Below are 68,048 nucleotides of genomic sequence, written 5' to 3'. Positions count from 1 at the left end.
CAAATTAGTGTTCAGTGGAAATTCAATCCATAAGTAAAATATATAAAAAATTAAATTGAACTTAGAAATAAAAATCATTTGCGCAATTATTCGTCGCTACTTGAAACAAGTCTTCATGCATGTGTTTATTAACAACATATGGCCATCAACTTTTCAAACCTTATTGAAATTGCTTATTGCATCTTATGCACTGAACTCTCTAATAAAAAATAAATACTGAATAGCAAAATGTTGTATTCAAATTGAAGTGCAACGAAGGGGGTATCGCCCCCAGCCCAAACAGCTAACAAAGTCAAAATTAGATTCGCGCTAGAACAAAAAACATGTACTTGTGCTATTGGTGGAGCGTGTTATTTCGAAATCCGGTAAGAATCGAGCCATATAGAGGATGTGTATGCACCTACATACACATTATTTTCTATAATGCTTTTCATTTAATATTTTTCAGATATGATCTGCATCCTGCGTCGAAGTCATTTTAATCAAATGTAAAAATTTGCAAACATTTTGTTCTACACTGTGCATTCACATGTAGATGCATTATGTATCATTAGAGGTTATGCTGTTGCACTGTAATGATCTTTGTTACTTTATAGTTTCAACTATGGCAGATCTTGTCTTTTTTATTTGGCAATATATTTTTCTCGATCATATCCTTCTTTAATTGTTGGCTTAGTACGCTGACATGATTCCTGTTGTCATAAGTTGAGGGTGGTCTTACCTACGTTTACACATATATCTTATTCACGTGGTGATATATATATATATACATATAGGTATACATATATGCGTATACATGCAGGAATATATATATATATGTATGTACAATATGAATGTATATATGCATATATGTATATGTATCGAGATATATCTTAAATTTTGAAAAATTAAATATTTAAGAAATGTGTAAAAAGATTCTAATAACAATTTACCGTTTTTTTGCCTTTTATCTCATCAAACATGACCTGTTCTCTGTTATCTCACAAACATTTATGAGAGGACCACCTTCACTCTAAAATTTATGTATTTATTTATTTATTTATTTTTTTTTTTTTTTTTTGATTAACAAAGCCGCTTAACTTAGACTATATATTATTTAGCGAGGGTTAAACAAAAAAAAAAAAGAAAAAAAAAAGAGAAAAATTCATATTGCATTGTCTAAACATTTGCTATTATTATATCCATTACATCATTAGCATCGTACGTGAAACGTTTATACATATACATATATAAATTGATGCTTTTATTTACATTGTATAGGGAATTGATTTTTTGTTTTCAAACTTTTTACCTAATGTTTTTTTCCATAATCGACCCTACGTTTGAATGATTAGCAATAATGTTTTGCAATAAAAAACAAAAATCGCTTTTTTCCTAATTAAAACAGATGCTTACACATTAATACATCTAACGTAACAAACAAACAAAAAACATGTATGCTTAGTTCATTACATTGTATGTGCAAAAAATTTTGTATATCAAAATCCGTATAGGATTTGACTTGCAATTGAGTTAAGCGTGTGTCATGCATTTTCGAGGCTGCATTCTCTACCAGTAAGTAAATGATACTGGCATGGCTGTGATTGAACTAAAACAACAACAACAACAACAATAATAAGAATATGAATTGTGGAAATGAATTTTGAATTATACACAATCAGTATACCATAGAATGTCAAGTATACCAGAACACAGCACGTTCGGATCGTATGACCAGAAGAAGCAGAGATAAGATTAAAGCAAATTATGTCAATTCATTTCAACGTTCTATTCCTGACGTCAGCATCGTTTGCCAACACGATTATATTTACATCAGCAAATTTATTTTCCATCTCTCCCCCTATCATGTACATTTTCTATCTTTGAGCTGAAAATTTAAGCAATAAAAATGTAGAACGATCCGCGGCTTATCCGATCGATCCATTACGAAATATGCTTTCATTTAAGTCTTTACCCTTTTGAGTCTCCAAATATTATAAAATTATGATCTCAAATGAGGCACTTTTGACTGCAATAGAAGTACGAATGCTGCTGGGTATCTAAAATTCATCCTTACTTTTGTTATTGGTTTTCCTTTTCTTGTTTAATTTATGTATATTTTGTGCATTACACTCATCTCAATGCCATGAAAATCCATTAGTATTCTTTATCGTCAGTGTCAGATTTCCATGTTTTTCATACTTTTTTTTATATGCGAGCAACTAAAGGCGTTTTTTCTTTTTTTTTTTCTGTTTTTCATAAATATTCAGATATGCTTTGTTCTCATTATTATTATTATTATTATTATTTCCTCTATTAATTATTGATTGATTCATTAGCAGCGGGGCACATGTCTCACACAATTATGCAACACATACGATGTATACATTTTTCTCATTATTCATTTTATTGCCCTTGAAATTCCATAGATTACTATTCAATTCCGTGAACGTGGACATCAGTTGTATTTAATTTTATAATTATTCATAAGACTCGAGGTAGTTTTGTGTGCACTCATTCGAACTTTATTTGCGAAATAGTGACAAAGATGCCTATTAGCTGGAAAATCCTATTTCGTATTCATTTAAACCACAAATCACAATGATCGTAAAGATGGGGGTGTGACATGCTTCAAACTGTCAAACTCCTTCTTGCACCCACCTTTGTTATGTCTCTAATACATTGCACAAGAGATCAAGAGATCAAAACGTTTTCTTGCAAATGTAGTTTTCCCTATTTTTTTTCCGAAAGCTTTATGGCGCGCTATTGCATAAGCAATGAAAGCAAACGATCAACTTGTTACTTTGCCACGACACAATTGAGCCTCAAGGCCAAACTGGTGAAGCATATTAAAGTGGGGTGTAATGATATTGCGACAACTAAAGAATCGATGCTTGCTTGTGCATGCAACGACTTCTTCCTTATTAATTCTAACATCAGTCATCAAGACTGCGGATTGAGACTTGCTTTTCCGAGACATGTAATTGTTCACTTGTTGCAGTTATCACAACGAACAACGTAAATTAACGCTAGCATATATATATATATATATATAAGGTTGCGCTGATCAAACACGATTTTTGTAAACAAATTAATCCCAAGTGTGGCTGCAAGTATTTCCGTAGAACTTCATTATATGTCAAATTAGAAAATCATTTCTATCCAACATTCACAATTGGTTTCGATTTGTCAGAAGACGACTAAAATTTTTGAAATTTTTTTATTAAAAGCTTAATTACTCAGTGCTTGACTGATTTGTGGGAAAATCCGCGATCTAATATCACTTTATCACTCTCTTGCTAGATGACGTCACCTACGACGTATTCGTCCTAAGGGGACATCAGCAAGCAATTTGCAATTATTGTGCAGGCATCCATCACGTAGTTGAGATATAAGCTTTATAATAAAAGAAAATAAGCGAAAACGTTATAGTCGGGTAAGGTCGAACATTAAACACTACAGAACTTCGCCTGATCGAACTTGGACTGACGGGCTTTAAATTTAGGAAAAAGTATCATCTTCTCAGAGCCATTATTATTATTCATCTAATTTTTTCTAGAAAGTAATAAAAAGTAAAATCTTACTTATCATGAGCACTATTATGGGGGGATAAGGCCCGCAAATTGAAGAGCTCTTTGTCATATCAATACACTTGCGTGAATGTTCGATATTTTCATAATATAAAAAAACGATATTTTATTGAGAAAAGTTTTACTGAATATTTTGCAAAGACAGATATGTGACGAACATGCTTAAATTGGTTCAGGGTTTATATAGGTAGGATCTCGGAACCTTCCCTCTAAGTGTTGCAAACATTTTTACGAAATTAATGCACTCTCATGCTTAGGTCATGGATTTAAAAATGTTGCATTGCAGCGAAAGGAGATTGAAGAATTTTTGCACCCCTACCATCGGATCCTCTGCGATCGTTTATATGTGTATATAGGTTTATCTAAAAACAAACTTTCCAGCGTGGTTCGTAGAGAATATCAAAAAACTATAGCATTATGTCAGAAGAGGTCGTGACGAGGGGGTGATCCAATCAATTCCTAATAAGAATCGTCGCTGGGCCAGGGGATTATCTCGAAAATTCGTGAACCGTACATTGAACGCAAGCACACATCGGCAGCTATCAGACTGAGCATACATTTCATATTATATACCTACATATATATATTAAAGTTCCATTCATATGCATACATATCTATATGTCGCTCTACTTGTTGCACACATTTGCACAAAGTTATTATGCCCTTACAAACCACGAGGTGTGGTAGAGGATATAGTTATCGACTAAAGTAGAGTGATTTGATGATAGACAGATATTCTGATATGTTACGATAGCAGTTTGATAATTGTTGTTACCTTTTCTCGCCTGCCAGCTTTGACGATCTTGCAATTTCACGTCGCGTATAATTACTGTTGAGATTGAATTCGAATTATTAGTAAAAGCTTTTAAGGATTCATCTCGATGTGTTTCGACCTCAATCCATTAGCTTTTGCGAACACTGAAAATAAGTTCAATGGCTGGGAAGCTATTACGCGATTTGCTATTTCCTTCCTTTGCATTTAAGAAAAGATGGCAAAACGCAAATGGCCTATCACTTCATTCTGTGTTAGATGAACGGAACAAATATATCATGAGTCGCTTCTTTTTTTTTTATGTAATTACATGGAATGAAATCATAAGAAGAGAGAGAAGAAAAAAACAACCGGAAACAATTCTTTTTTTGTGTTAAATTTTCGCTTATTGTAGCCATATAAGCACATGCGTCGTTTAACAACTAACTCAACATTATCAATGCTGTAGAGGTTAACAAAGTGTTGCGCCTTTATGCGGATAAAACAACAACACTTAGAGCATTTCTTGCACATCTTGCAGACCGACCGCATTACAAAACCTCTAAATGTCTTTTCGACATTATTATAATCTTTAAATATATTTAAAGAGTATATGTTTTGCGTTCTTCTTTATTTGTATATACATATATATATATATATAATATAATATAAATATGCGTCCGTTAGTTGTATTGTGAAAAGTTCGCCTGGGTCTGTGTGAAAAGTATTCCAAGTGCACGTCTAGAAGAAGAACGCACACAATCAATCGATCTAATGACCACCCAGTTTACAAGCACCCCGCATAGTTACCAATGACTTTGATATTGCAGACGACAGCAGAATAAAACAATGTTATGGTGCTGGTGCTGGTGCTGTTGCTATTGCTGTGACTGTGGCTGTGGCTGCTGATGTTCAGTCTGCCGCTTTGTAATAAGTGTTGTCAATGTCTTTACAATCATCTTCATTATTCTTTGAGATACGAGTAGAAGAGGAACAAGAACTACATAAATACATATACATATATAAAAGAGCATGTGCATGTAAAGAATACCCTTTATCGGACTTTGTCTTTGTATGTGCGTGCACAAGTACTTGACCAAAAGTAATATCAATGAGATTCTCTCGTTGTTGTTTTTGTTACTGTTATTGCTGTTTGAACTGTCGTCGCTTTGGTTTTTCTGCAGCTTCTGTAAGCAAACGTTGCTGTTGCTGTCTGCCGTCTGCTGTTTTTTTCCTTATTATTTTTTTTTGTTGTTGTTGTTTTTTTATTTTTTATTCTTTTGGTGTCCATTTGCCAGGGCACTACTACTTATGTAATACAAATGTGAATTTATAAGCAAGAATTTTTCTTGCTAAGGCCACACGTTCATATGCGCATGTGTACGTTAATATGTTTCACTTTAAAGAAACGCAGTTGATATTTCCTCTTCGCTGAGTGTATCTTCATGTATGCGATTAGATAACCGTACAAGAATGTGTTTCAATTGCCGCAAATTATTCAAATATTTTCCTACAGTTTAATCAAAAATATTTTGTGTAGTAAGTAAGACAAAGAGAGGGGGAGACCGATTCCTGAATAGGTATAGAAAGCTTATATACAGCTGCTGTTTGTATAATGAATGAAATGCTTTTTCTTTTTTTTTTTTTTTTGTAATCTGTTAAATTGCCATTGGGACTTTTCTTTGCATAATACAATAAAAAAAAAAAAAATAAATAAAAATAATTTTTAACTTTGATTTGTTTTCTTTTACCTTGACAATAAATCTGAAATATTCCCATGAACATTAAAGATTATAAATTCAAGATAAAAGAAAAAACAATAACAACAATAATAGAACAAACTGTCGCGCCAAAAAAGCTACTAAGCGCCGTTTGGCCCTTTGTTGTCATCGTTATGACTGAGAACATAGCCTAAGAATTTATGTAATTTCTATTATTGTCCTTCATTTTTTGGAAGCTAATCTTTTTCTCGTTCTAAAGAACATAAAATATATATATATATATATATATATCCCATAAAATGATACATAGAAACATTGATTCATATTAACGGGAGCAAGTAAACGAGAACTCTAGCGGAGATTCTCACTTTAAGATAATAAGTATTTTGTCTATTGGTTGACAGCTTCAAAGGCCAAACGAAACCTAATGATGCCGTGATATACACAAAAATAAAAAAGTGGGGAAGAAAATTATAGCCATCTCAAATCGAACTTTAGATACCTATCAATCTTAAGTAAATATTACACAGTAAAGATGGCTTTGCTAATTATCTTTCAATGACGGCGAGGCTCTTAGATATCAGCGCTAATGCTATTATTACTCTCTCTCTGTTCAGGTTCTTGAGCTGCGTAAGATTTAAATCGACAGAGGCCCTATCCTCTAATTTTCAGCAAGTCTGATAGATACGTCGCGAAAAATTTCAAGACTTAATGTCGACAATACTCAGAAATAGGCTTTTTTCTTAAACTAGGCATTTTTCTGCTCACCTTTGATAATCCGTTTGTAATGTGTTTTATAGATGTGCGCCGAGACGAATCATATTCCAGAAATGTATATATATATTATTCTTGGTCTGTGGGACGAAGCGATATCTAATGATATACGGATAGACGGACGGATTGATATATTACATTAATTAGTTCCGTTGCGTTATAGTGCCTCTGGCAAACGGAATGAAAAATCTAGCATACTCTAATACCGTTTAATGACGCGTATAAAAAATGTTTATTTTTTTAAGCAGCATCATCAACATCAGCTTCCTCTTCATTACGTTTAAGTGAAACCTTAGAACAATCCTATTTATAAATGGGAATTAAGAAAAGGAAAAAAAAAAAAACAACAACAACTACAAAACACATTCAAGCAAATGTAAGAAGCAATCTTTGGCATCTTGAACAAAAGTTAATCATTGAGAAAATCACTTCCTTCGATACGAAAAAGAGAAATTGTGAAATAATCTATGTTACCTTTAGGTGGTGATGTGCAAAATTATGCGAACGACAAAACGTTATACAAATTGTTCTTTACAATCTCTGCTGAAGATCTTTTTCCTTTTCTTCTTTTTTGCCAGGTAGACGGGAACGATTTCAAATGTTTACTTATTTAAATATATTTTACAATCTATACAATAACAAACAACAACTATTTTAGCAATAGTTTTAAAAATTAATTTAATTTTTCTACATACTTACTATAAGCATAATAATAATAAGCATGTGAGGACGATATGAGTAAAGGTATTATCCCTGTAATCCCTATATCTAGTATTTTCTTCCTTGTTTTCTTTTTTTTTTTTTCCTTTTTTTGTTCTCTTCTTCTCCACTTTTTGTAATTGATCTATTTTTTCTTTTAGATTTCCATTTCTATTTGCTACGCACTCATATTATAAGAAAAACAAACAAGTCGAGTAACATACTTAAGTGTAGTACTTAACATCTTTAAGTCGAAATGTAAATCAATACGAAAGCAATTTTCATGTCACTCATTGTTCATAAGAGCAAGCATTCCAATATGTATTTTTTTTTTTTTTTTTCTTTCCATATATGAATATGTATACATAGATGTGTGCTCGTTTAATCTGTAACAATATGTCTTTTGAATGCATTCCACATAAGTATGAACATATTTTCAGTCGATTTTATCCTTACTTAGGTTTTATGCTTTAAGTAACATTGAAAATATCATTCTTAGTTTATAATTATTATAGTAAAGAGGAGGAGGATTATTATAGGAAGAGGTGATCGAAGAAGAAATATTTTAAAAAATATTTTGGATAAATTTTCGAAAAAAAAAAATTAATGAAAATTTATAGTATTTTTGTTAGGAACGATAAAAATAATTTATCAAATCCATACAGGAAACCCTACAAACTATAAATTTGTCCATCCGAAGAATTCTACAATATATATATATATATCATTCTATCCGATCTATTCCTGATTAGCATAAAAAATGAAATGGTTTTGACTATGCCTGGCTATAATCGCGAAACTTAAATTCGTGATTAGCATATGCTATGGTGCGGAAGAAGCTCTTGTGCGCTTTCAGACAAATTTCTCGTAAGCTTTAGTTCTACTACGCAATGTATGGAAGGATTTATTTTCATATTCAGTTATTTATCTATGTATTTACAAAGTATGGGTTTGAACGCTGCCGGATAACTTAGTCCATATACTCGCCTGATTTGAAAACGCTATCCTACTTGAAATTTGGACCCGCGACTATGATATTCAGTTATTTCTATTCAAAATGTTGATTTTAATATTACATCGAGTCATAAGTAACTTCCGATGCAGCTAAGTAGAATCTATTGCTCGTATTTACCCACTATAAGACAGCGAAACAAACGAGTTTGCATTTTCACTATATAGATAAAGATTCATTTAGATTCATTTCTATCAATCTTATGTGGTGGTCGTTACATTCAACTGCGTTTTTAACCTCTGAAATGGAGAGTAAATAAAGCGGAAGCAGGTAGGGAATCGTGCATTAAGAGCTGCTACCCGCTCGACAGCCGACTGGTTTGATTATTTATTTATGCTCAACAGCTAATGTGAGGACGTAGTCTGCATTCGCGACTTTCCCAAACCAGTTATATTTTAATTACTCGTCTTCTCGGCCGACTAGCCATTATTTTACTTTCTGCAGAAAGCTCGTAAAAAGCCCTTTGAAATCATGTATTTCATAAAGAAATTCCAGAGTTTCTACAGCCATTGCATAAGCGGGAAAATTGCAAAAGATTATCGATCAAAATGACAAATGTTTACCTAAGTAAAACAGAAAGATTAACAAAATGAATTTTGGTGAAAAGTGCTAAGTAAATTTTTTCCTTCATCTTTTAAGCGCAGTGGTAACCTTAGAGACGCCAAGTCCTTGATTTACTTCATGTATGCCTATGCGAAAGTAAGCTTAATGATTGTGTTAAGACAAAGTAAGCAGACCAGCAGCGATTGCCATCCATTGATAGAGTTGACTGAGCTGGAAGAGCACATTCTTCATTGACAGTTTTTCAAATTTGCGATGCAACCTGATATGTAGCGGACCAATTATTGCGTTGCAAGCGATAATATGTTTGTTACATACATACATATAGGTCAAAATTAATTTGTATTCAAAAATTACATTTTTTGCAAAAACGTTTGAATTAATGAAACAACGTTTCTAACAATGACTGCTCATATCCCATAAGCAAGTCCGAACGTCTTTTATTTGCAAATTTAAAAATGGTCTTGAAGGTTTGAATAATGCCGCGAATTTGCCAGAAAGACAAAGATTGATAGGAAAGGTTCCAAACATTTGCCAAAATCATTAATGGAACTCGGATTAAATATTTCTCTCAATTTCCCAAGTTTTTAATATCAGAAGCATGCGCTCAGTTCATCCTTATCGAGTGAAAAATAAAAGTAAGCAGGATTTTGTTTTCGCTCTAGTCTGATTTAAACACATATGGGTGTCATGTGATAACAAGGCCTGCACCGACATGGTTAGGAATACCTCTATAGGCATACTTCATGACACATCGCTGAATAGAGTCTCTAAAAAAGTTAATCTTTCTTTGCACATTGAGTGCACCTAGCACTAGAATCTAGAAGCATTCTAGCTAAGGTAGATTGTAAAAGGACTTTGAAAAGAAACCTACATTTCCTCTGTCTGTAGTTCATGTAAGACCTTTTCTCTCGTCTTTTTGTCTTAGCCTAACGAAACTTTATGGCTTTATATTTTAATCCTTATCCGCTTTGCATTAACATTTATAAAAAGTTTTTTTTTATTGAAAATATTGTTCATGTAAAATTTCACACGGTTACGATGAAGGCGAAAAAGCTTTCAATATCGCTTTGAAAACAAAAACTTGACACATCTAAAAAAATTCAATAGAGATTTTCTTCTTCTTTATAAAAGTCTTGCGTAAAACTTTATGGGAAGAAATAAATTATAAAAATATAATGAATGATAAAATTATTAAATAAAAAAAAAAAATAAAAAAACGACGAAGGAGAATAATGAACCAATAAAACATGACACGATGACAAGCCAAAAGAAGCGCCATCAGGATAAGACTAAAGTGAAACTGAACAAATGAACCAACAGCAATAAGGAGAGAAAATAAACAAACAGGCGATCTAAACAGAAATTTTTCAAAAGTTTTTTGCTCATATGCTCCTATATATATAAATGTGTGTGTGTGTGTGTGTGTGTGTGTGTGTTTTTTTCTTTTTTTTTCTCTTGACTCTCAGCACGATAAAGCGAGAATTAAAAAAAAGCAAAAAAAAAAAAAAAAAGAAGAAGAAGAAACTTTTAATTGTGTAAAGAAATGCCTGAGCATATTTTTAATGAATCAATGAAGCGCATAAACATCCCCAGGCAGCCAATGATGATGATCCCATTGTAGCACTTTAACAGTATGGCATGAACAGGCGAACACTGTTGAAATATAAGTTTTGGTTATCCCTAAAATAAACGTCATCGTCATTGAAACGTTGAAAACGATTGAATGCACACATAACCATCGAAGAAGATTGAAAGCACTGATTAGGCGCTGCTCACTGATCGATTTAAGCCATAATATTATCATGTGATCACAAGTTAAGTTTTTTTTTTTTAACTTAATCGATGCATCATCAAAAAGATCATCATCTGCATAGGGCGCAGGAAGCAAGGCGCAGGCGCAGGAATAGGGTCACTTTGGCACTGACGGCTTTCAAATCAACATGGCATAGGAATGTGGCCTGACTGACTGACTGACTGACTGACCGGGTGACTGACGGTTCATATAAGCAGGTGAGAATTATAAGTAACGATAAACAAAGAATGCAAAGAGAAAAAAGAAAGTGGAAATGAAAATGAAAAAAGAGTGAGAGGTTGTGGCATCAATTAGTGTTGATTGCTTTTGCGTGTGTGTGTGCGATGTGGAGAACAGACAAAAGGGATTACAACACAAAAATTTGTTGAAAAATTATTTTTAAATATTTTTTTTTTTTTTTTTTTTTTTTTTTGAGAAACATTTACAAAAAAAATATATTTAATATTAAAATTATGTATATTATTATGAAACGCCTTTCTTTAAACTTAAATTGCGTGTCTGTGTGTGTGATACACAACGTGACAGCAAAACGCCCTTTCAATATTATATTATTTCCCACATGCAAGACACAAATATTTTTATATTGTTTAAGTTGCTTTTTGTTTTTTATTTGTTTTCGTTTCCCTGAAAACCAAATACTATTTGTGTGCGTCGGGATAAGCGAGCGGCTTATCACCAAGTTTTTCTGAATAAAAATTAAATTAATTTAATTAAAAAAAAAGGAAAAGAAAAGTAACTAAAGAGCAGCAATAAAGTTGAAATAATCTTATCGGTAATGGACAAGAGTTGCCGCGATAAACTACAGCGTCGTTGACTATAATTCCTGCACCATAAAAAATTTAAAAAAAACAAAAAAAAAAAAAATAGTTCTAAAGGTATATATTTTGTAACCCGGTCAACTGGTTAGCAGCGTTTCATTATCTATAGCAGGAACGATAGTTCGGGTAAATAATTATGTGAAATTTTATGAATAAGTTTTAGTACGAATGTTACGCACTCATCGTCCGCTCTATTAGAGTTAGGTACATTTATTAGCCATGCGACAGTGGCGCGTAATACTTTTCCTTTGCATTGCGCAACAGAAATTCCCGAAAGTAAGGTGACCAGTGGTATGTCTTTATGCTTGTGTACTTCTTTTTTGGCGTTGCTTTTCGAAAAGTAACACGCACACATGCAAGCACATGCAAGACGGAGAATGAAGTGAGCAGCATAATTCAAAAAAAAGGGTAATCAGATTTGTGTGATTGTGCACACATATTCAGTATATTTTAACAGCCACCGTGAGATTTTAAAACACTTTAGCGAGTTCCTCTTCTTCTGCTTCTGCTTCGATAGTTTCCCCACCCGCTCGAGTTTCCGTTCGCTCTTTTATTCCTTCGCTCGTCTGTCCGTCCTCATCTAAAACGGGTTCAAGTGCCTGTGCATATCTCATTCAGTTCGCGCGCTTATCTATCATCTGTTGTCTGTCCAAGAGATGGTCTGAGAGGTCAGCCACGCAAAGTATACCAAAGGCTTTGTAGCATAAACTGGGAGACACGGGGGCCAGGAGTCCGCTCTTTCAGCCATGTATGCCCACGGGTAAATGATGGGATTAAAATTGAAAGTTGTAAAAAAAATTTAAAATTATCTCATATATACATGTAAGACATCTTATAAAATATAAGATGCATTGAAGGATTTACTCGATAAAGGGCCGATCTATTTATAATATATAACATAATATTAAGGTATTTTGGTTCTTTTGCCTTGAATATGCACCTCTAAGGGGTGCATATTAGAGTGTTACATCCTTAAAATTATATGAGTTAGTTAGATGTATACATGAAAGAAAAGGGACTTGACGGCAAGCTTTTTTACCCTTTTTGCCTATTTTTTACATTTTAAATTATATTCACGGATGCCTAGCGGCAATGGTGTTTAATTGATTAACGGCGCTTGTGGAAACCTTACGGTGGAAGCAAGCGCATTTTTCGCCTATTTGCCCGCATATAGTTGATCAATCTGTGAGCCCTGACTGCTTGGGTGCGGCCCTTCGGGGAATACTCGTGGTGGTTGTGGTTGGCAGTTCCAAGCCAAAGTGGAACAATCGAGTGCAGCTAGGCCTCACCACTGACCAGAGTGGGGTTTATTGATCCATGCGCATTAAACCGTTCTGGACTCTGGTGCTGTTTAGGCCCCTACTCTGTGGGGATTGTATTACGCTTAAAGTGGCTTGGGCCACCGTGGGATTAAGCCTTTCAGGCAGGAACCCGCGTTAAACCCTTGCCACAATCAATCTTCACTTGCTTGTATGTTCTTCTATCAACTCATATCTTTCTAGGATCACCCCTTTAGCTAAAACTCCGTTCATTCACAGTCTTTCCTTGAAACCGGGTGGCATCCAGCCCATTCCAGCCCCTTGAATTTCTTTACTCCTTAATCCGTTTGTTCTTCACCCCGTTCGTTCGCCAATCCGTTGACTTTTCGATCTGTTCACTTATCAGGCATATTTGGACGTTTACTACATTATTCTAGCGACCTTTAGCTTTGACTTAATTATTACTATTTCTCTCTTATGAATTTTGTTACCTACTCAGTTTTTCTTTCTGTCTTTTCTCGCGCCCTTCAGGAGTGCAAATATTTCACATTTGCTTTTTCGTTGACACTGATACACCAAGTGCTGTCTCCGTTCTCAGATTTCAATAAAAGGTATAAAAAGGGCAAATATACGAACGATTTACTAAATCATGTTTAAAGTGAGGAAAAATTGAACAAAATTCGCTTAGAGCTGGAAGAAGTAAAGATAAACGGATTATTGTAATTTTGTAGCCTAAGGCTTCTATTGAGCAAAAGTTTAGTTTAGTTTAGTTGGTGAAGGCCGACTATTAAATATTCTATGCTATTTCGCTTAATATACCCAAAATTAAATATTGCCACCAAGTGTAAGCTTATGTTTTAGAGGAACCCTCTCTAAAAGGCGGAAATCGTCCTTTTACTTGCTTACAAACTTATTATTCTTCACCAATTTTCGTTATAAAAAACATCAAAAGTTGGGCATTGTGTTTATAAAACGCTTGCCTTTTAAACGATGCTTGTACGGGGAAATGCCGTCCACATCCATCTTTGTAGCCCAAATATCAAATCGCTGCTCAGGATTAATTTCCATCGTAAAATTCTGCAAATTCGATATCTAAATGGGAGGTGGTCTAAGAAAAGCTCCCATTCGATTCAAAATTTCTGCATTCAATTTTACGTATAATACCAAACATTAAAAATCTGAATATTTTGCATATGAAGCTATTTCCAGATGAAACGTTGTATGGAGAATCCACTCGCAAACCATTCTTAACAGCATTCAAAGCCTGTTAGTGTCTCAAATTTCGTCAAACTTTCCCTGAAGAATTGGGTGCTTGAACATTATTATAAGCGAACAGAGACAGCTCACTCAGCCAAATCGACAAGCCTAGATCGATCCAGAAAATGTTTCTACGTAATAAGACGGGTCTGGCTTAAGTCCTTGTTGATGTCATAAACAATCACAAACAAATTTAATATATCCACTACAGTACCATCAGTAAAGCAGGATTTAACGATATTCGTCTTTTAATGTGATAAGCACCTACCTGTAGAGTGCTTCACACTCTTGTTTTACTCTTGCAAAGTATTTGGATCTGCTCTGATTTTTCTGCACTAGTACTAACACTTTATGGGTTTGCTACAATGTATATGGCATTGCATGTTTACTTAAATCTTAAATGGTCTCATAAATATATATATATATTAAAAATAACATGTACACCATAAAAAGAAGGCAAATATATTTGCTTTGTCCTCTCTTTTGTAACATTATATACGTACATATAGAGAGATGGTGATATATAATTATTCGAAGGTATCAGCAGGCCGTTGACCGTCATTCGTGCTTGCTACGAATATTCTAATAATCGAGAAAATTCGGATATTAATTGGTTAGGATCCGCATCAGACCGAGGCACCGAAATGCCTGTTCTGCTTCTACCTTTTTATTTAGGGAAAAAAACGATAAGGACATCTGGTCAATGCTCAGTTCTTTGGAAATGCTATCAAACAAATGCATAAGAGTTAGCTCAACCTAATAACGTCTAGGCTGATAGATCACAAAAATTGTCCAGGAATCTTTCGGCGACATATTCGTTATAGTCTCCGAGTTGATGATGCGAGTTTCATTATATTCAGGACCACAACAAACCACATGCACCCGTCGCTTTCGTCTAAGCTCTCTCACTCTGTTGCAAGGCAACCGCAACATATGCTCAAAATACATCAAGCTGATCTAGGTTCAGATTAAGAATAAATGTAAATTTAACTCACATATTTTTTATATCTGTTTCTATAAAGCATGTTTGAAGCGTTTGAGCGATCGTGGCCGTCACATACTTGCATATTGCAAAAACAATTTCATACCGATTGCAAAAAGTCGAAAATTAATTTTAAACAAATTGTTGTTGTATCGCGCCTTTTGGCGAAAAGTAATTCATTAAATGAAATTCGTTTTAATTATCTATCGAAATAATTGAATAAATTCCTTTTGAATAGGTTTACCATAAAAGCATCTTATTAGATAGAAATAGTTAAAAATGAAGGCAACATATACACAAACATTCCATTCTAATGGAATTGTGTGATAAATGCAAAAGGAAAAGGAGTTCACTTCTATTACTTCACATGCACATGCGATCACCTACACGTCTATGTATTGCATACAAACCAAGCCACCTGCTTTAGAAAGTTATCTATAAAGAGCAAACAATAAAAAAGGAAAAAGCAAAAAAAAGAAAAGAAAAGGAAAGGAAGTAAAATATTCAGGTGGATTTGAAATTAATGTTAAGCAAACAGTAAAAGAAGATATTCCACGAATGTTGAGCACCTTCAGTTCAGTTGAAATTATGCGCTTAATTCAATTTGACCCTCTTTTCTATTGTGGGGGGCAAATTGTCTTATATCGATGATATCTTATGAATGCTTTAATAATCCGACTATGAGCCGTTTTCAGCTAAGAACGCTATACGTTATGGGGATGCAGCCTAAATATTACAATGAAATGTCTTTCGTTCTCTATAGTAGACAAGCAAACCTAGTTCGTAATCATACGTACGTAACTGACTTTCAATCTTTACAATTTTTTTCTTTCTTATTTTATTTAAGTTCATTTTATTCTATTTCACGAAGCTATTTAACTTGTTGCGTAGCTCCTTAATTTTTCCTCCTTTGTGTTCATTCCTTTTCAAAATTCTTTTTCCACGATTACGTGAAATTCAGTTTGCTAATGCGCCCTAACAAAATTCTTCAGATCTAAATATAATCAAAACATTTGGGAGAGATCGCCTTGGCCATACTTTTGGGGAACACACCCCAACATCCTAAATAAGACTTCTTCTCCGATCTGCAATTATGGGCAAATTCTTGTAACAAAACTTACATCTTGTGTCTGTCAGAAATTTTCCTTTATTAGAAGAATCTCATTCGGAACAACTAATCCCATAGACATTCTGAAATCATCGACGGAATATCAATTCAATGCATTGCTTTATCGAAACTGCCTGGGTCAATTTTCTTTTTTAAAATAGAGCCAGCGCCCTACGGGTCTATGGCTTAATAGTTATTTCTTTTAGTCTTAAAATTTACTTCTTTAGTCGAGAGAGCTTTTTACATTGTATAGGAACCCTTCCATATTAATATCATGTATATCAACTTCTGTGACCTCTCTGGATCGCTCATTGTCTGCTTTGTTCGGTATTGGAATACGTTGCCGTAAACTTTGACGTCCTTTAAGGATTCTTTTAGAAAAAATTTTTATATATTTTTAGAAAAAATTTGACTTCTGGCAGTTGACGATTGTAATTAGCACTTCTACCGTAGGTCCAATTATAATGCCTATTACGTATGTAAGCTGGCCTAAGGCTTTACAGTTGCAAGTCAGCAAATAAATTATTTATGGTCATGTGTTAGTAGTACCCTAGGTTCTATTCACAAATGCATATGAAATATTTTATAATTTTAGAGTATAAATTGAACAGTGTAACCACCGCATAGATCAATTTTTACTGTCTCGTTCTTCAAGCTCGAAAAAGAGCATAAAAAATTGTCCTAAAGCATGTGTAGTTCGACACATTTTTTTTAATTATATCAGAAGAGCTCCAAGTACTTATTGTCCATATCAATATGTCTCCACGAACTTGTTCACAATTACCAAAAAAAATTTTAATTTTTATTTATTTAATCCATTTTTGTTGAAATAGGTGGTCTAGTGTTAAACAGTTTGCTGAACGATAACAGGAAAGGATAAAAGAAATTTAAATGAATAAATATGTTGTAGTAGTTGTTTTTTAAGATCTAATATAAATTTTTTTTTTAAAATATATATCGGCCTGAGTGGCCAAGTAAGCAAAGGATCTCCAATAATAAGCTAACGGTTGTGGTTTCAAATCTTAAATGCGGTCCAGTTTTCAATAAAACTGAGTGCCTTAGAGGCTAGTGCTTTAACCAAAAATGTACTTCTCTGTCTAAATTAATGATAATAATAATGTAAAATATATACATATAAATAAATTATAATAAGGATCACATACAGGATTCAAATTACATATTAAAAGAAGATGCAATTTATGGTAGATCGATCATCTAGCCAAAGTTCATACTGTGCGAATAGCCGAACAGAGTTGTGGATATCAAAAGATGCGTCTTAAGTCTTTCATGTTAAATTCTTTCGTGTTTTTTTTCGAATTTTTCGTATAGAACGCGTTTGAGTTCTTCTTCTCTTCTCTAACAAGATTTTGTGAATATTTAAAGATTTCTCTTTTGTTATATCTTAATTTTTATATCATATTTTTAATAAGCAATAACATTATAAAATTTCAAATGTTCGAATTAATTGGAACGATTTTTTTCTTTTCGTACCCATTTCCGCAGGATAAGGGGTACATTCACGTTACCAAAACGTTTGCAAGAAAGCTTAAGAGTTCTCCGCAAAGTATATATGTTTTTGATTAGTATCAAATTCTGGATTGTCTTAAGCATGTCCGTCTGTCCGTAAAAATGAAGCTATTGACCTTAAATTTGCCATAAACATTGGAAGTTATTACACGCAGGTTGATATTGAAAATAAGCTCAATGACTCGAAGGACATGCCTACAGTTTTATGCAAAGTGAGAACACCTCTGTTTCCAAAAGAAATCAAAAATTTATTTTTTGCTCGTAAATTGCAGCAATTAAGTCCAGAAAACTTTTAACATATATTCTATCAGCCATGCTGTAGTTACTCACCGTACCTTTATAACGCACAGACGCAAAAGTACATAATGTATAACACATACATCATATAAATTTCCAGTTTTATACTGAGAATAGAAAAAATTAACCGCGCCCACAAGATATCGTAGAGTATGACAATTTAGGTCTTTTCCCTTTTTTTGGGATCACGATGATGGGTGTAAAAGATTCGGTCACGACGAACATAATTTACATATATGATTGTTTTTTCATGACGCGGATTGGTGTGCTTGCATCATAGAGGGCTCACATGAAAAGTTAGAATGGGGTCCCGCAAAAAAAATTTTTTTTTTTTTCATATGCTGATCTGTAAAATTCAGCCGTTCGTTATTTGCTTTGTACATCAGTACGGACTAAATAATAATTATGTTTTAAACACTTCAAAAATATGTCTTGTGATATATATGTGTCACAAGAGTGACGATGAACATATTATACTCTTATCAGCAAGTAAGTAACGGAAAAGAAAGAGTATTAAATAATATTTAAATACCTACAGTGAGAGGGTATATCGTATACGAATACATACAGTGTTGTGTCTAACAATTGCAATCTTAACATAAACACATTTGTAACATGTAAGGCTAGTTCTAGCTCTTTAACCTTTTATATTAATATTTGTTGAGGATATCTTCTGTTGTTTCGTCGCAAACAAGTTGAATTCATGTCTTGATGTATGTGTTGAAGCTGAAAATTATAACCGTATGTTAATACGAAAAGCAAATATTGAAAAACCAAAACAAATTTACTTTAAGGCGAATGCAGAGAAAAAAACTTCATAAGCCAAACGCACAAACGCACTTATCCCGAAAACCAAACTAAATCAAACACAACACCTGATCCGTAGAATAATAGTCAGTGAAGAGAACGCTGTTTGTTGTGGGCTGTTGAGTCTCTTAACGAATCCGTACACCATTCGAAGAATCAAACAACGATCTTCAAAGGCAAGAAGCAGGAAACGCTATTGAATAGTCAGGTACTTGCAAACAGACCATAAATATTAGGTAACTGCTTTAGAAATAAATTAATTGATTAGATGCTCAAATTAAACGGGCCGTGTACAGACCTGAGTCTTTGGCATTTTTGCTAAACCGAATTCCATCGTGTATTATCTTCTCACAGTCCAGAGTAAATGAAGAAATTTTCAATTGTAGCTGAAAAGACAAAAACTAATTTTAGAAAGCGTACCCGTTGAGTGCATGTTTATCGATTTACCTTTTGTTACGTCATTGCCTGTTCGAGTCCTCTTGCGTTCGTATCCTTTCGTTGCATTATTGTAGTTAGAGTCCACTCAATTATATCGTCGATAGAAAGGCCTTTCCTCGTCAACCGCTTGGTGACGCTGATGACGCTGACGTTGGATGATGATGTTGGGTTGTTTTTTCGCCAACATTTGGTGTCATTGGCGATTGATCTGTGTCGAGTCCTCTTTTGCGGAGATGACCGTTTTGATGCAATAAAGAATCATGAAAACTAGAATATAGACAGCATCATGTTGCACATATGCGATTTCGATACGATATAACTTTTCCTTGTCTTTAGTTGATGACAAGAAGTTCCCCGCTTGGGGAATCATATCACATAATTTGCAAATGTAGCCATCTGGATACGACTTGAATATTTCCCTGCAAGAGTGCAATATTTTTAAATAAGAACATTACTGTAAATCAGTTCATCATGATTGATCGAGGATATGTTTGCTTAAATGGCACGTTAAGCACGTATCGACCATCCTTGTTGCCTTGTTGCGACTTTAGGTCGTTTGAAGACCTCTTAGAATATTTTGAATTGCCATTAGCGACAAGAAGAATCCCATCATCGATGGCTAGATGAAATTTAAAAAGTATACATATTCAATGCATTCATTTCACATCTTTCCTGTCCCTTTCCTCTATTCTATTCCTTTATTCAACTATATATGCACACATTGTGAGACATCGACTTTTACTTTGTAAAAAGCAAAATTTGATTTACCAAATAATAATCATAAAGATCATCATTTGCTTTACGGGACACGTTGAACAACTATATTATTTTTTAATATGCTTCTATCTCTCTGTTTAAGTCATCAAGCTACCGTTGAAGCAGCGTAAAATCGCCAGCAATGAAGAGCAACATAGTACCCAACGTGTAGCTGTTTTATTAATAAATGTTGATAACGTGAACTTTGTTGTTAAGATGGGGTAATAAAATTTGAATTTATGGCGAGATTCCATTAAAATTTTTTACTCCTTCTGTTTCAAACAACGGGTTTCATAATAAAAATAAAAAAGAAAAAAATATAATTAAATGAATGATAGCAAAAGAGATATAAAATGAAAGGAAAAATTGATTATTTTTTCTCTTTGTATGATATGACACCTTGATGTAATGTAACGAAAAGCCGAAAACTTGCACAGATTTAGTGGTAATAGTGTTGCTGTTTAGTTAGCTTGAAACCTATCGGTATTAGAATGTGAACTTAGAAGAGCCCAGGGAACCTCTTATGTTAGTTAGGGGCTTCAGTTTCTTTCACCTATACGAAGTTTGGGCCTATATGTATGGCAGATATCCTTAAACAACCTACTCTTCTATCAGGTAGGCAGCGGAGGTCGTTGTTTCAAAATTAGCTTAGCTTAGCTCTTAGATCAAGGGGTAGATATTTGCAAAACGGAAGTGATAAGTTTTTAAGCCCGTCTGAAGATTAGGCAAGAAAGAGACAAGCATATAACAAAGGCCAGTCTGAAGAGCTAAAAGACTAATCTCGACGCCTATCTAACCGCAAACGTCTAGGCCAATTTTGCCTATAAAATTATAAGATTTATAAAATAGCAAAACGGTCTTCCCAATGTCTGACCACCTTGTTCCTACGACCTTCTGTAAGAGTAAATTGAACTAAAATTACCACAACGGAAGACAAGTGTCTTAAATTTACTTGGCTATCCTTAATACAAGCTGCCACCCAATCTGCTACTTGACCTCTACACGATTTGATATGTGACATTTATAACCTATTTATAGGGAATGTACAGGTGTTCCGGCAGCAACACAAGTCCTCCTGCAGTAAAATTAGTTTAAACTTAATGTAAAGTATAAGAAAAGGAAATGTATGTCTTATCCTTTTTCTGATTGAAAAAAAAAAAAAAAACGTTCAGAGTTGCAGAAAGGACCGGAATTATAATAATAGAGGAAAATTTTAGTTTGCTTAGTGTACACTATGTTTTGTGTCTAAAGCATCAGAGAAAGCAGATAAGTAAGGAAAATGCTCCAAATATTCCGAAAAGTATTTGTCTCCTCAGAATTATCTTTGCATACATTCTTCGGTGTAAAGCTAATCTCCTTTCCCAGTCATTATTATATTATGCTTGCGCGGAGTTATCATCCGATAAACCCATCTTTCCACCTTTCCATTCGAAGCTTGTGCGTCATCTATAGAGCTTACAACATGAACAAAAAATATCCAACAGAACTTCTCGACGAATTCAGAATTATTTATTATCAACATTGACACTTGAATGTTTGAGGGAAAGCAACAATCAATAAAAGTTTTTCCTTTTTTGTTTTTTGCGCTTGTAATAAATGACATTTAAACACAATAACTAAATAAGTGAAGAAAACTTTTCAGCAATAGACGTTTCAAAATCTTACGGTCATTCATTCATTACACTCTTCCGTAGACAACGATTCGATAAATACAAGTGAAAGTTGAATGGCCGTGATTTGAATTGAAATGAAAGCGTAACAAATCGTATTTTTCTGACGGCTGAACAAAGAAAGTTTGCAACAACTTAGTTTGAATGCATTCGTAACGGAAATTACCCAACAATACATCCCGATTTTCCGTGACAGCGAAGACGGTAAAATCTTTGGGAGCACTCGATGCGTCTCCCGTTGGTGATTGTTTTCTCGATATATGGCTTAAACCGATTTGATCGATCATGACGGGTCGCGGCAATTTGATCATTACGACAGCTCGATCATCTTTAAATGCAAAACAATTACCAGGCGCCATATTCGATCGGAGCATCTTTACCGGAGGATTTGGCCAGTATTTGATTCCAAGTAATAATTCGAAAAAATTTGATGAGTAAAGTGGTTGTGCCATCACTGAAACGACTTTTGCGCCTAAGTCTTCCGATGCATAATTCACACGTTCGTGAATTTTGACACTCGTCTTGCCGGGAGCATTATTGGGACATTCCGCTCCTCTGATTGCCTTCTTCAGCGTATATAACTCGTCTCGAACGCTGCTGAAAACTTGCTTAATAATGCCATCGAGTGTATTCATCAACATATGTCTGTCATTTTGGACGTCAGCTTTAGACAGCATCGAATGGGCCATTTCTTCAAAATTTTCACGCAAATTGTCAATTTCTTTAGAAGTTCGTAGACTTCCAGCTATTAGCGTATATATAAAAAAGGCGATCATCAGGATGGATGCTGCATAAACATAGTAACGCCGGCATGATATCATGTTTTAAGCTACCGTCCTTCCAAGACTTTTGTCCACAATATATATATATATATATATATGTATATTTGTGTACTATTTCTAACGATAATTGAAATTTATCTTGAATGTAATTAGTGATTTTTTGAAAAACTTTGTCGATTGACCGATTATTGACAACTTTCCTCCTCATTACAAAAAATATAAATGAGTCAAATGTAAAAGAAGACTTGATTAGTTGAGAAATATATATAAATTCGTAAATCGTAAAATAAAAAAGATACAATGGTATGAAAATTTGGAAATTTTTAGGGGCATTATATAAACACATGGACATTAGGTATATAACGTGCGATACCTATTCAAACTTAACATGTTATAATTTAACATCATGCCGGCAACGATCAAATTATAATTCAAGTGTTTAAAGCATCGATGTAGAAAGATTCAGTTTTTCTTATTATGTGATTGTGGACCTAACAGACTTTAGGATAGATTCTGACAACGGTAATTAAAGAGAAAATAAATTCAATTTTTTCGCTTTAGTGGAAGTTTAAAACCTATGTATTTTTAATTTTAATAGGTGGATGGATGGACGGAATATGCTAACACTTATTGCGCTTTAATTATAGTTTAAAGATCACGTCATTTTGATAGGCGGATGGCCAGATGTTAACACTTGACCCGCCTTAGTTAAAGTTTAAGACTCACACGTTTTTTTAAAAGTTTGCTAGATAGATGGACGGACGGACAATGTCAGCACATTGCAGTATTAAGACATATCGGAGCACAGTGTTGTTTATGACAATATTAAAAAACCTATCGCTTTATTATCGGCTGCATTAGTTATGGGTGCAAACATATTTCAGGTTTAAGTGGATCTAGGGAACCATCCATAGCAATTCGAAAGAGTTCCATATTCTATTATGCCAATCGACTTTGAATCATTTTCTTCTGAATCAATTTAAGCTTGGCTGTCAATCCTTCGTCTCTCTGCTTATTTCAATGTCCATCCAAGGGCGATGTCTACATAAAGCATGTTGACTACGAGGCCATATTACGCAAAAGTCCTTTTATGAAAGTATTTGCAACTTTTACGATTTCCCGATTACCGAAATCGGATTATTTTTTGAACCACCTATCATGCAAGGATTCTTTTTATAAAACAATTATTGCTAACATTTAGAAATTATCAGTTTTACATTCTAGTGGAGTAAGGCCGACTATTCAATACCCGACAATATAGTGCTTCATTAAATTCTTCATTTATCTCTGTAACAAAATAGCAAACTATTAGTGGTTTTATATGAGAAGAGGTTCAAAACGTTAACTATTTAGGTCCAAATTTAGCAAAATTATTATTCTTAGATCTTATTATTCATCACTTTTTCTCATAAAATACTAAAAATGACATTTTATTACAAAATAACGCCTTACCTCTCAAAAGAACCGATATATGGTTTGTGGGTCCAAACAATAAACCTACGTCGTCCAAATTTACAACAATAAATTTTTATATTAAATTACCGCAGTGGACTAATTTTCGTCGTAAATTATTAAAAAAAATGAATCGTTTTTGCCGTAAAAAGGCTTGCTTGCCTTCGATAAGAAGGTTTATATGGAAACGGATTCAAAAGGTTTACATTAATTGAAAACTTTAAACATATTAGTACTCAGCCCAAAAAATTCCAATACTGAAAATATTTTTGGTATGAGGACTTTCTTTAATCTAAGGCGGGAGTGATTAAGAATGCGTCCGATTCAATTAATTTTCAAAAGCATTTATTATCAAATATCTCAAAAGCAAGGCAGGCCCCAGATGGACATACAGACAGACAGTCTTGAATTCGATAGCGAAAATCAATCTAGATCCATGGATAGAATAAAAGATAAGTTCTTCTGGCTGTTACAAGCATTTCGCGCAAACTTGATGTACTCTAAAGCGTAAATGGTGTACGATAAAAAATTTGATAAGATGTGGGAGATATGCTGTTAACCGCAAATTTCGATAATAAATTTTAATCAACTAGACCAACTTTTGAATTGTACCGTTGCCGCCCCCTTTTTCGATATAAACAATTCACTAGAAAACTTAGCTTTTTCTGAGTATTTTTGTGAGACTGCGGATATCCGTGGTTCCCTCTAAACACTATATAATCTTCTTACCAGGTTTTATTGATATCCACATTACCCACATTATGCATGAAAGGACAGTTTAATCAGGAAATTTTTAAATACCTCCAGTAAACTTTGTTGTCGCCTTTCGATTTTTTCAAGTTCTTTACACTTTCTTTGGCCACATTCTAGGTTAAATTGAATATATGTGAAATATAATTTCCCAGACATAAAAGAAGAACATTTACATCCGCCAACGAAAGGAGCAATCATGAATGTTATATGGAATTTCGATTGTAGTCTATTTAAAAAATAAATCAGTGTACACTTTATGTACTGCGGGGAGCCAAAGTCATTCGTCGTTTTGGCCTCATAGATTTTTCGTCTCTGTGGTGGGGGGTGGGGAGAGCTGGAGTAAATTAGATAGAGTAGAGGATTAAGCGAAGAGAAATTAGCGGAAAGAGAAATAAGGTGGAGTTGAAGTCAAGTTCGTCAGTGCTATGGTAAGCGAGAGAAAGTGAATTGGAAGGAATGGAATAAAAAAAAAGTGAAACGTTACGGAACTATCGAGCGGATGAGAAAGTTATTAAGTTCGAAATGTTGTAATAAAATGAAAATTTAATAAAATATCTTGAAAGACTTCCTTTATTTGGTATAAGGGACATGAATAGTTAAATATAACAGCCTGTGCGCTAGATTTGTTAAATTAATTTGATATTCATTTTGGGTTTACACCGTCTAAAAGACAAATGGTTCAACCCACCTATTCAAAAGAAATTTCTTGTGAAACAAAACTTGGAGCCGCTGAGCTATCCTAGCGTGAGGTTTGGGGGAAAAAAGCCCTCACAGTACACACTTGAACAATCACAACTGCGTCCTACAACTAACTACAACTTTAGAGCAAATACACGTATTTGAATGCACCTATATATATGTATACATATAAGTGTGTGCACATATTACAACAAACAGGACAAACAGATAATAAATACAAGTTGACAATGCAAGCAGAAAAAGCCCTCGTTCCCGTAAAGTAAACAAATGCATTTCATACAAATCAATTAAAGTAAATTGAACTGCATTTATATATATATATATATATATATATATATATGTATAATAAAATATTGACTAAGACGAACTGCGACTGACTTTTATGTTTACATATATATATAGACATATTCAGCGAAAATTTCTTGGAATCGTGTAAAAGTCAGAGCGGCACGCATGCTAGTCACTTGTGTAATATTTGATGAGTAACATATACGTAGACGGAGCACAGATAATATAATTTAATGTCATTATTAGTGTGAGACAATGGATGAATGTGTAAATAAATAAACTAAGGCATGCATATACATACATAATACTTATTATTGTTATTGTTATTAGTATTTTTATTGTAATGTCAAAACAGTGATTTTACAACAACAACAACAATAATAATAATAATAACAACATAGAATAGAATAAACTTATCATGGTATAAAGGGTATTGGACGCGTTCTGCGTGTTTTTTTTTTTTGTCTGATTTGAAACAATTATGGTTTTTGATAAGATTATGGTTAACATGTAAGAGACATGTGAGTACACACACTGTCAAATATGTTATGTGGTGGGAGTTTAAACACAAAAACTTTTTAAATGAATGTTAAAAGGTTTTACAACTGAAAACAATTCCCGGAAATATTCAATAAAATTTAAGTAAATATTAAAAATGTTAAATAAAAAAGAACGAAACAAAAAAAAAAAAAAAAAAAAAAAAATTATAACAAAATATCGAAGAGAAAAAAAAAAAACTAAAACGTTAAATTGACTCATTTTCGTTCTTTAAATAATTTGCTGCGATTCATTCACGAAAACATTCAGGCAACAACTACATCGCGACGAGGGCTGTATAATTTTTTAACACCTTTTATTGCCACACACAACGTTTGTTTTCTCCTCTGTTCGTTATACGAATGTTATAAACAAAAAAAAAAAATAAAAAAAAAATAAAACAAGTTACGTGCATATATAGTATATGTGTGTAAGTCAGTTTATTGGGATGTTACCCGATTGACCCACACATACATGCGCACACCACGTACATATATCTACATGTTTTATAAGAAGTCTCCGTCCGTGCCTGTGTCGTTTTTTAATACCTTTACTAATTAACTGAAATAAACGTTAAAATTAATAACAAATTAGTAACACACCATAATCACCAGGCATTCCACACCACCACCATCACCATCGCCATCGCCATCGCCATCATCATCATGAAGTTAAATGACTGCAGATAATGTGCAGCGCAGGAGTGAATTTTTTATACATGTCCACGCATATCGATAGACATAAACATTTCTATATATGTGCATCGTGTCTGGTTGGGGTTATTAAAATTGTGAGTTTTGAACTTTAGTTTTTTCACTTCATCATTTTCATTATTCTGCAGTAATATACATTGGCTGTCTGTCTATCTGTCTGTCTGTCTATCTGTCTGTCTGTCTGTTTGTCTGTCTGTCTGTCTTTGTATTCTTACAAAACTTTTCAACGGTATTTTTGTGTTGAACTTGATAGCTAATGAGACCTTTGTTAAAATCCTCTAAAAACAGCATTAGAAACAGATTTTATTTAACCCTTCACAAGTACACATTGGTCTAATAGATTACCTGCAAGATTTCCGCAGCTCATACAACACCTCGCACACTGTACCTTTTGCAACTAGTAATATATGTTATCCGAAGATGATAAACGCAGCACGACCGTACACTTGCTACACTTTCCACGATTTCGTCGTAATCGTCGTCTAACAGAAATATGCATCAATACTATAATCGGCCACTGTGCGAGTTTTTGTGTCTTTCCTGCGTTTTACTACTATGCTAAATATTTTTGATGACAACAATCCTACGACAAGCGAGCCAGAGATGATCCATTATTGCAACAACACCAAAGAAGCAGCAGATACTCTGGATTGGGATGTTCAAAGATAAATAGTGCTCCTAAGACCTGCAGATGGTCACTTTACTTATTCTATGACAAAAAGGATATAGTGCGACGTGTCGCGTGAACTTTTCGCCTTTGAAGCTTTGAAAAGCTTGGTAGACACGTTTTTTGTTTTCTATCAAAAATTGAATTTATTTTTATCATTCCCTAGGACCATAAAATTGTCCCTCCATATTCAAATATTCATTTTCATTCCTTCTCCTCGAGGTTTTATGTTTCTGTAGTATTTCTTTTGCTGCTCCTCTCAAGCAGACACACAGAATCGCAGGGCTTGCACTTTATGTACAGCGAAGCGGAAGGAAAAACTGCAAGGAAATGCATATCGGCGGTGTAGATAACTTCCCAGCTATAATAGCACCAAACCAAAGTTTTAGTTTCTTGTCAGAAGCACTGATGATACCTTGCGAACTGCTTTCGGCCTCATGTCCAATCAACGAACGGTTTGATGAAGATACCTTAATGCACTTTTGTTTAGAAATCCCTTCAAAGGCACACTTTCAAAGGCATTTGCGAGTTTATAAGAATTAAAGCAGTAAGGAATCAATATTTGATTACATCTTTACAGTAGTACGAATGTATTCGACGGAGATAATCCTCTTCGGAGCTGAAAATTTCAATTAAACTGAACATTTTTTTTTCATATTCTACAAAATTCAAAATCATTTTTCGAATATTTTTGGTGTGGTCCCCCTTTTATTCCGGTTCGTCGCACGGTGGTATCTTTCCATTTCGGGGAGGTGGAGGAGAAGAGCTTCAAAGAGCTAAGACTTGGATTAGTGCTCTTTAACTTATTTGAAGTTTCCGTGGGAATGTTCAGATCACTATTAATTAATTTATTGTGTATTAAGAGAATACTTGCTATAGATTCTCAGATGTTGACCAGCTTGAGTGCTACCACGCTATGCAAACTTATTAGACATAATTTAATTAATAACTTTATCGAACTAAATAGAGGCATGAATTCTTCGTCTGTATATAATTTTATTTTTGTATATATTTTAAAACAACAACAACAAAAATTGACGTTATATGGTAATTTTCTATAAAGTATAGAAGAGGATCGTAAATGAAAAAAATTAAAAAAACAATTTTAAATGCAAATGCGCTCTGCTGTCCTTCCCCTCTCGTAATACGAATTAAAATTTTTACTAAAACCATTTCATTGTTGAAAGTTGAAAGGATAGACACTCGAACGTTACGATGTTTTGTAAAAAGTTCGCTTCGTTCAGAGCATTTTGGATAAGCTGTTCTTGGTATTAAGGTATTAAGCCTTATTTGTCGAGAACATCACTGATCTAACGTCTAGACCAACGAATAGCTTTACTGCAAATGAAGGTCTCTGCTTTCAAGTTGAATGTATGTTAATTTAACTTTCAAGGTTCATTGTAGTGCAAGGAGCTACAACATTGATAGCATATTAACTTTAAATAGAAGAGAAACCTGAACATATTAACTCATTTTGTTTGTGATGAACGTTCCTGTTCGCCTGCAGTGGATTATGCAGCTCTCTTATCTTTATTTATTAGTCGTTCGTGACATTAGGTTTTTGAAGAATTCAATCCTTCTCCAGGCAAGATGTCAAAATGGCGTAACACGATTTGGCTTTGGTTTGACTTGCTATCTATCCTATGAAAGGCTTACAGTTTTCCTCTAGCATTTATTATAAGTTCATCATGCACAGCAAGGATGACATTATCAACTATTCCTTGTGTTAAGAATTTTGATAAAGTGTATTAGAAGGCTTTAAATAGATGTTTTTGCGAAAAGAAATGTTACTGTGTAAGCCTTGTATGTATTCATAAAAAACTTAACATAGTCTTAGCATAAGTGATGTGGCGTATAATCATCGCAAGTTATTTAGGTTACAAAAAAAACAGGATTCGTTTTGCAAAATTTATATAAGTAAATGTTCGAAGGAAAAGAACAATGAAAATATTATTAGAGAGTGCATTGAAAAGTGTATCTCTTACAAAGTGAAATAATTTTGATTTGGAAAAAAGAAGAAAATCGAAATTTTGTAATAGGAAATTTAAAATTAAAATAAAGATCAAAGAAAAAGAAGAAGAAGAAGAAGAAAAAAAAAGTTATCATAATTTATGAGAAAGAAAGGAAAAAAATTACTAATAAAAAAATGAGACCACACACATTAGGACTATATTGGAAGCTACTGCTTTACTTGTGTACAAAAGCAAAGCTTAATTTTCATAACAAAACAACGAAAATCCATAAAGAAAAGAAACTCCGCACAGAAAAAAACAAAAAAAAGGAAGAAAAAAAAGGCAATTAATTTATTAATGATCTGCATTTAAGACAATAATCGAAGCGCATTTTGTTGTTGTTGTTGTTGTTGTTTTTTTAAGTGTTACCACAAGAACATGGTAAGAAGGGGACAAAACGCGCGTGCGTGCATGTGCGGTAGTGTGCAGTTTCGAGAGCAAGGTTAACACACATACGTAAGCACAATTTGTAGGCAATTAAAAAAGGTATTGATCATAATTTATACGAATTTGACATTTTTATATCTTTCTGTTTTGAAAATTGTCTGCCTAAAGGCTGACAGAGGGGGAACTGGACTCACTTGCGCTTATAACAGGACGGAAGCTAAATTTAAAGCAGCTGGAGATTTTTAGAAAAGAAATTACAACAAACATGTATAATACAATCCATACAACTGTTTTTCTGTTTATTTGTTTGTTTGTCTGTCCGAGCTTAGCTTACAAGATTATCAGATTAATTTCAATTCGATATTAATTAATCAATTAGCAAAGCAAATTTTAAATAAACAAAAATCTAGGCAAAAATGAAAAAAGTGGAAGAAGAAGATAATATATATATATATATATATATAATGTTTTTATATATATGTTTTTTGGTTTTTTTTTTTTTTTTAAATAAAAAATATAAATAACAACTTAATTATCTTCGACAACAACGAAAAGTATAATTTTTTAAATCTTAATTTACATATATATGCTAATTTTACTAGAAATCATACTACAATAGGCCATACGGCTACAGGGTAATATGTGAGAAAAGCTTTTAAAATCTTTTAAAATTTTGTGTTTTTTAAAAAAGTTATAAACACACATCAATATAATGATAACCGACCACAAAACCGAAACATTTTTTATGATAATACGCGTACGTTATTTTAATATGAAATGTGTATGGTAGGCATGCATGTATATGAGTGTGTGTGTGTGTGTGCGTGTGTGTGTGTGTGTGTGTGTGTGTGCATATTTTTGTATCTATCTATCTATATCTCTATCATGAACATCATCATCATCATTAACGTCATCATCATCATTACTATTATCATCATCATCATCATCATCATTGTTCATTTCATTTATTCAGTTTTATATAAAAATCATGTCATAACCATAACAATTGTCATAAAAGTGAATTTCAGGTTTTAACAACAAATATAGAAGCACAGAACAACAATAGCAACAACAATAGCATCAGAAACATTTTCATTGATTGTGATTTTTAAGTTCCGCAAGCACCAACCATTATACTAAAAATTCAGTCTATATTGCATCATAAATGTTGACTAAGGATAAGCTTTTTATGCACAACCAACCAACTCTCATAAGTACCTAACCTAAGAGTGCAAAAGAGAAAGAGCTTAACGCGAAGGATTTCCTATCACATTAATTGATATTTGTGAGACTGTAAAATTGCTAAATTACTCGTCTTTCTTTTTTTTTTTTTTTTTTTTGTTATTTTTTATAAACAAAGCTTAAAGGGTCTAGTGACGAACGGGCGAAAGGATTATATAATGTCTGTACTATATATCAATAAATTTTTATTAAAAGCCTTTTCATTAATGCTGGTATTGCGAGAATGAAACGGAGTGGAGTCATGGTTTGAAACCCATACCACATACAAAGATATGATGTTCGCAAGAAACGAGCTCTAATGGCTTCAATTACTGATTTGACGTCATTTCAATCTGAATCCATACAATAGAGCCCTTTGCAGAATAATTAGTTATTTTTAATTTAACCTGAATCCAAATTGTTTAAAAAATCGAAAACAAATTGAGGCTGTAAGCTTGTGTTTCATGACTTTGACTGCCTATGAGTAACGGAGTAAATACGGTCTAAATAAAAGTTGACTTTCAAGCCATTTATTAGAGAAGTCGTCCTTTGTTATAACAGTTCTTCTTCCAGTTTACTTTGATGTTTATGAACTTAATCAATCTTTGGAAAGGTATTGTTACACCCTACAGCATTTGTGGTGCAGCATACATTACGTTTGTAAGGGCGTACGTCACCCGTGCGTAAGATAGACCCACCTGTAGATATCATAGTATATATATATATATATATACCAAAATCATTTTTTTGAATCGACCTAGGCCTGTCCGTCCATCTAATGTCTGTCCATGTATCTTTGTGTTCAACCTGTTATTCCTAATTTTCCAGATACTTTGAGAATAATTGTTACACTGACAGCGTTTGACCTAAGCACGAACATGGCTTGAAACCATCCAGTTTTTCGGTAAATAGTTGTTGGAGACAACATCGGTGCATTCTTCTCTCACAATCCTTTCGACAAGAAGGCATAGCAAGCAATTTGAGAAACAATTCACTTTAAGATATGAGTCATTAATATCATGTTAAATATTTGTGACACCTTGTGCCTACACCTTGACAACGACAAATTCTATCTCTCCCATGGTCCGTCTGTAATGAAAACGTTTTCCTGGCCGAAGAATGATATTGTCTACAATTCTATCTGTTCCACTGTCCGTTTGCATTTATTAAATATATTCCCCCACGGAACACCTCATTAGCTGAGTGTCAGCGGCAAAACGACATAATTGTAGTTAAGAAAACAAACAAAAAGAAAAAAAAGATTTGCAACGCAATTCAATTAAGCAGTAAATTAGGATACAGGGATATATTGTGATGTGTGAGGATGTGATTTTTTATATGAGAAAAAATCAAATACAAAAAGAATGTTTATGATCCAATTTACCTATATCTGGACAAGCTTTGAAAATTTTTAGCAGTTATGAACGGATAATACAGAAAAAGCAAGTGAGTGGTAATGACCGTTGAATGTTTTACATATTACCCGAAACGGGTTAGTTCGGCATTGTGGTAATCCTGTGTAATGTAAACGCTTTCCCGGTCAAAAAAAAAGACAAAGCTTTCAAATTTGGTAAAAATTTAAGCAGGTCTTGCACGCAGCTTGGCACCGCAAATTAAGCAAATCGATCGAAGGACACATTTCTAATATAACATAAACTGAAATCGACTGCTTTTCAAACCGAAAAAAATGTGTTTTTTGCTTTTCACTTGTAAACTACGGTACTTAAAACGATAGTTAGAAGAATGAAAAACATCAGTCACCCCCAGCCACTAAAAAAAAAAAAATTTAAATTTAATTCTTTTGTCAAAACAAAGACAACATGCAGAAGAAGGCTTGACAGACTCAACAAGGTTTACGTGTTCTTCATCAGTATCAAATACTAAGTCTAGCGAAGTCTGTCAATACGTCCGTCAGTTCCTGGTGAGGGTTCTTCTGATCGCAACAGTTAACATATATAACTATTGGCTGTAAAAGAATAAAAGTTTTTCCAGACAAGTTGGTAATGAAAGTCGGTGCAATCAGGCAAAGAAAAGGCCCACAGTACAAGATCAACTGGAATAGATGTACCAATGATAAATTCCACAAATTTCTATGAATGACCGCACAGTGTGTGCACAAAAATGGAAAAAAACCCGCCAAACACGCCAATCCCACCAAACTCACCAAGCCCTGCCAAGCCAACCAAGCCCACTAAGCCCACTAACTCACTAAGCTCACTAAGCTCAATAAGCCCACTAAGCCCACTAAGCTCACTAAGCCCACCAAACCTACTAAGCCCACTAAGCTCACTAAGCCCACCAAGCCTACTAAGCCCATCAAGCCTACTAAGCCCGCTACTGCCACGATAGAATACCGCAATTGCGATTTTTTTTAGCAAATGATTTTTTTTTTTTAAAGCTATGGAATTTGTAAGAGACGTTTATAGGTAGAATAATACATGAATGCTTCATATATTCCATTGGGTGCTATGTCAAAATTTATAGAAAAAAGAGCGAAAGGAACGAAAAATCATTGAAAAATTAATAGTCGTACAATTTCTCTTAGCAATTAACATATTTGTCTTTATTGGTTTTTTATATTTAAAATTAATCCGTCAATGGTTTTATGGGCTTTGCTTTTTTTCCTATCTTTCATTCAATCAATTAAATGTAAAATAATATATATAGATGATTATTTGTAAAAGATCTCATAAAACCAAAGTTTAAATTCACATTAAAATGAGTGAAGAAATAAATAGATAGACGTTTACTAAATTTACAGCAACGGAAACTTATAAATTAAAAAAAAAAAAAAAAAAAAAAAAAGCTTAAGACATTTTGCTATTCAGCAATAATGCGCATTTGAAAGTGACATCTAACCAAACAACTCAATTAGAAATTTTGTGGCTCTAGAGAGAAAGATACTAAAAGTTTTGGTCTCATCGATAACCGCTTTTACAGATAAATTTAAATATTAGTAATAAAGATGTCAACAATATATGCGAACAAAAACGTAGTTAGTTGGTGGCCTAAAAGCCATTAGAGAGACTTGATTTTTATTTATTTTTTTATTTTTTTTATTTTTAATAGATGATGATGATGATGAGTTAAAGAAATGAGAAAAAATTATAAATTTTTTTTCAACTTATGTTTAAGCATAAATTCATAGTTTTATAAATGACACGCCATAGAGAAAAGAAATGAATATTTATGAAGCTTAGTACTACTACTACTGATCGCTTAACAGTAATAGTTCAGTTTCTTATATTAATTTATTATTAACATAAATTAGTTTCTATAATAAGTAACCAAATGTGTGGCATTTGTTTAACTTATATGAATTTTAAAATATTTAAATTTCATTCCAATATATTATGTTTGATTTTGAATTTTTTTATTTTCTTTGTTTTTTTTTTGTTTTTTCTTATTTATATTATCGTGTATGCATTGGGTTGGCGGAAAAGCTCTTATTCTTAATTACATGTTCAAGTCTCTCTCTCTCTCTCTCTCTCTCTCTCTCTCTCTCTCTCTCTCTCTCTCTCTCCTCTCTCTCCTCTCTCTCGTCTCTCTCTCTCTCTCTCTCTCTCTCTGTCTTTCTTTCTTTCTTTCTTTCTTTCACTCTGTCTTTCTTTCTTTCTTTCTCTTTGTTTCTCTCTGATGAAAGAGCTGTGCGTGTGCCTTTCTGTGTAGGTACATAGCAGGACATTCATTCAGGTTGGATGACAACATTTTTTGTACCTTTTTTTTCCTTTTGTTGGACATTGTATTACGGTGAAGTCAGAACAAGTGGCCACACACTGGGAGGCATAAGTAAATGTTATTTGCCTTTACCGATTGAACATTTACCACAGCTACGGCCACACATGAATCGTAACTAAACTATAATCCACCATACTGGGACACGCATATGCCGACTCGATAGTCGCGCAGCTTAACTACTTAGTTATAGGGTATGACACCAAGGTGTCGGGTCAAATATTTATGCATCGTGTGTTACGTGCATATTACATGCTACATTTGCTGGAGAAGATCAAGGACAGTGTAATTTCGTCAAACGCAATTTAGCCGCTCTTGATACTAAGGACTAATTCCTTTGAGAATATGCAGAACTAGAGGAGATGTTTTAAGCAAATTTTGAAATATCTCATCACTGTCAATATTTCATGACATTACAAACTTACATATGTTTTAGTATCAGGACATTTTGATAGGTGTGTAATAGTAATGCTAGAAATGCTATGAAACGTTGACAGATTTTATTGGAAGGTTGGTATTATCTAAAATTCATTAATAGTCGTTCCACATTTGTATATTATCCTATGAATTTATTAATATTAATATATCTCCGTAGAAGAAACGTCAGAATAGTCGATTACGATCTAAACCTGCCTGAGTTAGCCTGCCTCTGCGGCACTTTGGTCCATAAGAAATCTTAGGTAACCGGGTAGAGCTAAAGCACTGAACCTTTCAGGTCATTTCGAGTTTGAGAACTCTTTTTAGTGACGATTACAAAGTAACCCTCAAATATATTATAATGGACTTAAAAGAAACGGTTTTTTAAAGCCTTGAAATAAAACTTCGAAGAAATCGTAAGCCGTGCAAGTTCGCTTTGCACTGCTAATATTTAACAGAGGCACTGCAAAACAAATATTTAAAACGTATAAGTATTGGTGACTATGCTGGAAGAATGTGACCTTTATTTCGGCTAAAGTTTCTCTTCTCCAGCTAAGGCTATAGTGGTCCATGATCTTTTTTTCATTATTCGTTTCGTTAATTATCTGATTTTAAGGCCAACCAGTTCGGAAGCTCAGCAGTTCTACGCTACATTCTGATTGTTTGTGACAACTTTAGAACTCGTTATGGATTTTCTGATAATTCGCAAATTAGAGGAAATGTTTCACGTCTTGCGTCTTTAAAGGAAAGTCCTATGACAAAGGTTTTTTTTACGAAAGCTTGAGTAGGTTTGATCCACTCTTGTTTTGTTTGATCACAAAAGATGGATTAGTTAGCGTTGCTTTCGTGCGAACAAACCTATTCATTATGTATGGAATTGATACAAGATAGGGGCAACCGTATACGTGCATCTGCGTGGGAATTCATTTGGTTAATGAGTCTTCCATTCCAAATGTTTGACTTCTGCTTGAAGACTTTGATCTCTGTGAAGAAAAGCAATTAAGCCGAAAATATTTTTGGACTTGTTTTCTTCATCTCTTTAGAAATGGCTGTTGATCAGACTAAGGTTTTCTAGGAAAGTTTTATTTCCCAATCAACCTGCGCTGAATGATGACTCTAAAGCAACTTCTCCAAAATCGATTGCTTTGTGAGAAAACATCAATACGAGAAGAAATTGCAATTTTAGTATATTCAACCATTCGAACAGTAAGCCAAAGCAAATGCTCTAAAACTTGAAGCATTATAACTGGTAACAAAATCTCGCATTGTTCGATTGCGCGGTCGTTCCAACAGAAATGATGCACGCCCCCAAAAGCAAGCTTGCAGTAATATGCAATTCCATTCGAAACCATTACGTAATATGTTTCGAAATAAAGCAACCAAAATGGTATCTTAAAGGTACACTAACTGTCATTAGCTGCAAATGTGTTGCTATGTTTACTCTTCTGACAACCTAAGAGATATCCGTGTTGCCATAATTTAAAAGAAAAATGGTTTAAATTAATTTCTAAAAAATTTCCATTGAGAATTTCCTTTTCCTTTTAAGTTTTTTTTTTTTTTTAAATTTTTTTTCGAATTAATTAAGTTATTTAGTTTGTTTTTACAATATTTTGTTAAAATATACTAAATGACATGCTGGGTAAACTTGACTTGTCATAACTGTCGTAGAGCCGATCTGTGTCGACCAATGAGCAACGCAAGTAATAAAAAATTCTATGTCCGTCCTTCTGTACGTCATTGAAACATTTGCGAAACTGAGAGGGAAAGTTAAAATTTGATTCATGCGCTCAGCAGCTATTGATCAAGTTTCCAAATACGCCTTATCTGCTTGTGAATAAAAATATTGATCTGGTTACGAATGCAGTCCACAAGATATTGCTGTTAATTTCCCCTAACAAGCAATTGGCATGACATGAACATTGATTATCATTGAAATGATGGGTATTCAAGATTCGCTCCAAAACGCATATCATTTATTTATGTGTCTTTTCAATATGGTTTTCTTGGTTTTCTAAACAATATTAAGCTTCGTGAGACAACTGTCTGAACTGACTGAAAGTCTAACATAATTTTGTTGACATTGTTAAATAGCAAATATGTTAATTTATAATAACTACATTTAATCCCCCATATATTAAAAATTAAAAAAAAAAAAAAAAACTTTAGCTTACTTCGATACATAGACCTTTTGAAATATCTAAAGCTCGTTAGGATGATTAGCTGGATTTTATTTACCAAAAATTTTCATTCACTATTTCTTAGTCTATGCGAAGGAAATTTTAGTAAAGATATGAGATAATGCTCGGACAAGACATATCATATCAAAACACTATGCGGTTAAAAATGGCAGCAGACCAGGCAGAGCGGCGGTCGATTACAGACCTTTAGCGATTTTGCGTAAAGTGTAGCTCTTTGGAGTTAAGTGAAGAGCAGAGACCCCATATATATGCTGATGTCTTTGCACTTAGTTGATGAGAAATCGCAACTATCATCAAAGAATCCAATGAAGAATTGGCCCTAACATTCGACAACCAGGTCTGATCGCTTCGGCGGGACCATGATAGCTTGTTCGGAGATTTTCCTTAGGACAGTATACAAGGCGAGTTAAATTTGATTGTTGGTAGATCGTCGGAAATTTTGTTTGTGTGTATGTCGTATAAATCAACACGAGGACTTGCACAAGTATCTGCTCAACATATGTATAAGAAAGTATTGTCAGTCGACGATACATATAGTTCTAGGTTCACACGCGTACTCATTTTACCCACTTTTAGCTCTTACAGGACGTAGTAACAGAAAAGGAAAGATGAGTTTATTCAATAAAACGCCATCGGCTAGCCGGGCATCGTAACGCTGCCCAAGATAAATATAGTATTATTAGAAGTTGAGAAGTAACCAAGTGAGAACATGACACGGAGAAATCAGATTACGACAATTTTCAGAGCAGTGAGAGAGAGAGAGCATAATGAGCTATTTCTCCACAGCTCTTTCTCTTTGTGGGTGAGGGTTGCCTACGCTCTGACAATATATCCATCCGCAAGTCATTGTGAGAATTATTCACCAATGATGTGGAAAGGTCGTGCAGACCTCGTACTCTGTTTTCAGCCAAAGCGACATTGAATTAAAGGTTTAGAAGTTAAGAGAAAAATTTCACTAGCTTAGGTACCTAGTAGCGATAGGCTTTGAAGAAGAACTGCATCTATAGTTTGTTCTCTCGTGAAATATTTCCCGAGTAGCTACCGGACCTAATGAATTTGTTACTTTTCTTTTTCCGGTAGAACCTATGGCAGCTGCTCCGACAACTTCATACACACACACACACACCCACACACACACACACACAAAATCCAAATCGTTAAAGTTTCATTCGAAAGTATTTCAATTTTAATTTTATTTTCTACACTTTCACGTTTTCATTATAAAATTATTTTCTAGTTATTGCACTTTTAAGAATGATTTAAATAACAAAAAAAAAAAAAAAAAAGAAACTCGAAGCTTACAATTATTTGTTGAAACAACAGGCTGTTAATTATTGGTAAATTTCTACCCCATCAAGAGTTTCTTGATATAAACAATAGAAAACGTGCTTGCAGTCGTTAATTGGGAAAATGAATTTTTTTTTTTTTTTCCAATTAATTTAGTAAACAATTTTTATTTTGACTATTCATGTTACCAATTGGCCCAACACTACACGAAGAGTAACAATAACAGTTCAACAATAAAACCAACAAAAACAACAAGGACAATAACAAAAATAAAAAACAACAACAACAACAACCCTAACACAGGCCCTTAAGACAAATCAAAAAATCGAGCTTGCATTCGGTACGAATTCTCTCGCTTGCCCGATAACAAGGGAAGCATACTTTTTGCAACGACATGCAACAACGTGAAGTGATAGCCGTGTAAGTGAACAATACACTTGTAAAGAAACTGAACTAAAAAACAATTATGATAGGCAAGTAAACATAGCCCATCGAATAGCAACAGCAATAACCTGAGAAAATTTCTGATGGTATGAGTAAAAAATTCCGCCTTGAGGAAGACAAGGTAAGTAAACTGGGATGAAAATAAGTCCAGCTGTGTAAGTGAATGTCGAAAGGAGGGAATTTAGTGAATTTAAATTAAAAAAAAAAAAAAAAAAAAAAACTTGACTTCAAGTGTAGCCACTTTCGACGTATATAAGCAGAAAAATAATTTTCACTATAAGAAGAGAGAAAGATAGAGATTTAGATAGAGATAGAGAGAGAGAGAGAGAGAGAGAGAGAGAGGGAGAGTTTAGGACCTACGCATGTCTTTTCTTCCTTTTTTTTTTTTTTTTTGTTTTTTTGTTTTGTTTATGGTATTCAAATATTCTCAGACCGATTCTTACTAAAATGCACAATGATGATGATAATGATGATGATGATGATGATGATGATGATGGCAAGGATGGCAACTGATGGTTGCTTATATTTGCCAGAGCAGAACAGTAAAATTTCATTTAGTTTCATTTATTGAACGTGCCATGCGACCATTCATTGAGAAAGAAATGAATGTAATAAAGTGGCCTCTGGCTCGGTTTTACATACAACAGTACAACAGAACGTAGTAGTGCGATGTTTAGAAATATTTTTACAATTTTTTCTTTCATATATTGTGAGAGAAAATTCATATGTTTTTATAGAGAAGGGCTGGAACGCTAGCTCGCTTACGAGTGAGTCGCTTATGTTTCTGCACTAGTAATCAAGCTGCTTTGGTATTTTTCTAAAAAGTTGTTAAAAATTTCCCTTCAAAGATGTATATATGATTAAATGCGTAGCTGTTACGATATGCAATTCAGGTTTGTTCAAGTGCATCGCATCATAGCAGTCGAAACAGCAACATTGTTGTTGTTTATGATTTTGTGGTATTTATTAGCTCCAGCATTGCGCATATATATATATATATATATACATATATATATATATATATACGTACATACATACGTATATAGCTAAGATATATCAATAGCGAATGCGTATCGTATGTGCATTGTTTCGAATGAATGATGAAGAGTGTGAGAGAAAAAGAAATACAGAGAGAGAGAGAGAGAGAGAGAAAGAGAATAACAAGTCAACGCAGGGCTGGCATAAATAGCCAAAGGGGTTAAGGTAACTAATTGTTTTTCATACAAATATATACCTTTTCTCCCCACATCTTACGATGCGAATGAAAGAGGAAGAGACGGCATGGGAGAAAAATATATATATACTTTGCCTGCAAATATTTCATTTTTTCTTAAACAAAAGCCAAAGTATGTAACATGCACTGTAAGAAATTCTTGTATTCAATACAAAATTTTGCTTTCTTTTGTTCCAGCGAATGAATGCAACCGCCTTAACAGAGGATGGGCTTTTCTTAAAATGTTTCGATTGTATAGAATGTATGTTCCGTTATACGAGGAGAACCTAGAAATGTCAACTCTTATAGCTCCGGCATCTGAAAATTCCTAAAACTTCGGCGTATACTTATTTCTACTATTGTGAGTGATTTTGACCCATAAACGGTAGAGTCTCAAAAAGAAGAAGACGAGAAGAAGCGCAAATGTAGCATAAATCTTCCACATTCGATTAAGAACCGAAGTTTAAAAAGTGGTTGTGATATGTCCGCTTACTTGCCCGCGGTAGATTAAAAACTGTGACAACCCCGAAAAAGTGCAAACCCATTTCCCATATTTTCTTCGACAGCTGTCGATGTTATAGTGAAATACCCAAGAAGCCTAGGTTCGTTCAGTTTCTCCCACATTGCTGTCGCGTTTATAAGCACATTACGCCCATTTTTTATCTCACATTCTTAGGCGAAAAGGGATTCCAAATCCCAGCTTTCTATCTTAATTTTTGTGACTCCAGTGATTTCACAAAAATGGTGGGTCGTAACGATCGATAACGGTAGAAATATATGTATATATATATATTATTGGTATTTCGAAAAGCTAGACTACATAGAGAAAAACTTATTAGGCGATTTTAAAAATCCTTTCTTTAAAAACAAGTCTTTCGAAAATATTTGAATTTTCCCTATTTTTTAAAAGTCAAAAATTTAAAAAAGTTGTATTGACCTACGAGGTAATTCTAGTGTTAAATCACTTATAAAATATAAGATAAGTTTTCAATACGGAATTTAAAAACTTGTATTGATGACATCAAATGTGATGATATTACTTATTATATATGTCAGATAGATGATTGGAACATATATGGTACTACATATTATACATTTTGTGGGCACAATCTCCAATACCGTAACCTGAAAGGTCTATTTTGGTCGTTACATACATTGTATGTCATATATCATTTTTGGCAAGATTCTTTATTCGCGCGAACAGCTAGCAAGCTCCAAGCTAAAAAGCTTGCTTCAATCAACGAGTTTACAAGTAATTATAAATAAATAAAAGAAAATAAAGCATCTAAACAAAATTGTCGTATTAAAAACTTACAAGACCTTTGTATTTTCTCCACAAATAAATATTTACACCTTTGGAGGAATTCGCAGCAATAACGCCCTACACTTAATAATATATTTGATGATCGAAACTTTCCTTTAACCCGCAAAAATGTGGCTGAATAGATGTCAGAACCAATTGCACGAACAATTTCATGACACAATATGAAATATCGGCTATTAAAATCCTATAGTCCTTGAAGGTTGATAACGAACTTTTTATGCTATGGTCATGAGTTGTCTGCTATTGCTGAAAAACCAGTAATGATGTGTATATTTTTAAATCGGGTTAGAACTACATTTTCGGATTACTCTAAACATATTATTATGATTTATGCCGCTTTTAGCAAATGGTAGATTACCTATGTACAGTTGTATGCATCGACCTCGGCTTAGAACAGACAAATCTTTTCTTATTCCTATTGTTTTAGAATAACTTTCTAAATCGGTTTAAACTTGCCTGTCCGTCTGTCTGTTCATTTGTTTGCCCGCCTTGCCGTCCGTCCGTCAGTCCGTTCGTGTGGTTGCCTAATGCCGGTTCATGCATTGTTGTATTTTCAAAATGTTTTCACGAATTTCGTACGCTGAGCAGTTTTGCTCAAGGACGAACACTATTGATTTGTTCGGGCTATTTTTTTCTTTATTTTCAAAAGTCATTGTTCAAAATTCATTGAAAGTACTGGACAACAGTTTTTCGACATATCTAATATAACATCTTGTGGAAAATTTGAAATATTTGGGTTTTTCGAATCTTTTTCCATTTCCACGAAGTTTCGCTTTTATATTATTTTCTTTATTTTATGATTAAAACATAGGGAGGACAATTAATGATTTATGATAAATTTGGACTCTCTCCATGCCATCACCATCATCACAACTGCATACCAGCAATGTATTGTTTTTAGTAAGCGCAGTGATGTAAGGTGTTTAGTAGTCGAGCTTGCTGTATTCCGAGAAAGCTCGTAGAGACTTTACAAGTCATAAGCACTTCTTTTTTTTTTGTATTTATATCAAGCTTGATATTGGAAATTGAATTTTATTGCGATTATTGCTCCGCAACATCAAATTGGACGCTAAGTCATAAGAACTATGATAAGAAAACCCGTTGCCTCTTCTCTTATGATTAATGATGGGTTGCAGCGTCAGAATAAGGCTGTAAGTGTGTTTGAAACTTTTTCAAAAACATATCTTCGTAATTGAAACCAAATTTCAATTCGAAATTTTGTGCCAATTTACACGCAAAGGCTTTGCAAAATATGTACTCACCAGTCCACTAACTCTAATCAGTAATTAATAAAAGCCATAGTTAAGAAGATTCGCGACATCTTTTTTTTGTTCAGCAAGATATGACAAATGAAGACTTTTTAAAAAACTTAAAAATTTCCTCCATGTATTTTGTGTGCACCTTATGCGAGCTAATAAAAATTTTAAAAGTTGCTTCCTTTCTCTCTCTCTCTCTCTCTCTCTTCATTTCTCTCTGCAAAATTTAAAAAAAAAAAATAAAGCAAAAAGAAGAAAAAAAAAAAAACCAAAAACGTACGACCTTAAGTATTTGTATTAATAATACACCCTCTTAATGCGTGTTGTTGTCGTTTTTGTTGTGCGCACATATTCAAATATTGTTATATGCAAGCAGTGCGTGTAGATGGGTGTGTGCATATAATCATACATTCGCATACGTTCAGGCTCATTGAGCATGTTTATTAGCTGGCTTTTTGTGCTAATTAGCAACAGTACTTCATGGTTATTAAGATTGTGGCAAGTGGTTGCACAATTCAAGCAACAACAACGACAACAGCAATAATAATATAGCAACTAGGCTTATAATTTTTATTCACGAGTTTTTTCTTTTCTTTTTTTTTCTTTGCCACTTTGCATTCTTAAGCATATGACGTCGACGATGATGATCATTATGATGACGATGTTATGTTAATGATAATAGCGATGATTATGATGATGCTGTTGCAGCGAATACGTGTATCTCTTATATGCGTATAATATAATAACGTAATGAGTATACGTGAATGTTCTACTCATTCCACTTTCTACACTTGGAAACCCATCAACTCATTTACTTACTTAACTACGTATACAGCCTACACATTTAAACATATATGCATAGATAGAAAATACAAGCATTTGTTCATGTATATGAACATTCGCAAGCCCTATACACACAAGCGTTATACATGATTTTATGCCCATTTGCATTTCTATACTATCAGCCCAAGTCATAATGCACCATTTTTGTTACTGGTGTTGTTGCTATTGTTAAGTTCATTTACGTTCTCTCTCTCTTTTTTTTTGCAAACAAATATTTTTTCATAAATTATATATATCAAGCCAGATGAGCTAATTATTATTACTTGTTTTTTTTTTTTTTTTTTGAAATTATTGAATTACAAGTGAAAGCGTTTTTTTTTTTTGAAACTTTTTTTTTTTTTATTTTAAATATTATTTTGTGTTAAAAATTTTCTTCTCGTTCCATTTTCTTCACATAAGAACAGGAAATAAAAAAAGGAAATCTTTTTCATAATTCTTTAAAATCTCCCAAGCATCCAAAAGTATGTTACAACATTTTGTTTTAAAAAATTTTACTTTTTTAGTTGATATTGAATAGAATCTTTAACACAATAGGGTGACGTATATGACCTTTTTTTTGTTTTTTTTTTTGTTTTGTTTAAGAGCAGAGAAGAGATCGGATAACTCTACGTAACTGTTTGAATGTCGAAAGGACGAAAGGGAAAAAAATTATTATAGAGTCTGAGGAAAGCCCCTATGCTGGTTGGTGAACATCAGATGCCTATAAATAACTTGCTATGCAAAGACCTGCACCTATATGAGTTTGTAAGATTCTGATTGATTGATTGACAATTAGGCTTTTAATGATCAATGGATTGAATGGAATTTTCGATTGGGAAATCGACAAAATGTAACAAATTTCAGGATGAACAGATTTACAATTAGTTTTTCCTATTACGAATCACAAACGTAATTGGGGTCAAGAAGAATTTCAAAAATCGCAAAATTTTAAAGCTTGGTCCTGTTAGCTTGATCTTCAAATTAAACTATCCAGTCATCAAAAAATTCAACCAAGTTCTGTATTATAAAGTAAGATTCACGTCTATGGATACTAATGCTCATCAAATGTCATTATTTCAGCTAACTTTAAAAGCTTTCTAACTGTCTATAATTGTTGCATAACGGACGACGGATCCAGCCTTTTTTTTTTTTTTTGAATAAAGAAGTAAGCCAAGTAAAAATATTATAGTTTTAATTTTCCAGTCGTGACATATTCAAAAGCCGGCGGAAAAACTATCTAAAAGGCTATGCCGCTGCTCAGGATATGCAAATTTATCGAACAGTTAATGAATATGAAAAAGTTATTGCATTTTGACTTAATCCGAGTAGATAAGAAGCTTCAAATTTAATTCTTGCCAACGTAATATTAAAGAATTTATAGGCGGTCTTTCAATTTTCGTTTTACTTTCCATCATAGTGTGGGGGTAAGTGACCAAGTGACTATAACTCAAACTTTTGACGAAAAAAAAAATTAGTTTTCAATATTTCTCGGCAAATTTATCCATGAAATTATCGACCAAACAAGCAACTATCAGTCACTAACTAAACTATTAATTTCTCTGTTTTACCTAAATCGTGGCATCAAAATTGTTAAGTTTTCAAGTTTGCTTAGATTTTTAACTTGCGGTTTTTCTTAACGCCTTATAAGTGACACTAATTTTACTATGCTTTCCGTTTAAACGGCAGCGTACAGAGAATTTAGGCAAATACGCAGCAATTTGTATACAAATATAATTAAAACTAGAAAAGTTATTTATTTTTGCAATTCTTGCCAAACAAAACCTTATTTATGTTAAAACACATTTTAAAAAGGTATAAATATTTATAATATTTTATATATTATTTTTTAATAAATTTTATACCGTCGGCCTTGTCTAAACGGAAAGATTGGTGCCGGGCCCTCGAAACCGTTGTTACGTTCAACATAGTAATGAAATCCGCGTCAAGTTCAACGAGTGAGTCGTGACCGAAACTTTCATACCCATAAGTAACTAAAACAAAAAAAAGAAAAAGAACTAGAACTAATAATGGGTGGGCGCGGCTGATTTTTTCTATTTTCAGAATAAACATGGATATTTATATGATGTATGCATTGCATTGTACGAGTAACAAGTAGAAAGCACGAAAAGCAAAAGTGTTCACAGTTTTTTTTTGCACAGGCGTGTGTATGTTACAGGCGTGTACTTTAAACGGTTTAAACTCTTTTGTAGGCGATATTTTCATTTTTGCGAACGGGACAATATTTGCCCCACATACTACACAGTTGAGTAGAAGGACAGATAGACAGAAGAACAGACGAGTACGCTTGGATGCATTCACAATTTAAAACTGGCCAACAATTTATATTCTTCTCGCGTCATAAAGACATTAAAAGAAACAAGTATATACTCATTCCTGTTATTATAAAAAAGACAAAAAAATTTTGACCCTCTGTAATAGGGAGCGGGCATAGATGTTTTGTTCTATTTTCAAAATAAAGGTGTAAAGGGACACTGTCGAAGTAATTCTCTGACTGATTTTTTCCATTTTCAACACCAACTTGCGTGCAAGAACTTGCAATTTTTCTGCAAAATTTGCGGCGGAGAATGTTTAAAACAGATATTACATAGACGGACATGCGGACAGACGAACATGTTTAAATCGATTACAATTTTCATGCTTTTGTAACGTTTCTGAACCCTCCTTCCGGACGTTGCAAACATCTCTCATCCCCCTCATCCTTCGATAATGGGAAATTAAATTTTGATAGACTGTAGTGCTGGATAGGCGAGGTCTCAATTTTTCTTATTTTTCTCACATGGGCATCGGTCACAGAATACATGTTCCAATTTTTGTAAATTTATTCGCTGCAGTTTATGAGTGATGGTCAAAAAAGGAATTTTCCATTCATTTTTGAAAACAAAAAAAGTGTTCTCAAATTACTTAGTATTCTGACTGATTTCGCCCAATTTCAATGTACATCTGCGCGCAAAAATTTCCAATCTTTCTGCCAAATTTAAAGTTGATAGCTTCCGTTTCGCGAATAGGAAAATATTTACGATACACATTACATAGGCGTACAGGTAGGTAAACGGAAGGACGGATGGACGGATGGACGGACGTGATTAAATTGATTCAGAATATAAATACTTTGTGAGGTCCTTGAACGGTCCTTCTGAGCGTTGCGAACCTTTTGGCAAAATGAATATATCCCTCATTCTTTGGTGGTGGGTGGTGTGAAAATAGAACAAGGGCTCGCCTAAAGTTTCGAGAAATTTATTTATATATCAGATGAAACGCTCAAAGCATGTTTTTAGGTTACACAATTACTTACAGGGTGATATCAAAAGTTATGAAAACATGATTTTAAATATGTACGATATACTATATGCCTGCTGCGCCATCGGCTAAGTACGTAGTATCCTCGTAATCACATATTATGCACAATTTAGTGATAGGTACCAAAAAATACGCATTCGTCGGGAATTCTAGAATGAATTTCTTGCTTGTTTTACTAGTAAAGACTTTACGCAATCTCCTCTAAAGGCAAATTTAGGAAATTCAGGGGAAAGGGTTGGGGATTTCAAAACAGTTATCTTGGACGTGGCTACGCAATATTCTATTAGCTGCGATGATTAGTTAGTTTAGTCGACATCATGCCTCTTAAATACATTAATACATTTAACATACATAAATATTTTCAACTCACCAGAATTTTTTCCAATTCAGTTTTAGGTTTCGTTTTACGTTCTTTTATGAAAACCGCGTTAGCAGGAAACAGGATAATATCGTAGTAACGGTAATCGCACATGCATGCGTGTGCACAGGCATGCAACTAATTTCAAATAATACAAAAATTCGTAATAATGCAAACAAAAATATCTGCAAAAATATCTTCCTATCGAACTGAAACTGAAATGCTTAATAAAACCAAAAGCAAAGCAAAGCAAAGCAAAGCAAATCACTTAAAACATGTTCGATGAGGTTCAAATACCGAAACGTTCATGTGTATTACAAAATGTTCCGAATGCTTTGGTTTGGTTGAAAGTTACATTTAGTTTACAGCAAATATGATAGCATCCGTGGAGGAAGGATTTTCTTCGTTTATTTATAAGAAATTTAATCGAATTAATTCCTCAAATATTGATAAAATTCTAAATATATTTCTAAATATATTTTTTTTTTATATTTTATTTATTTATTTATTTATTTATTTATTTATTCTATTTATACAAGCAACTCAACTAAAACAAACTAACAGTCGAGTTCAATTGACTCTTAAAGTAAATCTTAAATTAATTAATATTAAAACTTAGCATAAGTATAGTATAATAAAACAAATAATAAGGAAAAAAAGAGAAAAACATTTTTTTTGATTTGTTTTTATTTGTTGAGAAAAAAAGAGAAAAACATTTTTTTTATTTGTTTTGATGAAAATGGACATTAAAGCGAGAAAAGTCAATTCATTCTTGTGTGGAATTGATTTAAAGTCTCCTTTTTTACGAGCTGTGCTTGCGCTGCATTTAAAATTGGTTTCTACAGCTTTTTATTAGGCTGTTGCCAGATGAAGCCTCTCAAGCATTTTTCTTTTCTGTGCGTCATTAGTTTCAAAACATCCAAGATTTTTTTCACTAGGTTTCGCATTCTTTTGATTTTTAATTGACGATAACTGCGATGTCGTTGTCATTAGCAAAAATGACATTTTCAGCCTAAAAACCATGCCCGATAGCTATTTTCGACATGAGATGTGTTTCCTTTACATCAAAGGACAATAATTTTCATTTACCAAATCCGTTCAACAAATGTGAGCTTCATTCCACACTTGCACTTGAAAAGTAATCATGCGTTCATTGCTTTCATAAGAACGTTCAAGTATTTGTGTACGCTGTACAACTATTTATGCATTGTATTTCACAAATAAGGCACAAATGGCAAGATGCAAAATAATATCTTGAAGTGTGTATTTTCATGGGCCGTTTTAAAAATTATGTTTCGGGATGGACGCGTTTAAAATGTCTTCCAGTGTCTAGGTTTTCCTTCCAACAAATTTTTGTACTCTGTCGCTGCATCTGTCAAAAGTAGAATGGCACACTTGCACTTTAGCTGTTGCAACATGACAGAGAATTATTAATCAACACCAAAACTTTCGCCCCAAATTTTAAGTTTCCTAGTAAAGTGTTGAGGGATTTCGAATGGCTTCCTGTTTAGATGTCTTCATGAAGCTACATGTGTTTTCGTTTGTGGAATTAGAAACCCACAGGGAATACCTAATAGAGCAACATTTTCAAAGCGCATCATGAAAATATTGCTTTTAACTAACAAATTACTATTTATTTTGAAAAATCTACAGTGGCACTGTCCTTTTGCTTAATAACAAAGCTTCCCAGCAAGGATAATCCTAACTTGAAGAAGTCTTGAAGAGGTCAGAGCTCGTCTGCTTGCGGGCTTCTCTGGTAAGAATTCAGATTCTATGGAGGCTCAAGATTTAACAAGCAGGTCTACGAGTTATAGAGGAGGCCAGGGAAGTATGATAGTGGCAGTTGGTGCCTAACATTTGTTTTTACATTAAAATCCCAGAGGAAATTACTTGGATGGCATACAGGAAGTGTGAATAATCCGAAAGATATATTGCACGCGGTTATCATACGCGTAACACGGATGATTCTAATTCATTCCTGGCTAAAATGATTGATTCCACGGTAGTCAGGCTGGGCATTCGCAAGTAAATCACATGGGCGCACGAATGAATCTTTGGGCGAAGCCTAAGCGGGAATAGTAGCGGTGCGGCTATTTTGATGGGAACAACGTGCATAAAAATCACGTCTGGCACTCGTTCGTTTATTACCCGCAAAGCCTACGAGCTTCATATGATTAAGCTATCAAGATGAGTGCAGACGTTAAAACATAGGGACTCTCCGCAGGGTTGAGGTTAAAGCACAGTTTAGTGATTCAGTCAGTTAACGCATGCGCAATTTAGGTAGTCCTGGTTAACACATATTCGAAGTTTCATATCATCTGTTGTAGAGTTTTATCTTTTGCGATCACTTTGACATCATTATCGCGCCTCTGCTCGAGCTATAAACAGAAATAGTTCATGTCAAGTTCTGACTTTCTGTATCTGTAAGTTGTACGGCCCTGAGTATTCCAATGGTTAATGGCACTTTAGCGATTGGCGACAGGCAGAGAGCTCCTTAAACTTATGCTGGACAAGATTGTTTATACATCTTCTCTTGCTGGTGATGAAGCAGATATATCAAAGTTTCTCATTTATTTTCCATATAAATTTCAATTATCTCGTAGTTATTCTTACTTATCTCCTACTATACAATTGCGTGTAGAATTACGTTAATATTATGTCAGACCTATGTGCTTGCAAAAAAAGGGAGTGAAAGGTTTATGAGCTTACTATAAAGTCAAACAAAGGATTGTGTGACTAATGTGTTTTAGTTTGGATAGCTTAACTTTTATAGCCTTTTTCGACCGGAAGGGGGCTTTCATTTCTTCAATTTTCCTCATCACATAATTACTATTCTCCTGAAGGATATTTTAATTAAAAAAAAAAAATTGAAAAAAAAAAAATTTTTTTTTTAAATTTTTTTAAAAAAATGGTACTTTTGTAAAAGTACCGACAAAGAGTCATCTTAAATATATACGAAAACATCTTAATATATTACGCGAAATCAAATTCAAGCAAAAATGCAAAAATTATATCTCAAAATGCACATACACACGCTCTATTGTGCTTACGTACGCTCGCCAGCAAAGAAATTAATGGAAAAAAAATAAAAATAAAAAACAGAAATCTGTTTAATGAATTCATATATTTTATGATATTTATGACAGTTTTCTGAATTTAAAGATGCGGGTGTTTTGCGGTTAAGCTATACGTTGAATAATGAAAATCGAATTAATGCTTATACGAGACCTTACTACCCTAAAGACGACAAACGTCATAATAATTGTACAACGTAATGATGACAGCAAATGCGGGATTAAGTAAAAAGCATGCACACACAGGCACGCACATATAAGGTTTAATAGTTAAAAACGTAAACGCTTTGCGTAAACTTCTTCTGCATATAATAGAAATGTGAAATGAACAAAGAAATCCTGTAATAAAATCGTCAATAAAATTGCGTTTATAACGTAACGTAAACTAAGTACATGATAAGATATTTTAATTAAAACTTAATGATCTCTAAATATTTAACCTTCATTTATGTGCCTTGGTTGGCAATTGGATTTCGTAGATTATACTAAAGTTTTTATAGCAAACAGTAAATGTATGGGAAAAATAGAAAAAGGACAGAGAAAGAGAAGGAATGAGGGGAACGCATTTATATTCGGCACGGGTCGCAACTTGCGTTACCTGATCACTGTAATCAATAGCGATTCTCGTATACCCGTCACCCAGAGTAAGTCTGGAAGATTGAATTTTAATTCGTTGTGGCGCTAAGAAGACTCTTTGTGAAACGTGTTATTCAACACTGAAAGAAATTGTTAAAAAAATTTTCTTATTTAGATGATCTGCTTGATGTGGCAAAATTTCAGCCAGGACAACTTAGCAGCACTGAACTACACTCCCAACTACATTTCCTTAGGCATTACTTTTTTAAATAATATCCCGGCGATGAGAGCACTTTATCCAGAAATGAGTATCGAGAGGATGGGAAGTCATCTGTTTGATGACTTTCCTTCTAATCATCTAGTATGAGTGCACAGCCTTCATAGGCGTGAAAGAGTCTTTGGATCCGCAGAAGAAGCAGTACGGCTTGAGCACAACTTTGTTCCTTCTTGAATAATTAAAAATTAGATGGTAATCCCAAATGGTTAGTTCGAATAGGATACCGATAAACCAAAAGTATTACAGCCCGGGCTATAGGTATTACGAACGTCAAAGTGCCTACTCGGCAGGATGCATTGCGTAGAGTAGTTGCATGCAGTTTTTATTGTTTGTAGAATGTCTACGTGCACAAGAAAGTGGTGCGAGAATGGGGGAAATAATCCGGGCGAGGGAGTTTGGTGGTACTACTGTGTACCCTTAAACTGCTGCGCATTATATATTGAAGATCTCGTCTTGTTCAAATAAAGTGAATGCTTTTGTCCATAAGAAATCTATCGTATACGGCCATTCAAGCTAATGTAACCTAATCATTAGGTATTATCGGCCCATATGGTCACCAATTAAACTAGGCAGACGAATATAGGAAATCAAAAAGGCAATCGCTTGTAACTCACATTGATTTCTGTCGATGACTCTGTCGATTACTCTTCAAGCAGCGCCTCCCGCTCTCATGACGATGCAGAAAAGCACAGCCCCAATAGCCCAGGGAATTCGCATTCTGCCTAATCTGTATCTACCAATAGACAATATTTTAAATAAAATAATCCCTTGAAATAAGTTCTTTAAAAAAATGGCAAAACATCCGGTCATCACTTATTTATACACCTATTTGGTGGCAATGTTGGCCGTTTTCAGACGGAGTAAGCATCTAGCAAGTATCTCCTCAGCTTTTCGGCTGCGACAATTTCAAAAGCAAATCCACGGATTATTTGAAAAAAAAAAAAAATCGGTTTAAATTTTATATAAGGTATTTTAAGACATGTTTGATGAGATTTTGTTTATTTGCATAATAGTAACAAAAATCCAGCAAAAGCAAAGATGGTAAAATGTTAACTCTGTACAGGATATGCTTTACATTATTACTCTAATTTTTTCTTCCTTGCAACTTGCAACAGGTTAGGTTGAAACTTGTCCTCTTGATTAAAACAGGAAGTGTTGCTTGGAAAATTCGGTTTTTCGATCGACTTGTTTATCAACAATTGAAAACAAAAAGTATCCAAATATAAGCAATATTTTCGGACGCCATATATCAATTTGCTTACATTAGCTTAGATTTCTTCTAATTAAGAATAATTTGATTTACAATTTAATTTTCTTGGTCAAATCATTTAAATTTAAACAAGATTTCTATTTGAGACAAAACACCATCGTGCAGCAGTCCTCTTACAAGAAAATGTAACAAATGGACTAATAATAATGCTCGAGGTAGTCGTTAACCATGTTAAAGAAAGAGTATTTTTAAAAAGATATTAAAATAAGTAGCAGCGTTCGACTTGTTCTCACTTTGCACTTCATAAAGTAACTGAATCGAAAAGGCAAAAAAGCTAGAGAAGTGCGTATGATACTATTTGGATGTGTGTGCAATGACGTTGAATGAAAATGTTCGATTTTTGACGAAAGTGTTTAGATTAATACAAAAAAAAAAAATTCATCATCATCATCTCCTCTTGCATTTGTTAAAGGTATCACTTTGAAATTTTCGCAAAAAATGCGAAAAAAAACTAACATAAACTGCAAGAGTTGTTTTAGAGACCGCTTTCAAAAATTCGTCTCTGCAGAAATATTCGTTTTAAGGTTTCAAGTAACCGTTTAGGTATATACAACCAGGCTTGGCAAATCAGCTTTTTCCACGACCGCGCTCAGCTTATTACATCATATTAGACTATGTAAACAATCAATTAAGTCAATGAAAAAATTGATTTTGAATTCCTAGGATTCTTCAAACAAAGAAAAAAAAAAAAAAAAGAAGCAAAAGGAAAGTTTCTTGCAATTTATCGCAAGAGAGATTAAGAAGAGTTTTTCAGTGCCCTCTGCTTATGGAGTAATACGCGACACGCAAATTTGAAATAATGAAATTTTAATAAAATATAAATCATTTTTCCCAGGCAGGCCATAGCATTGCTTAGATGCCTATTAAAATACGAAATGCGGTAAGATAAAAATATCAGAATGGTCGACTTCGATCTGAATATATAAAAGTTATAGAAAGGGCATAACAAATTCATAAAAATCCTCCCCATACACATAGTTAGTAGAACGGCGTGGTATGCTATGTAAATTAAAGAACGCATAGCTGATGTTAGCTGCAGAACTAATAATAATTGGCTAACGCTGACTAGCGTCATATTATTTCCATTGTTCGCTTGCAACGCTTTGGCGTTACAAAGTGAATAAGAAAATTAGTATACCATACAATGATGCGTACAGCAATTGAATCAAAGCGGAATAATGTCATTTCTTTTGTAATCGTTTGCATTTAATGGCAACAACATAAAGTGCAGTCATTAGTAAAGGTTCCGTAAAACGGAAAATTAATTCCTTAACTTTTTCTATTTTCTATTTTCTTTGTTTTCTGTTTTTTTTTTTCTTCTCTTTTTTTTTATTCTTTTCCAACTTTAGTATTTAGGGTTTCTTTTGCTTTATGGCATCACAAGTGAAAATATTAAAGAAATTTTTGGAAACTACTTGCACTGAGTAAATACACCGTGTGTTAGGTAAGCACTTAAACGTGTCTTACGGAAATCATCACATTACGGTTTTAAAATACAATTAAAAATAAAAAAAAATAAAAAAAAGCGAAAAGAAAAGAAAAGAAATTTCTTTGATGTTATTTCGGGTTTTTTTTTTTTTCTTTTAATTTTGATTAGGTGTTGTGTTAAGTGTTAATTTCCATCATACATTTAATTTAATATTTACTAAGAGATTTTCTTAAATATTTACCTTTTGAATGGAATATTAATGTCCGTTTTGTTTTGTTTCTTTTTGTTTTTGTTTTTCCTCTGTTTTTCGGAAACAATTATGTGGAAGTAATATGGAAAGACTTTCTTTGAAATGTTTACACTAGTTAAGATCTAGCGGGGAAATGCTTGTAATGATAAGAAATTTATGGTAAAAAAAACAAAAGAAATTTACCTAAAATAAGCGTCAGTTGGACGAGATCCAAATAATAAATTCCTTGAAGACATTTCATGTGAAGAAAAGTTGCGACTCGAAAAAGTATTTCTTCACTGCATAAAATGCAAGTAAAAAATACATATTTGAACCTGTGCTTGTTCGGTAGATAGGCGCTGGAAAAAAGAAAATTCAAAAACTTCATAAATAGCTATAAAAAATACATTTTCACCACATTTAGAAAAAGCGATTTCCATGCCTTTCTTATAAACTTTAATTCTGCCACTACACTACAGGTGGTACAAAGGTATACCAAGTTGTTGGAAATGCATACAGAATCCAGAACGAGTTGAGACTATTGACCATTATACAGAAGGATTCAATTTGAAATTCTGGATCGATCTGAGCTTGTCTGTCCGTCTTGTTGCCATGTGTTCAGACTTTAGAATAACGATGTGGTTTGGCTCGAGGACGAACGAATCACTTTTTCGAATAATTCTGTGGTTTATATGAATAATTGTGTGGTGATGTAGGGTGTATTTTATTTTTATTTGCCTTTAACTTCAAAATATAGATAACTCGTTATGATTTGCTTAACTGCAAGGAGCACTTGTTTTTGCGATCAACTCGTTGCTAATAACTTTCGTCACTTGATTTATTTTCTGTTACCATCTACCGTATGTTTCCAACTGTAAGACGCACTTTTTTACCTAGAACAATGGATTCAAATTTTGGGTACGTCTAATGGTTCGAAAGTGAAATTAAAATATTTTTTCAATAAATCGTCCCCAAATTTGAGGTTTGAAAAGAGTCACAACAATCGTTCAGACGAAAGTAATACGAAGGATGACATTAACGAGTCGAGTAAGAGTACCGAGAATAAAAGTGAACTGAATATTGCTATTACGGGTTAGGTTCATAATAAATACAAATTTCGATATGAAAGTAAAATTAAAATATATTTCTCTAAAAATCGTCTTATAAATTTGAGTTGCATCTTATCGTGTGCAGTGAAATTTGGTTTTTTATTATTCATAGCAGAAGTCCGGAAGAAGCAGCAGATTAGCAGAATATTAGAAGATTAGATGTGTTTAGTGTCAAACTTACTATGAATGATGTTTACACAAATTTTGACTGGTGTCAACTTAGCCCACAGCACCTAGCCCACATCTTTGTCTTTGCTAAAAGACAAAGACAAGGGTTATCTTCACTTCAGTAAATTTTGCGCTTTTTCTACTACTATAGCAGGTTTCGTCAGATCGTCCATTTTTATTGCTAACACAAACCTTCTTTTACACATTTGTGTAATTTCACTTTAATCATGATTCTTCGCGTTCTGCCTGACATGTTAAGATTGATTTCAGTTTGGTCTTTGGCCTTTATACATATATTGCTCATATCGCTATTTGCTAATAATTCAAGAACAAAAAATTTTTGCAACATTCAGATGATTTTGTTAACTATAGTTGTGTAGGATTTTTCGTAACAAAAGATTTTCGTTAGCAACATGAGTTATATGCCTCAGATCTATCATTAAAAAAAAAAAAAAAATTTAAATCGAACTACATGCCTGTGAAGCCAGAATATGACGCTCCGAGATATTTTTTGTGCAATCTTTATGTTTAACAAGTGACAACGTCATAGTTGGACACAGCCTACCATTAAATGTCCTACACGAATTCGCTTAGTACATTTACTAATCTATGCGAAATGGCAGGCGATCGAAAAAGTGGTCCGATTGCAAACATTTTCAATAGTGTTCGACCTTGAGCGGAATGCATCAAAACATCTCAAAAATTGCTACCTGTAAATCTGAACACTAAAAAATTAGATGAATGGACGGACAGACAAGCCTAGAATCACTTTCTGAATCGATTTAAGTAATAAAAGTTGGGTAGACAGAGGGACAGACTGACAGACGGGCAGACGAGCTCAGAGTGAAGGTTAATAAGAAAAAGTGCTTTTATCTCAAGTCTTTCTAGATATTGAATACTTGCGCACCAATTTAATATAACCTTGTACAACGGAACCCATAGGATACAAAAATTACGTTAGATTGAAAAGTTATAGAAAGAGTTTAGAGCATGTAACGCGAGAATAAGTTTCTCATAGAAGAAAACGACTAAAACGCGGACACTATTATTTTTGTGCACTCATAGCCGTAGGTTATGAGTCTTTAATATCGAAAGGCGAGTACAGCTGTCGTATATCATCCTCGTCTTTCATTTTATTTGGTTTATATATGAAGTGGTGTCGGTCTGAATAAACAAATTAAACATGTTTATGACTTTATTATGGCAGACATTTAGACTGTCTAACTGCTTGAATTTCAAGTTTATGGTTAAAACGCGTGTTATTAAAACATTTTGTTTTCTATTTAGTCAAAATTGTTAAGGGTTACATACCAACCAACATATTATGTTTTTGATTTTTTTTTTTTTTTTTTTCGTATTAAATAAGGCAATGAACTCATTCTAACGTTCGCCGAGAAAGAATAAAGCGTTTATAAAATTATTAAAGTTATTTTCGACAAAAGCAAAAAGGAAATATTTCTCTAATGACTCACTTGCAGGCAGTGAAACAAAAGGACTTCTTTCCGCCAGTCATAGATTACTACTTTTAATGAGTCACTATTGACTTTATGTATACACATATACGTATGTATATACCTTTCAGAGTCAATTATGTTATTTTGCAAATTATTTCATATTATTTCAGTAATCAATTATTGCAATTGTCCGTACTTCCATATAAGGGGATAAATAAATAAAGCAATTTAAAGGTATACTTACGCCTGAACGATTTTGTCAAATACATATGCAATTTAGAAGAAGATTTTCCTTCATTGTGTGGCCTCAATAAACTTGCAGTTACTTGTAATTTTTAAAGCTCAGCTTGGGTTTTCTTCAGGTTTTTATTTTTGATTTTTACTATTTTTAGGAATTTCTGATAAGAATTTGTTAGCATACGCTGAGGTAAACTGTTGCAAACCATGTTACTCTTTCCTTTTTTGAAAGCATTCTTCAAGAAAACATGGCCATATGTTCCGCTTGTAGGAAGACCGGGAAAACACAAAAAGTGCCTTCAAAGAGTATATATGTTATTGATCAGCATGAAATACGGAATCTGCTTGGCCATATCTGTCTGTGTTGTGTTTGTGGCACAGACCCTCCTGGTCGCGCAAATTAAGATATCGACTTCGATTACAAACAATTGAGATTCTTGCAAGCCGCAGATACTGAAAATGGGCCAATTCGATCAGAAGAGACTTACACACAATACAACATAAACTGAGAATTTCTCTTTTTTCAAAAACAAAGAAAGTAAAGTAAACTTTTAAAAGAAGCACATAAGGTAATCATTAGGATTGACGGGCCACAGCTCACAATTTAATACTTTACACTAGTTTGCTTAATACAATTACTCATGTAACGATATTTCAAAATAAGGTTTCACATGGGACGTGATCTGAACCGTTCGTCCTTGGGCCAGTGGCAGTGTACTAAATTTCATCAAAATATTTCAAAAATTACGACCTGTGTAAGTTGAACACAGAGAAAATAAGACGAACAGAGGGACGTACGAGTTGAATCGATTGGTATGATAGAAGGTAGGCCTATCTTAAGCCCTTCTGGGCGTTACCTTACAAACTTAATTTACTCTTGTACAACAAGTGGGGTAAGAAATAGAGCAAATAAATGGAAAACGAAAGTATGTGCACAACTAGCATAGAACCATACCCGCAGCCAGCGTAGACATGATCGAGGATTGAACCACTGAATCGATGCAAAGACATGTAAAAGCTTGCCAACATCAGTGCAGGCAATAGTGAACATATATAACTTAATTTACCAATCATACGAAATTTTAAAGATTACAAGTTAACTTGGAAACGACATAGGCAAGACACGCATATTACGGAGAGTTGATTTAAATGTATTTAAAGAGTCCAGTATTGAGGTTAGGTTATAATAGAGAGATCATTTAGATTTTTGGAAAGGACCGTGGAAATAATAAAACCTGCATAATTGTATCCACAATGAATAAATTTGATCAAAATATACTTTCTAGGTTAGGAACGTTGCAGTTAAGCTACCCCTTTCTGTTCAGCAACTTAACTGTACTAAGAACATAGTCAAAAAGCAAATATAACGATGTGGTCATTAAATCAAAGCTACCAGATGGTGCACTTCTGGTGTACTTCATGCACAGATGGTTGAAGATTCAATTAGCTTAGTGAGCACAGCTAAGTATAAGTCTCGATTTAACAGAATTTTGCAAAAGCCTTTCTATAAATGCTAAGTGGTTAGAAGATGATATAAGAATTTTTCCTTGAGTTTCTTAAATGCATTTTTTCATTTATTTGCGTAATTTAAAAAAATAAAAAAAAAATAAAAAACCATGATCACGATTAAATGGAATTCATTTCTAGTTTGATTTGTTTAAAAGTTTCCACAAAACATTTCCTCAACTTTCTCTTAGTCAGATGTTGTGGCTATAACTCGCTAGTGACATTGATCAATTATGCCTGGAGTGATAGATACTAACTATGTGGTCTTGCAATGTGCAGACAGCCTCCACACATTTATGTTTACTTAAAAAACAAGTAAGGACGTTGAAGTCGCCGGGCAAGGCCGACCTTTACGTACACTACGCCACTCCACCTTGTAGAGTTGTTCTCTGGCTTTGATAATAATACACCAAAAATTACTTATTATTTACATGCGAAGGCATACTTTTCATAAAACCCCACTTATTGCAGGATGACTAAAAGATGGCTTGGCGTGACCCAAATTTAGTGAACTTAATTTATTTCCCAAAATTTTGTTATAATTTAGTATCCGTCATAATCGAGTAGAAGTTAGACTTTCTTTCCAAATAAGGGGTTGCTTGCAATATAAACCCCTATATATCTTAGGGTCTAACAAATAAATCTACTTGACCCAAATTTTCTAATATTCATTTTTTTTTTGTTCAATTGCTACTGTAAAGCAATTTTCATCATAAAATGTTAAGGGATAAATCTTATATGGATATGGATGTGGGATTCAAGGAATATAGCCATGCGGTTAAGATATGGTCCACTTCATTTCTGCAACAGATTGTTATCGCGAATAAATTTTCATCATAAAAAATTAACAGTCACGTCTTTTTGGCACAGTACATAAACATATTTACTTTTCTTAAGAATCTTTACGTGGAGTGGTATCCAAACAGCATACCTACGTTACTGGACAGATTTGGCTTCTTTAATTATCCATCTATTATGAACACATTCTCACCTTGAAATATTGAAAATTTTACCTTCTTACCATGGGCATGGTTATATGAGAAGAGGGGCAAAAAAATTGTCCCAGCCGAACCAAATTTGCCATAACAATTTAGAATGTCGAAGTGTTATTACACAGCGAGTTTTGTCGAAACATTTTGAAAAGCGCAATTCGACGACTTCCCAAAATAAGTCGTCGTATGGAGAGTGGACGAAACAGTGAACCGATCCAAACGATTTTCAACACAAAAATACGTGGACAGATGGACAGACATGGTCAGTCTGAAGCCCCTTCGCACCAATTGCATATATCCTGTACCACAAGGGAAGTAGAGCATAAAAAGGAAATCATGGAGTAAATGAAATCAAATTTCATCAAGTAAACTGTATTCCTTCCTGGGTTGCGTTGCCTCTGCAAAGATAATGTAAACTATACTCTTCTTAAGATGTCGTAAAAAAAATGCCATAAAATAGTTGAAACCATTTCCAAAAGCTTCAGTGACCATTAAAATGCTTTCAATAGTGATTTAGAGTAGCGTTAAACATATATATATTTTTCCCAACTATCGTCCAATCACTTCGATACCAGATGTGTGGTGTTAAACTTTCTTTTTACACTGAACGAAAAACTTTGCATTGTTATATTAACTCAAAATGTAATCGACAGAAAGATAATGATTTCAAAAGAAAGAAAGAAATTCTCTTAAAAAAATAGTAATAAGATAAAGAACGAAAAACATAGTAAAAGAATGAAAAATTAATTAATTTACTAAAGTGATTCCTTGCTTGCGTAAACCGTTTACTTTGCAGTGTACAGTAACATACTCGTAAAGGCCCAATTTTTAAACAATTGATCATTTTCGGCATTGTGTCTGATCGTTTTCGTAGTTTGTCCATTTGATATATGATTTTTACACTTTTTCTATCCATCACCGAAGGATGGCAGGTATATTCATTTTGTCGAAACATTTGCAACGTGCAGAGGGAAGCATCAGAGATCACACCACGTATATAATATATATGCGTGATCAGCATCAAATTCTGAATCGATTTAAGCATATCCATGTATCCGTCTGATCGTCTGTCCGTCTGTATAATGTCTGTTGTAAACATTTTCCTAGCGATAAAGATCAAGCTATCGACTTTGAATTTGGCAGAAACAGCGAAATTTCTTGCACGCAAGTTGGTGGTGAAAATGGTACAGTTGGTTCGACGGACACACTCACAGTACTCCGTAAACTGAGAACAGCTCTGTTTTTTAAAAGGAATGAAAAATAGGTTTTTTAGGATGCAGTAGCATTCGTGCACAAAAATGGAATAAATTGACCACGCCTACCCAATGTTATAGTGTATCACAACTTAATTATTTTTTCAATACCTTTATCGCGGGCGAAAACAAACTTCAAAAAGAATTTCTTGGCCAGTTCCAAATTTGGAGTACACGTAAGTATATTCGCCTGTTCGTCTGTCTATCTGTCTGTTTGTGCAACATTCTCCCTTTACTAAAAATGAAGATACAAATTTGCAAAAGAATTTGGAAAGGACACACCTACAACGCCCACGTGTTTATACGAGAAAAACTTTTATTTTGGAAATCACAGAAATCAATCGCGTTCACTCTGTATTATAGAGCATGGAAATGTTTTTCTTTTACATCTTTTCTCATTTTTAGGATAACAGTGATGGGTATAAAAGATTCGGTTTCGACCTGATTTAACTTTCTTACTTGTTTTTCTTTTAATTTAATCTGTTTACTCTGACAAGCATCATTTATCAAACTGACTTTTATTGAAAACGAAGTAAAAGTAAGGAAGTTTTCTTTATCATTTGTTCCTCTCTAGGCATTGAATTGTTTGCTTAATTATTTTTCTTTATTTCATTTGAATAAAAATTAGGAAAAGTAAATTTTCTGTTGGATTGAATTACAACAATTTACCTATCCTAAGACAGTTAGTAGGGCCGTCACATAAAATATTCCACCAATTATTTCATGCACTAAAATGACGTAAACGGAATATTGTACACATTAGCATAGAATTGTTTTAAGGTGATTTGTAGAATTCTTCTCTACATTATGGTTATATTTCCAATCAAATTCAAAGTAAGGTTTGGAAATTTATTGCAATTAATTGATACACGTTTCGATAATAATCATTCTCGTATTGCAATACTCTCAAGAAATTTTTCTCAGATCGTCCCCCTATTATTGTATACGTTGGTTTATTCCCTGTCCTTTTCTCAATCATGAAACGAGATGGATTCTCAATCTGGCTCTCGGATCTATTTTTACCTTTCTTACGCCAGAAGAGAAAGGAAATTATAATGAAACGGTAATATACGCAGTTATTTATTACATTTGGGAGCCTATCTAACTTGTAATCGCTAGAGGAATTTCGTCGTCGTCAGAGCACCAGAACACGAACCCATACCGTTGAATTACCTTACATCATGATGAAGAGAAGTTCGTTCTTCGAGGGCTTCCTTCTTAATGGCAATTGATTAAATCTGAACCATCTTTAATCCCAAGTTTTTTTATTTTACTTTGTTCGTTTTAAGTTGATGATTCTATTCCTTGTCTTTTTTTATACGTTCCCCCTTCTTTTCTCCTTCTTATAAGGCTTCATATCGAATAATTGTCCATTTTTTATTTCTATTTCTAGCAAAGCTAGACTTTTATTTCTTCTTTCCATACAAACATTACTAGGGTGTGAGGGAATCCCACAATGTTGTCCTAAACGTCACCTGATTCTAACAAAATGTGGTTACCTGTCACACAGCTTGTCAAGTAATCGCTGCTGTTTTTTAACATTTTTGGACTACTTCGTCTGGGATTATTTAATGTCGTTAACCTCACTGTTCTTGATCGGATCAGATTTTGTTCATGCATTAAAAACGCTGGTTGTGAAAACTAATCTCATCCGGATCCGTAAGAGCAGCAATCCATTTGAAACCCATTTGAAAGAAGTTGCACTTAAAATTTGATTGCATTGAATATATTTTTTTTTTTTTGCATTTTCTTAATTTTGTAGCCCTTTGCTTTTTGTAAAAGGAAATCGTTTTTCCAACAATTTTTAAAATCGAATATTTAAGCAATTAAATGATATGAAAGGTGTTTATGCATATAGTCCGAAAATATGGTTTAAATATGTGGAAATTCCCTCTATTCTTGTGAAAGGATTTCGTATATTTTCAGCTATGAACTATAGACTTCACCCGCTCGTACACATAAAAGGACAATATAGTATCTGTTATGCGAGCGAGTCGTGCTGCGAACCTAAAATGTCTTATTATATTCAGATGGCGACAACAAAGTTAAATGAATGCAGATCTAGAACATTTTGTTTATATTATATAAACTCACTGTGTCCGAAAATATAATTTACATTTCATTTCATGTCCAATAATACCATATACATAGAAAATCTTAATTACGTTTATAAAATTGCGACATAAAACATAAAGGAGAATAAAATATGTGAACTATTAAAATATTTATTAAAATTTTGATTTTTGTAGAGAGAATCTATAACTTGCGGTCTTTCGTTTTTTAAAACCGAAGAAACCATAGATCTTTTCCCATTCATTTTTATTTTTTGCCAAAGAGAACTCTTCCCCGAAATATTTAAAGACAGACCAACATTTTTAAATTGCCCAAACATGTTATTATATTTAAGAATATTTTCTATTCATCGGAAAGTGTGACGTATAATATTAGTTAAGATGAATGAATTTTGTTCTTACAACACAAAGCAAAAATAAGAAATCTACTTTTAGGAAACGAACCTAAATTGTCCGGCAGAAGTAATATTTGCGATCACTTCTCACTTTTTAAATATCATTGCTACTGATTTTTTTATATAGAATGTTTAGAATAACAGATTTCGTTACTCCAGTACTCGCACGATTATAATTTCTTTTTCCACTTGTCAATTTCATTAACTTTTTGCTTATAAACTCGTTTATGTTATAAGAAAAAAAAAAATATTATTATATTTGATTACTATTTCACATACTCCTCTTCTTATTTTTAAATGAAATATTTTCATATGCGTCGAATGATAAGATTATGCCTTGTAATCGCACTTATGCCTTTTGTTTTTCAAAACAATCCTTACAATTACTTATTCACATTTCGTCCTTATGAAAACAAAATAACGACATTTTAAATGAACGTTATGTTTAAAACAAAAGCGCCATAAAATTAGTCGAGTTCGATAATTCAGCAGAATGACGAGTTGGACAAGTCGATTTGTCTAACATGTTTTACTGTAAAAAAATGTTCATTCCTCCCTTCTTTCATATACATTTAACATTTCTCTGCTAACACTCATACTGTTTACATTTTACTGTGGGAGATACAATTTTCCCAAACTATTTCGCTTCAGTTCGAACCAAAATGTTTTATGTTTATACCAACTTCGCTTGGTACGAACTTGTTACAGCAACTGCAGATATGCATGCAACTCAATACAAATCTTACGAAGTAACGAAGAATCTTACCATTACACGAATGATTATTAAACGAAATTCCAGTCGATTTACGAATGAAATGAAATTTTACTCTCAAAAAGCACGACAACAACAAAAAGAACACACAACAAAGCAAAACCTTACTCTCAAAAAAGCCATTCATAAGAACATATAGCAAACAAATCAAATAAATTCTTACTCTCAAAAAAGACAAAATTTCGCTCTCAAAAAGCATGACAACAACAAGAAGACAGCAAAGAAAATTTTATTCTCAAAAAAGACAAAATTTTACATAACGTCTTCTAAAAAGATGGAATATAAAAATAAAATAAAAAAAAAACATGTATGTTGGCTTTGTTTGACTTCACTTCTTTTGTACTTTTTTAACTTGGACTATTTTCACTGTTTCTAATCTTAAGAATAAAAATAATGTTAGGGCTAATTTTATTTTATTTTGTTTACTTCTTGTTTGGTTATTCGTTACACTTTTTTTCAGCAGCCGAACAATGAATGAATAACTTGTAATCAATTGAAACAATAATAAATTCTCTTTTCCAAATTTTGATAGATTTTAATTCTTTTGTAGTTCTAATGAGTCTGTTTAACTAAAATGTTATTTTTAATACGATATATTAATATCAGACACAACATTTATTCAAACAATTTATTTTAAAACTTTAAAATCTGCTCACCTTACTTTATTATCAAAAATAAAATAAAAAGGTAGGCAAAGAAGGCAAAAACATTTTGAAGAAAGTTTTTTAGTCTTCGCGTCCCACCAGAACACAAAGCAAAACAAATCTTACTCTCAGAAAAATAAGAACGGATCTCATAAGAATATACAGCAAAGTAAATTTTACTCCCAGAAAAGTCAAAAAGGACTTATAAGAACACATAGCAAAGTAAATTTTACTCTCAGAAAAATCAAAAGGATTTTTGGAAGATCCTACAGTAAAGTAAATGTTACTCTCAGAAAAATCAAATGGGACCTCATAAGAACACAAAGCAAAGTAAATTTTACTCTGAGAAAATCAAAAGGGATCTCATAAGAATATATGGTAAAAGCAACCTTTACTCTCAGAAAAGTCAAAAGGGCTCTCATAAGAATGTACAGCAAAGTAAATTTTACTCTTAGAAAAGCCAAAAGTACTCTCATAAAAATATACAGCAAAGACAACAGCAAAGCAAATCTAAAAAGAAAGAAGTTTAAATAACAAAACAAAACACATGCAGCGCATTCATACATATCCATGCGTCCATGCTATACATTTAGAACATTTTAAAAAAATTAAAAGAAAATTAAAATAAAATAAATGTAAAAAGTATAATTTGTTTAAATTAATAAATGATTTTGTATTTATTTTTATTTCCTTAATATTCACTTTTTAATGTTTAAAATTAATCATAATAATTTCAATCTTGTCTTAAATTTACATTTTTGCAATTTTTGATATTAATCGATATTAATGTAATGTTATTTTATATAACAAAGAAAACAGAGAATTCATTCGCGTTTTAAAAATATCCTTCGAATGTTGCCAATATTTGTTACGTTCCATACACATTCAGAAAGGATCACAATAAAGGATAATATCGGATAACGTTGGTTGCGGATATTAACGCCCATAACTTTTCATACATTTACGTTGTCATGAAAAAGATCTATAAATACACTCCTCATACTCCCTGCCACTAAACTCACAAAAGCTATAAAAGCACTTAAGATTGGTATTGACTCTCCATGAGCTTTTTGCTGCGCAGCATCTCTCCGAGATTTTTTCATTTAATAATGCTTTATAATCGAAATTATTAATGCATGATCATGCAAAAGGAATTGGTTGCTTTATCAAAGACAAAGAACAATCTTGAAGATCTAATAAAGTTCAAGTAAATAGTATCTAGTCCAGGTAGCTCACTAGTTTTGAAAAAATGCTTATATTTTATTATTATATCTATTGATAGAATAGTCCGAATAGAGAAAATAATAATATTTTATATAAAAATGAAATGAACATAATGTGATGAGAAATGTTATATTTTATGTCTCATTTGGCTTTCTATGAATTTTTTTGAAAACAAAATGTCTCTTCAGAGTGCAAGAGCCCTTAGAGTGGAATACAATAATATAATTATGAATATTTATTATATTGTTTTAAATGCGCGTAAGCATATAGAAATCAGAAAATGGAATTTGATGAGAATAAATATACTCTATGGGATCTATGAAGCTAAGCTTCCTTCTAACTGTTGCGAACATATTGTTAAAATGAATATAACCCTCATCTTTAGCTAATCAAGCAGCTAACTTGTTCGTGTTTTGCCATCGTTGTTGCTCCTACAGTCTCTCAGTAGTCTCAGTCGATTGCATGTTCATCATGTTCATTATGTTCATTGTTCACATTTTTCCATTTTCATTTGCTTTTGAACATTTGAACGATAAAGACGGTAAAAACGGTAAAGATGTGTAAATTTGTTGACGCGAGAACTTGTGCGAAATAATATACGTAAATGTATACAATGTGCGGATCAGGCGGTTATTTTGTCATAAGCGATGAAGTGAGGGAAATTTGATTTGATATTTTCGTAATAATAATTTAAAAAAAAAAAAAAGAGTCATATTTAAAAACACTTTTAAAAGAAAAATAAGCAGAAATATCTCAGTCTGCTGCAGTCTGCTAATTAAAGTTTTAAAGGTTCTACAAAGAGAAAAGAAAAAAATCGTTAAATAACGCACAATTTGAAAATTGATTATATGGAAAATATGGAATATCCCTGAATTTTGCTGCTTTCATCCGAACTCTATTCTTATAAAGAAAACAATCAAAACTAACTAAAATTAAAGAAAAGATTTGGGATATGTTAAGGATTAAATCTTTGAAAAGTTTAAAGAATCAGATAACAAAAATAAACGAATGCAATTTGAAGAAGCAACAGGGACAACAAAGCGAAATAGTATAGGATCAATTTCAGTTATCAGAGTCGACTCTCTTGAGCGAGGATTAACAATGGATTACCTGGCATAAGCAGCAAATACAATAACAACAACAACAACAATAAGCTTCTCACATATACTAGAGATACAACTTTCAATTTTTTCCTCATAAGCTTGATAACAACAACAGAACATTTTCGACGAGTATGCGTTTGTGTGCATCGCTTAATGAGTGTAGCGGGAATAAGTATAGCGGTTGTTAATCACGACAAATTTTTGTAAGCAACTCTTTAAAATAATTATAAACGCACCTATATATATATTTTTTTTTTTTTTTTTTTGTAAAAAGTGAAGCAACTAAGTAAGATCTATTTAAACTTCAAAAGAAAATGAACAGAAATCGAATAAATCCAATGTTGTTTATGCACGTGCTAAAATAGTACAAACAGAAATTATTTAGAAATAAACATTAACGCGCGCATAGATAGATTACTAAGAGTGTCAGGCTGTCAAAGGGCGCTGCTGTAGTTTCAAATTGTTGATCGATTAAGACGAATGTGTGTGATATGCGAACGGTGTAAAGTCGGTGCCGCTATCTGTTTGTCGGTCTAAATGGATTCGGTATTAGTTACGT

At 33.3% G+C, this 68,048-nt stretch overlaps 1 protein-coding gene across 1 annotated transcript; it reads right to left on the bottom strand.

Annotated features, from left to right (window-relative positions):
* Window positions 1–19,515: 19,515 nt before the first annotated feature.
* Window positions 19,516–22,511, bottom strand: LOC119633072 (SUN domain-containing protein 3-like). The gene is made up of 2 exons (XM_038026287.1): window positions 21,835–22,511; window positions 19,516–19,663 (listed from the first exon to the last, which is right to left on the bottom strand). The coding sequence occupies exons 1-2, from the start codon at window positions 22,509–22,511 to the stop codon at window positions 19,516–19,518; spliced, it is 825 nt and encodes a 274-aa protein (XP_037882215.1).
* Window positions 22,512–68,048: the final 45,537 nt, after the last annotated feature.

Source organism: Glossina fuscipes, unplaced genomic scaffold, assembly GCF_014805625.2.
Source record: "Glossina fuscipes isolate IAEA_lab_2018 unplaced genomic scaffold, Yale_Gfus_2 2, whole genome shotgun sequence".
Classification (NCBI taxonomy): domain Eukaryota; kingdom Metazoa; phylum Arthropoda; class Insecta; order Diptera; family Glossinidae; genus Glossina; species Glossina fuscipes.
This window is presented reverse-complemented; position numbering and strand designations above follow the sequence as displayed.

Excerpts from the sequence above, each read along its gene's own strand:
- LOC119633072 (XM_038026287.1), bottom strand. The coding sequence starts at position 22,511 with ATGGCCCATTCGATGCTGTCTAAAGCTGACGTCCAAAATGACAGACAT. Across the intron at positions 19,664-21,834 it reads ATCGTTGTCTACGGAAGAGT|TTTTCATGATTCTTTATTGC; the intron begins GTAATGAATGAA and ends TCTATATTCTAG.